The sequence below is a fragment of the Mixophyes fleayi genome, chromosome 10, assembly GCF_038048845.1.
Source record: "Mixophyes fleayi isolate aMixFle1 chromosome 10, aMixFle1.hap1, whole genome shotgun sequence".
Taxonomy (NCBI): domain Eukaryota; kingdom Metazoa; phylum Chordata; class Amphibia; order Anura; family Limnodynastidae; genus Mixophyes; species Mixophyes fleayi.
The window spans coordinates 4,014,150-4,086,238 of record NC_134411.1 but is presented as its reverse complement, the minus strand read 5'-3'; the positions used below and the strand labels follow the sequence as shown (position 1 = coordinate 4,086,238).

Sequence of the window (72,089 nt, the reverse complement as noted above, 5' to 3'; positions counted from 1 at the left end):
TGAGTCTTGTTCTGTTATTTTCAGCTCTGGAACCACCAGCTACATAGAAGTCCCACAAGATCTACATCCATTGGATAGCACAAATTCTCGGTGGGCCTCTGGTCGGCTGGTTACCCTGGGGATCAGAATAGATCATAGCTCCTGCAGGGGACATATTAAGACCTCTAGATGTGCACAGGGAACCCACCTGCCTACATTTAAGTAGCCGTGATAAACCTGGAACACATATTGCAGACTGTACAGTTACATTTCCCAATGGCTAAGTATTGGTGAAAGAACTGACTTTATCTTTACTTCTATGATGGCCAGGACCCTGGTTTTGCCAACAATTTCTGTAGACTTAGCAATACTTCCAGATATCTGTAATTGCGCTGTTAGCTGCTGGCTTCACAGGAGGTAATTGGAAGGAACATGAGGAGGAGTAAAATGGGCAACCCAAAAATATCTCACCTGAAACAATGATATCTGGTCTCATGGTAGGAAAGGCCTTGGCTTGAAGTCACACATGTAAAACATTTTAATACATTTTCTTGAATAAGTTAAGGCACTATAGTGCTTAATTGTAGGTTTTAATGGTTCCTAGTGAAAGGACTAATCAAATATGCTGTTGCAACAAGAAATTATAGTTCAAGCAACTGGTTGAATAATCATGTATCATGTTTGGAGGTTAAAAGTTTAATACATAAACTATAAGTGATATGGAACAGTGTGCCTAGGAAGTAAAATGAAACATGGGGGTATATGTACTAAATTGCGGGTTTGAAAAAGTGAAGATGTCGCTTATAGCAACCAATCAGATTCTAGTTATATATTTAGTACAAAATGACAGCTAGAATCTGATTGATAGGCTATAGCAGTGGTTCCCAACGTGTGCGCCGCAGCTCCCAGTTGTGCCGCGGCGCTGTCACAGGGGTGCCGCTGCAAGGAAGAAAAAAAAAAACAAAACTTACCAATCCGGCAGCGCCCAGGACCCAGCATCCTCCCTCCTCGCTTCTCACTGAATGTCGGGCGTGATGACGTCACGCCCGACATTCAGTGACAAGCTGCAGGAGAGAGAATGCTGGGTCCTGGGCGCTGCTGGATTAGTAATTTATTTTTGTTTTGTTTTGTTTTTCTTCCTTGCCCCTGGGATGCAGAGGGGGCAGAGTGAGGATGCAGAGGGGGCAGAGTGAGGATGCAGAGCGGGCAGAGTGTGAGGACGCAGAGGGGGCAGAGTGAGTGGATGCAGAGGGGGCAGAGTAAAAGGATGCAGAGGGGGCAGAGTGAGAGGATGCAGAGGGGGCAGAGTGAGAGGATACAGAGGCACAGAGTGTGTGGATGCAGAGGGGGCAGAGTGTGTGGATGCAGGGGCACAGAGTGTGTGGATGCAGGGGCACAGAGTGTGTAGAGATGAAGGTGGGCACAGAGTGTGTGGAGATGAAGGAGGGCACAGAGTGTGTGGATGAAGGGGCACAGTGTGTGGATGAAGGGGGCATAGTGTGTGGATGAAGGGGGCACAGTGTGAGTTAGCTGTAAATTATTCTTTGACAGAAATATAATTGAAAAAAAAATAATAAAAATATTATTTTCCCTTGGATTTATGTGTATTATTTTTACATACAACTAAATAAGTATTTATGACCTAAATACTTATTACGTTTTTTGACCCAACTACTTATAAAACGGGACTGCTCTGTAATTATTTTGGAGGGGTGCCTTGAAAAAATTATGGAGACTCTAAGGGTGCCGCGAACTGCAAAAGTTTGGGAACCACTGGGCTATAGACAACACATGTTTTTCTTCCTTGCCCCCGGGATGCAGAGTGGGGAAAGTGAGGATGCAGAGGGGGCAGAGTGAGGATGCAGAGGGGGCAGAGTGAGGATGCAGAGGGGGCAGAGTGAGTGGATGCAGAGGGAGCAGAGTGAGTGGATGCAGAGGGAGCAGAGGAGGTGGATGCAGAGGGGGCAGAGTGAGTGGATGCAGAGGGGGCAGAGTAAGAGGATGCAGAGGGGGCACAGTGAGAGGAGGCAGAAAGGGCAGAGTGAGAGGATACAGAGGCACAAAGTGAAAGGGTGCAGAGGCACAGATTGTGTGGATGCAGAGGGGGCAGAGTGTGTGGATGCAGGGGCACAGAGTGTGTGGAGATAAAGGAGGGCACAGAGTATGTGGATAAAGGGGGCACAGTGTGTGGATGAAGGGGGCACAGTGTGTGGATGAAGGAGGCGCAGTGTGTGTTAGCTGTAAATTATTCTTTGACAGAAATATAATTGAAAAAAATAAAATAAAAATATTATTTTGCCTTGGATGTATGTGTATTTTTTTTTACATACAACTAAATAAGTATTTCTGTCCTGACCTAAATACTTATTACGTTTTTTGACCCAAATACTTATAAAACGGGACTGCTCTGTAATTATTTTGGATGGGTGCCTTAAAAAAATTATGGAGACTCTAAGGGTGCCGTGAACTGCAAAAGTTTGGGAACCACTGGGCTATAGGCAACATCTCCACTTTTTCAAACCCTCAGTTTAGTAAATATATCCCATGACGACATATGGGTTACTGCAATTTCTCCAACTGTAAAAATTCATTATCAAATAAAAGGATTTAAGCAAATTATTTGACAAAAAAACAGAACTGGACCAGGACTAGCTGAAGAGTACAGGTACTTATGTCTGAATTTTTCTGCCACATTTTATGAATAAGAATTATTTTTAGTATGTATTTGTTTACATACAATCATGACACAAAGGATCCTTAAGACCTACAGAACTATACTACAAGGGTTGTCAACTGCTTTATCCCTAGATGTACGTTATATATTATTAGATCAATGTTACTAATTAAAGATATCAAAGCAAATTTTCTTTTATAATTTTTTTGATACATAGGGATTTATTTCTATTGTTAATTTAGAATAAATAGTTTAGAGGGGTGGAAAGGGATTGTTGGCAGTGCCCACATGCTTTTTCACTTACATTTTGTTGAGCCACCTTGTAGTAGACCAGTTTCTCACTAAGCATTCTGGAAAACATAGAACTGAATCCTGTGTTCAGGGTTGTATTAAACAACACTTTCTTAGTGCTGCCACTCTGGGTATAACCCGCATTGGATGAAGCTCTTAACGCTTTAATTTCGAGACTGCCCAGCTTAAATGGTATTTTGAAGGGGAAAAGCTCAGCAATTATTGATAAGGCTACGAAAGCTTTGGTCATACGTCTTATAAAAAAAATAGGTTAAAAACCATACAAGAATGTAAAAATATTTGGAATGAAAAGAAGGCACTTCTAGCAATCGATACACTGGACTAGACTAGATGGCGCTGTTGGTCCTTATCTGCAAATAATCTGTTATCCCTCTGTGAGTTTTTGTCCCTATTTTTGATTTAATTTATTGTGTACAGCCTACAAAAACAACCTAACTCAATACAGTGTAATACTGTAAATTGTTTAAATCTGTTTACTACCTGAATGGTTTTTATTTCCTTCCTAACCATGTAATGTTATATAATGTATAAAGGGATACTTGGGTAAGATGCTGGCAGGAGTTCAGGTCTGTCTCTTTTGATTGCTGAAGGCTCTAATGTTGGTCCTCTAGTGCTGGGTAGAGACCTGATAACTAAACCTGGTAACGAAGCGTTATGGTACAATATTCATCAAGCAGTGGTTGCAGAGAGGCAGTACAGCATGGCAGCCAACGACACAACAATTATTAGCTAGTGAGGGACTCGTGGAGGCCAGGGACCCAGAAGTGAAGGAATCGACATAGGGCCCCCTTGACTCATAGGCCTGTGCACAGTGCACACCATGCACCCATTGTAGATATGGCAGTGACCTGCCCACTTGTATGCACAAGGAGAGTATAAAGCCTCTAACCCAGTAGTTCCCAAACTGTGTGCCTAGGCTCCCTGGGGTGCCTCGGTGATCTCACGGGGGTGCCTCGGCCAGGGCCAGTGGTAAGCAAGGCAGGGGACTACTTGGTAATTATTTTGGCTTAGGGGTACCTTCAAAAAATTATGGAGACCCTAAGGGTGCCTTGAACTGAAAAAGTTTGGGATCCACTGCTCTAACCTAATGCTGGAGGTTATTAGCTGAAGTCCTTCTATGTCAGGTTGGAGCCTGAGGTAAGTGCTGATGGTTATTAAACCTGGTCCCCTGGAGATAAATAAAACAAACAACCAAATGCTGGGGTCTACTACTCTCACACCCCATCCCCCATCCCCACAGGTGACAGGTAGGTGTGGGAAGCCAACGGGTGAAGGGTTGATGGAGCTTTGGATCGTGACTGCTGACTTTGGATCAATATAAACATGATATTACCACCAACGGAAAGACTGATCCTTCCTTGTTGAATGAACGGAAAGTGTAAGAGATGTGTGACGTCAGTAGACAGAGTGTGACTTGCTGCAGGTGAATATAACAATAGTTGTCAGATTTGCAGCCACAAAAGAGAGAAACAAAAAAGTTGTAACAAGTTGAGAGTGTGAGCCGGATGTTTGTGTACAAGGTCATGTCAGCACTTATACAATTAATAGCATCTGTCTGACATCTGTGTCCATACCCATTGTTAAAAGATGTTCCTTTGTGGTTTAAGATTAAAGCATTCAACACCCAAATAACATACGTGCAAGCTGGTTTGTACTTTAATGATGCAAAGAAGATATATCTGTCCCTGGATAATACTCAAGTGCACCAAGAACTTAAGAAGATGTAACGTTGATGTTCTTTATGTACCCTTATAGTTAAATGCTTCATAGTTCAAAGCAAATCATCAGATGTTTTGTGATATACTGTAGATGTTGCAGCACTCAGTTTTGTGTCGTAAAGTGTCAAATTTCCACAGCTCAACCAGGATAGTGTGCATACATTGTATATTGTAAAATGAGCAGAGTAACTATAGTGAATTCTATGCAGCTATGTCATTAATCCCTAATACTATAAATAGCCTTTAATTCCATTTATCAGTGAATCGGAGAGAGCTTCAGACAATATTATGGATTTTAAGGATCTAACTGATAAACTTGGAAATATACACACCACTTAACATGTACTGATCAGTGACAGATCCTTGTATATGGCAATGATACATATGATTAAGTCTTTATTTACTTATTACTTAAAGGTTTGTCTTTTCTATTGGATGAGGGTTCAGCTAATTTGACGAACAGAGGCAGAAATGAACATGACAATTACTAACAGCACCCAGAGCGAGGGCAGGTTTATTGGGACAAGGAACTATTTATCACCTGTCATGATAAGCTCTGCTCTACACCATTTGTTGTTAATGACTTTGATGTTAAACCCTGCCTTCATGGGATGAGTGTGATCCACTGCTGAAATCTATGGGTAAGAAGTTCCCAATGTATTACTTTGTATGTATATGTGTGCGTGCCTAGATGACATGTAGTGGATATAAATATCAGGCTTGATAAATGGCACATCAGAGCTGAGGATATAATCACTGGTGTAATCAATTCTCCAAACCATCTCTTTTTACATACTGTGACATTCTCCCATGGGACTTCCTGAAGACTTCAAATGTTCCATCATATTTCGGCCATTTTTGTAAATGTCCAGGGTTCCGATAGTCATTTAGAATCGATATTCATCTTTTTAGAAAAACTATCAATAGTCAGCAATAAATGTTAGTGCCACATAGCTAAAGGTAGTCTAACCTCAAAAATGTTCCTTGCAGACTAGTATGGGAGGAATCCTGCGCTAGATATAATTATGCCACCCTTAGAGCAGGCTCTTGGCAGACTTATGATGGAAATGCATTCTGCAATAGGCAGCCACTAGCCTAATATTAAAGTGTATGTGGCCACTTAATGACCGTACTCTCAGATAATGAACCTACTGTCGAAGTCAGATAATTGGATATGGTAATTTCAAATTAATATCTATCAATCCGATTGTGAAATTATGCGAATAGCACACTACGGCATGGAGGAGCGTAATCAACCTCAACAAGTGCAAACACTTATACACACCTACTTTTGTAACTAGCTCATATTAAAATTAGTTGCAATGCAGTTATTTGTAAGGAAATGTGGCAGAGGTTATGGGTTAATATTATAATGTTATGTACACATTAGTGAGCTCTAAGGTTCAGGTCACAGGAAACATATCATGTCTGGTATCATTCTAATCCCCTATTTATTCGCAGACGTCCGGTTCATTCGTCTAATGAATCGCACCTTACGTATGCTAGTAATGAATGATAGGGAATAAATGGTCTGAAATGGTATTGTCTGTGTAATGTAAATAGACCAGTTTGAACTAGTTATTGGTGGGAAGATTAGTATGCATTTTTTGGAGAGCTGGCGCCACCCTTGAGTGGCATTGTTTGAACTGGCCAATGACCTGAATTACATTGGACCTTCCTGAAATCTGAACCTATGGAAACATGCTAAATCATCTGTATTGTTTTCACTGTATCACTGACTGTATATGAGCAGGGGTTCTGGGACCAGTAATCAGTCTCTCTGACCACAGACTTCAGGACTGAATTACTGTATACTGGATCCAGGGCGCCTCCTAAGTAACGGCTGTACTTATTTTATTTGGATTGTTACTCTGCTACTTTTTGCTATTAAATCACATTGTGCTTTGGATCCACAGCACTGGAAGTGGACAATCGTTATTCGATAGCGACTAGACGCTCATAACACTACTGAGATTGTCTATCATAAGGCATGGCAGAAAATGTGCTAGTATGACTTTAGTAACCAGAAGAAACCCAGGCACTCTGCCCAAAACCCGAGCAGTCAGACCATTAGGGTATGTGACATGATCCATATATCACTCTTAGTTTTGTCTCTATTGCTTTGCCCATTATTTTTCATGTATTCCCACCCAATGACTTCCTATGGTATTACTGACCCCCAGCACTTGTATTGTTAGAAGATTATCATACATGAATAAGATTGACAGGATGTATTACAGGGGAGATATGGGGACAGAGACAAAAACAATTGTAGTTTAGGGCAGTATTTATAAAGCAGTATGACACAAAGCTGACCTTACTAAGCTGCAAAATGAATAACATTCTGTCCAAGGAACAAATGCTACTGAAAGGTGCAGTATGATTTTGACACATTGTTCACATTCTGTACACACGAGCTGTAAGAAAGTGGCATTTTATTGGAACCTTTATTCTATCTCACAGTGATTCAACACTAAGGGCAGATTCATTCAAACATTTTTTCACAACTTTTAATACAATTGTATAACAATTTCACAAACTTCTGCATACATTAAATGCCATTATTATTATTAATTTTGATTTGTAAGGCGTCACAAAGTGTCTGCAGCGCCGTACAGGAACAAACAGTAGGACAGTATAAGGTATAACATTACGGTACAATAAACAAGCATCACAATAACTCAGGTAGCTCAGAGCACAGCGAATAAGAAGGAGTGAGGGGAAGTCAGCACAGCAGGAAGCCTGTTGTGCCCAAGAGTGTGGGCGCAGCTAACAGGTGAAGAGCAACTGAAAAGGTGCAGAGAAAAGCAGGAGTGGAGTCAGTGGGCAGAAGGCTCAAGAAGAGTTAAAAGTGGTGGAAATAGGAGGAGAGGACCCTGATCAGAGGAGCTTACAATCTAGCTTACAATCTAAAGGGAGGGGCGGACAAACCAAAGGCACAAGGAAAGTAAAATGGGGACAGGGTAAAATGGAGCGAGAAGGGGTGAGAAAGGGAGAGTGTTACGAAATCTGGAGAATTTAGTGAGTCCTGTTTACCTGCAGATGACAGATGCTCGAACTGGGGCGCGGAGTCTAACGGTAGGTGTTTTTCACCATGACCTTCGGAGAGGGCATGGGCTTAGACACACCTATTACTGCAGGTTGCGGTTCCCAGAACGAGTGATGCAGGAATATAGGTGGAGCCAGATATGGAAGGATTATGACAATAACAGGTAAAGTTCACTGAAGACAATAACGATGAGGAAGTTAGTTGATACGTTGAGAAGAGCAATCCAATCAAATGGTATCGATGAAGAAGCAGTAGATCCGTTCAGACGGTAACTCAGAGCAACAACAGCAGAACCACTAATACAGCGACAGTTCAATAGAAACAAATGCGATGAAGAACAAGATGATCCGTTTAGATGGTAACCCAGAGCAACTGCAGATGAGTTACTGGTACAGCAGCAGTTCAATAGACACAAATATGTTGAAGAACTAGTTGATCCCTTTAAGTGGTAACTCAGGACTATAGTAGAAGAATAGCTGGTATGGCAACGGTTCAGTAGAAACGGCAATAATAACAGAGTTAGCTGATCCGTTTAAATGATAACTCAAACAACCACAGTTGGATTGCAGCAATAGTTCAGTAGAAACAGCAATAATGAAAGGCTTGGTTGGTAACACAGGTGACATCAATTGAGTACTGATACAGCCACAGTTCAGTGAAACAGCAATAATGAAGACTTAGCTAATCCGTTTAAAGAGTAACTCAGGTAACAGTAGTTGATATACTGATACAGCACCGTTCAGTGAAACAGCAATAATGAAGACTTAGCTGATCCTTTTAGCTGGTAGTTCAATGCAGCAGGTGAAGGAGGTTTCTAGTGAAGTTAGGAGTTGCAATAGTAAAATGGAGAAGTCCAATGAATGAAGCTGTAGATGAGACACTGAATGCAGCAGTAGAGTCCTGATAAGGGGAGAGTTACAATGAAGGCACCAAAGATTAAACACAGCAGATCTTGAGGCAATGATGCACAGCAACCACGGGTAAGTCACACGAGGAGAGCCCAATCCTGACAAGAGAGTAAGTAACTTGAAGGACAGGATCCAGAGAGCAGGAACTGGGAGGTTTAAATAGCGCTCCATAAGCACCAGGGCCAATAGGAGCGCGTGGGAGGTTATAGAGAAAACAATGATTGACACATGCACAGAATGGAGCCAGATGAAGACTGAGACTAAAACAATGGATCCAAGATACCGTGGTCACCGTTTATGAGTCAGAGGTAACAACGCCGGTACTCGTCCACGGGGCCGGTGTGTGACAGAGAGGTAGTAGACAAGTGGGTAGTTAGGCAGATGACTGGAAGGCTTTTAAGAAGAGGCCATGCACTAGAGTATCAGTATAGTAAACGACAAGTACATCTTATGTTTATGAACATGACATACAAAATTTTCAGAGTATGATCATTTTCAAATTATGAGGGAAGAAAAGAAAAGGAGTAAACAGGAATATAAAAGAAAATTAGAGTGAAGCCACCACACATTTCAGACAAGTTAACCCGTGCATGATACTCATGCATTCTAGTCAAATCAAGCTACTTAAGGTGTTAAAAAGGTTCTTGTCATGCATTTGGGCCATAGCCCAGGCCTCAACCACCAACCACTCCCCACTGTCACCCCCGGCAACCACCAACCACTCCCCACTGTCACCCCCGGCAACCACCAACCACTCCCAACTGTCACTTCTCCTTCAAGAAATATATATATATTTTTTTAAAATCTTTATAAACACTTTTAACAATTAACAAATTAACAAATTAAAAACATCTTAGTGTACCAAATTTCAGCCCTTTCTGAATTTTTTTTTCCACACACACTAAGAATTTAGTAGGTCAGTGTATAACTCCGCCCAGCAGGTGGCACTGCAGCTTGGTTTTATTTTTTCCACACACAGACAGACTAACACACGCCACTAGACATTTATATTATAGATCTCCATCCTTTGCCTGGATGAGTCTACATATAGGGGGAGATTGAAGTATCCGCGAGGTTCCTGAGAACTTGGCGGCTGCACATTTTTACCATTAGTACAGTAAAAATATCTGCTCATCTGTCCTCACAGCTCTATGGGGTGTGAGCACAAATGAGCGAATATTTCACTAAAAAATATGCACGCAGTGACTCTACGGCCGTTCTGGGGACACATTGGGCCTGATTCATTAAGGAAAGTAAAGCAAAAAAATGTGTAACTTTGCACCTTGGCAAACCATGTTGCATTAGAGGGGATATAAATGTAAAATGTGATGGCGGATTTATAGTTGGGGTAGAGCATGTCTTAGATCACCTTTAAATTTCAGTGTACAAATAAGCTATCAAGTATTTGTGTTCTAGATGATATAACAGACTGCATTTAACTTATTTGCAAAATAAAAAACTAATTTGCATCCCTTGCATTGTAACATGGTTTTGTCCAGGAGAAATTTCTTTACATATTAAATTTAATATGTAAAGACAAATAAACACAAATGGAAAATAAAAATATAGATTAAATATCATCATCATCATCTATTTATTTATATAGTGCCACTAATTCTACAGCACTATACAGATGTGCAATTATGGTTGGGTAGCTGCTCATTTGGTGGTTTTGCTCATTCTGCCAAATTCACATTTGTGAATAAGTTTTAGCTCCTCGATAGAGTATGGCCAACATCCGTAACTAGGAAACATTATATATAGTATTTTGGCTAATCCCAGGTCAAACAGACATGCAACATTATCTAGTAGATAAGCCTTATGGGAGGCATCATTCAGCAACTACTGAAGTGCCAATCTCTCCAAATAAAATATAGTTTTCGGGAGTGACATCACTACTCTCAAAACATAAGTGATGACTTTGATTCTCGCCAAATTCACAGGATTACGAACATATATTTATATCTCTCGTGTGTTGTAAATCACTATAATTAAAATGTTTGACAAAAACGATGGCTTTTCACAAGATATTTGACAGACTTTGAGGTGAGTGTTCAATTCCCCAGTATAGCTGGTAAATGATGCTAGATTTCCCAGAACACATCAATGCACAGAGGAATGCTGGGTGTCTAATGTTAACACTCAGAGGATACGGAGGAAGCTGAGGCAGAACTGGACAATGTAATAAAGGAAGGAAGAGGACAGATCATGTTTTTCAGCAATTCTAAGCACAACTTGTTTATGTTCAAGTATTACCTTCACTGCTGCCATGTGCGGGACAGCTGCTCCTTTATAACAATCATGGAGAGGAAAACCTCTGCACCTATTCAAACATGGCACAAACTTCCACAGAATAACAAGGTAGTGAAAACATTAATACCCGTGAACAATACAACATGATCTCTCATACTGGTCATAAGTTGAGTTTGTTGCCAAGTCATTAACTCACTTATTCTAGTATATCCCGGTCATGTCTTCCCTTGTTTCAGTAAGGTTGTGTTATGTCATGTTTGGCTTTCATATTCTGCCATATCTACACCGGTCTTTTTATAACTCAGTAGCTGTGACAACTCTCAGAATATCAGTACTATCAAATTCGTCAACAAATACTGGCAGAATCTTTCTGCTGACATAACAATACTAGCATAGTGATATTAGCACGGGTATTGAAATAGGAAATAATACCAATTAATAGATTAATGCTAAATTCATATTCCCTTCTTGGACAGGTTAACTCTGACCCATGGTCCCCTGCACATTCAGATTTAGGGGTGCAAATGTAATTTTTTTTTGCAGCATACAGGAAAAATAAATTTTCATCTTACAAGTGAGAACTTAAACAAATTAATTAAATTATCTATGGGGTATGCTGCAGGTTATACAGCGAGGTGTGTGACCGGTTACCAGGACTGTGTAAACAGGATTTTTATATATTGACTGCAAACTATTTAAATGCCAGTATGTTTCTAACATGGAAGATTAAGAAATTGCTATCATAAAAAGTATTATTGAATTTCATTGAACTGTTAAGTGCACTTGGATTATATTTCATTGCCATGTCTAACATACTGAGAGGCCGATCTATATCAATGGAAAAAGAAAAAGATAAACCGCTATCACAGAATCCCTTTATAAGTGGTTTTAGATTGGTGGACTAAGTGTGTATGTTTGTTAGAGTATTTATTTTAACATTGTACAAATAAAGCGTATATATATATATTTTTAAAAGATTATACGCTTTTGTGAAGTCATTTATATATAAAGATTGGCATTGTAGCTTCCAGTGCTGTAATTTCTGGGGGTATTATATGTTTTGATTTGACAGCGCACAGGCTCTTTTTTACAGCTGCAGGAAATACCTCTTTCATCATCATCATCATCAGCATCTATTTATACAGTGCCGCTAATTCCGCATCACTTCTACAGAGAACTCATTCACATCAGTCTCTGCCCCATTGGAGATTACAGTGTAAATTCCTTAACATACACACACAGACAAAGGGAGAGAGAGAGAGAGAATAAGGTCAACTTGATAGCAGCCAATTAAGCTACCAGTATGTTTTTGGAGTGAGGGAGGAAACCGGAGCACCCGGAGGAAACCCACGCAAAAATGGGGAGGACATACAAACTCCACACAGATAAGGCCATGGTCGGGAATTGAACTCATGGCCCCAGCGCCGTGAGGCAGAAGTGCTAACCACTAAGCCACCGTGTTGCCACCTTTATATCTCATAGCTCCTCTGGTCCAATCTGCCCGAACCACGGATATATTTGTTGTTGTAGTTTACAGGAAAAATACTGCCTTCTATTGCATGAAGCACACTAATACTGGACAACTTTATTTTTACACTGCAATTTAGGAGTTAAACTAGGACATACCACTTCCTTACTAAATCTGTCCACACATTTTAAATTAGTCTCCCATGCAATGCAATATGGTTTTGCTAAGGTGCAAATTTGCTCCTTTGTTTGCTTTGCTCTAACTCTAAATGAGGCCCTTCATGTATAAGAAGCCAACTCATTTATTCTGAGCCGGTGTTTAGAGTGGGGTGGTACGCGGTGGTATGCCATACCGTCAGTTGTTCTTTTATTGTAAAAATATTAAATTCCATTCACTTACATTTTCCATACCACCACTTCTAAATTTCCACTTCAACCAATGATCTGGCTCAATTGACTAACTGATGTAGGAGGCCTTCTTTACGGGGTTCTCAAAAAAGCCAGCAATGTGACAGATGAACAGCACTACAGTATGCTGCTCTGTAATATCTATCAATTTAGACTTAAAACCCTTAAACCACAAATTTTGTAGCTGCTTCACTCACTTTACATTGATGCAGGTTGCTTGATGTTCGGTTGCCATATTAGCCTATATGCTTGGTATATGGCTGCCATACCAGACGAGTATCGGTTTGGGGCATGAGGGGCCCATCAAAGAAACCAACGCAATGGGCTAAAGTAATAGCGCATGCTGTAGAGTCGCTGATGGAGGCGTGGTCAGTCTGTGGAGAAGGCACGGTCAGCCCGCACAGTACTAGCACTTAACGGGAATGGTGTTACACATACATTATAGGCAACTATAGAGAATATGTTATACACACACAATTTTACTCAACAATCCAGTATATAGAAAATCAGATAAAACAAAACAAAAATGCCCATACTCTGATTCCTATGTCCCATACCAGTCACTGGCATTGCATGCTGGGCCATTTAGTTCAGTTGGCTTATATATATATACTGGCTAAAGAATAACTGTAGCCTGCCATAAAAATGTAATGTTTATCTCATGACACACAGAGGTCATCACAAACGTAACTTCCCCACCACCACCACCACCACCAAGGTTAGTCGGTCTTCCAATAATATATGCTAGTTACTGTATATCAGTTTATTAGCTCTACTTATTTTGGGAGCGATGTCAGTGTCAGCCTGGCCTCCTGTGCTCTTCTTCAGTGGTGTCTGCAGACCCTGCGTACTGCTGGTCCATCAGTTCTGATCTCTCACTGTAGAGAGCAGGCCACAGTGGAGGCCGTAGACAGGATTTCTACGGCACCTTGATGGGCCAGTCCGAGCCTGCCAGACAACTTCTTGTTAGGTCAGGTCAAGCCACTTCTTAAAAAATGTTGCCATGGCTTTTACCACAGTCTGTTTCGGTGGAGGAGCCATCTTTGTTTTGGTCTTGCCATATAGGGCTAATGCCACATGAGCTACAAAAAGCCAAAGCAAATTTGCCAACCAGCTCCTGTATGTGGGATTGCTGCTTTAAGTGCTACATTTATTTTTAGCTGCAAAATGATGTGACACTAGATTAAAACCCAGATCCGCCTATGACCTTTCATGTCTACTGTTCTGTTGAAAGAGTTTCAAAATAATGAATCCTAATTTTAAATAAAGCAGTCATATAACAACCAGTTAAATGAGGTATTCTTATTTTTGTTATGCTATATGCCTGTTTGCCATAAAGGTTTTTACCATTAGTTTCCCTTGGTGAAAATGGAGTTTAGATCCCAAGGGTATATTATCTTCCAATGTCATGGATGCAAATGCAAGTCATGTGTAATAATGATGTTCAGCACGGTGACTACAGCAATTAAAAATTACACATGTTCACTGAAGCAAACCCAAGGCCTCATTATGATTAAATTGGGTAGCTAGTCCAGAAACTGTGATGACTCAGCGATAAACTTAACAACACTGCAATTTGGATCTTACATGCAGATTTAGGAAGTTCTCTCTGCGTTTGTAAATGTTACAAAAGGTTGTAAGCTAACAATAACACATTATTTGTGCCCGATAATATTAACTTCTTCTTGAATTGCAATAAATACCAAATAACAACTTTAGTATAAGTGTTTTACTCATGTACAGCGGTACCGACGGCACAGATAGAGGGTTGGCCAGGCAGAAAGTATCCAGGCCTGGGGTTCCCCAGGGGGCCCTGCGGTGACAATGATAGTGGGGGCGGATGCAGCCATACACAGCACCATCAGAGCTGTTTTATGGGCAGGTAAAGCTGACTGCGTAGCTCATTATCTTCCCTTCGTTCAGCATGGTCACACTCCCCTTGGTTAGGTGAGTATTGCGAGTTTCGGCCAAGGCTATCTATCAAGCCTAGTGACTGGTCGAAGGAGTGGCAGCCCTAAGAAGCAGATACCTGTAATATGGTCGCCCCCACCTCCCACTCAGATCTAGGACTATGCAGATCTCTTCCTCTTCAAACTATAGCACAGTAAAATGCTGGCTCCTATAAAGTTAGTTCCTGTAGTCCCCTACCTCCCCTTCCTCCATATACCCCAATTATGCACTGGGTCTTGTATGTTATTGTACTCAATGTGTAAACTGACGGGTTTCGTGCATATTTTTTATACCAGTTATAGCCGAAGAAAATACATAAATAAAAAATAATAATTTCACCTGAAAATAAAAGCCCTATATTTTTATAGTGGTTTATTTACAGCATAAACTTTATCATTTCTAATACTAAATATTAGAGTTTGAGGTTACATTTGTTGATCTGCAGCTTTGGAAACCTTTCCCCTTACTTCTTAGCCTCATCGTCAAGAGAAAATCCATATAATTTCCTGAGTCTCTCTTCATGTTTCTGCGCCAGGATTTCATGCTGCTTGTAGAACCCATTCACCCTACACAGAGAAACCTTTATTAATACATGAGTGTCTTAAATAGTGAGTGTCTTAAATGGTGACTACAACTCAGTTGTAGTCACCAAGATTAGATTGTGTGAATGAGAAATGCGACAATCTATGTGTGATATAAAAATAATCTTTGGTTCTAATACAGGTTGCAAAAGCACCTTCCTTAATATCCATAACTGGGAGACATAAAATGTTTCTAATTTTCAGAAGAAGGACAATGCCACATAAAATGTACAAGATCTATAAGGGTATATTTAATAAACTGTGAGTTTGAAAAAGTGGAGATGTTGCCTATAGCAACCAATCAGATTCTAGCTGTCATCTATTTAGTACATTCTACAAAATGACAGCTAGAAACTGATTGGCTGCTATAGGCAACATCTCTACTTTTTCAAACCCGCAGTTTAGTAAATATAACCCATGGTCTTTTCTGTTTGGGCTGCCTTGGCCCCATGACTAAATAAACACTCTAGAAAATGTCTCAGCACATTATTATTTGCTGCCAAATAATCAGAGACCATGAACCATCATCGTATCATGCTGGAAAAGGGTAGATATGCCAATACATTCAATCTCATATGACAAATGACATTATAGCAAATAAAAAATCCTTGCTTATAGACAGAATGAAAGCCTTCTATTAAGTCTGGGATGGCTGGTAGAAACCTGGAAGACTTCAGGTCACCCCCCCCCCCCTCCCCACTCCTCCCTTTTTATGGCATAAGTCAGGGTTTCCCAAACCCAGTCCTCAGGGCTCCCTAACAGTGCAGGTTTTCTGGATTACATGTGACATAATTAGGACCACCTGTGGATCTGTTACAATGTGTCAGTCAGTAATGACTACACCTGTGCTCCAGCAAGGAGATATGGAAAACCTGCACTGTTAGGGAGCCCTGAGGACTGGGTATGGGAAACCCTCGCCTAAGTAAATTTTTTTAGTTGGCATTATTTGAAAAGTGAAGTGGGCCCTCAGATCTGTCAGTCTATGACATTTACTGAACCGTGATTATTCCAAAATATATTGATTCACAAAATGGCATTCTACCACTGGTACCCAGAAACAACCCACTGAAGACTATAATCTTCACAAATTTCAATATCTTGTAGGACAGTGGTACATATACAGGAGAATTCAACAGCTGGTTGCAGCAAAGCAGAGGGACCTCTACTGAAATACAGGTTAAAAGACATTATTCTTAAAGAAAGCCTTGGGAGTTGGACATATGCTTTATTAAATACAGATTTGCCAAGAAGTAAGGTTACTGTGCAGAATAACTCATAGCTTTACTGAACATCTATAGAGAATAGAGATGCACTGCCTAGCAATCATTTCTTAATGGTAATATATATTCTTTTCCTCTTACTTGTGACACTCACCTGGATTGCTCTCTCCTCTCATTGTAGAAGTTCAAAATTCTCAGCTGCTGTTCTTCCAGTTCCGTACGGCGACTTTCTCTTAATTTGCTATTAGACACAAAACACAGATTTACCCACCAGACTGGCCAAACAAGGCGCTCCTGCCTCAATCACGCACATGCATTCAGATATGCTAAGAATTTTACAAAGCATCTTTAGACCATATCAGCATTGAATATTCCCACAATTTCCTTTCATCTTCAGGGGCCTGATTCATTAAGGATCTTAAACGAAGAGGTATCTTATTCCAGTCTCCTGGACAAAACCATGTTACAATGCAAGGGGTGCAAACTAGTTTTCTGTTTTGCACATAAGTTAAATACTGACTGTTTTTTCATGTAGCTTTAAAGGCATATAATGTCAAAACCAGTGTACATATTACCGTATGTAAAATCATTCTGTGCATGATCAGAACTGGGAGATACAGCCGTGAACGCAGTCCTGTCCGTTGCTTCTTCAAATGTAGATGACAATTATTACAGCCTATGATTTCCGTGAGTGAACTGGGCGGGGAAGGGGCGTTTTGCCGTAGTGAATTTACAGTATGGCCGCGCCAAACTCAAGCACACGCAGCCACGCTCGAATCAAGCTCTGAGCATCTCAAAGTCACTTGTTTTTCAGCCGTATTTCTTGCTCCAGCTAAAGGGCTAGTCTAAGTCCTGAGTACTAGTGATGACAGTTTTGTTGGTATGCTATAACATGTGTTTGCAATCATGAGCAACTGTTTTTCATGGAACAAACAGTTTTTTTTCATTAATGCCTATGTTTTATTTTCTCCTGTGCGTTCTTTTGCGAATTTATAATCCACCATGGTGTTGGATACATCCTGCAGCGTCTTGTCTAGTAGAGCACAGCAGACCTGACCCCCATTTCAAAAGTACACGTATCTTGAGATCCATTCCTTGAAGAATTCAGGAGTACAACACATCTAAAATACCTGCGTAGAATACTAAACGCGGGTTACGCTCAGAGTGCGTGTCTTGATGAATCACTCCCATGGTATTCTCAGGCCACGCCTGAACAGCAATGACTTGCCTATAATGTACAAACTTCACCCCCTTTGTCCAAAGTGAACCCATGACTGTTCTGCAACAAACTGGACTGTTGGGGGTTAGTAGATGTTTATGGCTCAGGTTTTCAAAATGACTCCATAAACACAGTCTGCTGGAGAGGGTGTCAGCTTAAAGCCAAAGCTGGGGAATTTGGTATATTATTATTAGAAACATCATAGATTACGATAGATGGGATAACATGTAGAACAACTTACAGACACATGCACCAATCACTACCTCACATATCATGTTTGTCATTTGTTACAAAAATGCGTCGTCTTTCATTTATTTTTTTAAGACAATTTTCTTCCTCACTGGCTGGTATTTCCAGCTGGCCTGGCCAACAAGTGGGACAACAACGGTTAATTTTTGTTTTCCGACGCAGAGGCATCTACAAAAGTATTTATTTGTTTTAGAGGCACCACTGCTATTTTGTGTTCCAATAGCAAGTTCTAATATGAAGAGTGGAGAGTTCTTAAGGACGCTCTAACCTTAAATTATAGGCTGTACAAGTCTGTATGTGTGAAAACTTGTATTTTAATCGATGTTTATTAAAACATATTTTGCAATGAAGCAAACTTTGTATTTTAACTTCTAGCTGCTCTCGACCTTGCCTGACCTCTCTGCCTGTTGCTCCCACTCCTGCCAGTAAGCTCTGAGTAGTGGAGGTGGGAGTTCTAAATAAAGAGATGACAGCAAAAAAATATTCAAATGGGCCTCTCTAAAATGAGAAGGGACTTCTGGAAAATTAAATGTACATTGCAGTCCTGCGAGTCAATGACCCACCCATTAGAGGATGACATGCCGAAAATAATCCGGCTGCCCGTTCCAAGAGATCGTAGAACGGACATCAGCCTTTACTTTTATGGAGGCAGATTTGCAATTATAGTCACGATTGGCCGACATGCTCAGATGCAGCCGGGCGCTACTGGTCAGTGCAGGGGTGCACGGAGGATTGTGCAGCTCCGTTTCGCCAGCGCTGTCCTATACAGCAGCCGCGGCGCTGTCTAAGAAGCGTCCGCGGCGGTCGCTTCTTTGACAGCGCCGCGGCTGCTGTATAGGACAGTGGCCACTTAGTTAGCGCAGGGGGACGGGTTCTAGAGACTCAGAACCCCCCCTGCGTGCGCCACTGCAGTGGGTGTCCTGGGATTGAAAGTGAGTGACAAATGATCAGCTCACTTTCAATCTTGGGACATTCTCTTCAGCCAGATATAAATGGCTGTTGTTAAGCTTCTCAGTCAATCATGATAAATACTGTGATTCAGTGTTGGCATCCATCGCCTTTTGATGAAAGCTTATATCTGATTGGTAGCAATAAGTGACAGCACATCATTGCACTTTGCACTAAGTTATTACATAACCCAAATTGAGTTATTCTTTAAAGAAGAATGAGCAGAAACTGCACCACCGTGCTATGCAAATGTTGGTAAATGCACATTTTCTGTTACTCATAGGGTGGAATTCAAGTAGCCACAAAGTATCTCCGGAACGTCAGTGAGACACTTCGCGTAGTAGATGTGACAGAAATCCCAGCTCATTTTTCCGCGCACCCCACAGAGGTGCAAGAGAAATGAGCGTAGATTTCTACCGAAATTGTCGGCAATGTGCGCGCCACATCGCTGGCTATTAAATTCTCCCCAAAGCAGTTATTTTTGCTGCAAATGTTGCTTCCACCAAGTAGTGACTAAACAGGGTACCAAGACCTATAAACCTTTTTAATTAATCAAGGATAGTTATGTTGTGTAGATCAGTTTAACAATGTTCTACTTTCACAAATTGTGAATTACAGTTCTAGTCTGTATGTAAGTGTGAATGATTAGTAATCTTCAATGTGATAGAATATTGTGACAGATGTATTGTCCAGAGACACAAGTCCTTCTATTAAACGAGCAGGGTTGCTGTCTGGCAACCTGCCTCTCCCTAAATAGAAATTTGTTGGTGCAAAAGAGTGACAAATCAGAAACACAGATATACTTTTTTTTTTATTACTAGTAAAATTTAGGAGGTTAGTTAATAACATGACAATAATGTGCTGTACCTAATATCAGCCAATGAGACACTTTGTTTATAAAGGAAACAAACTAAAACATAACAATAAGCGACAAAATACAAAACAACCAAATTGTTCCCTTCAATTTTTTTCTGAGAAAGGTGAAGGGGAAAAAGGTACAGTGGGGCAGGGCGGGTAGAAGTGTGGGTGGGGGGGGGGACGGACAGGTACAAAACAATTAAGGAACCAAATCGTAGCAAAAGCTAGACACCGGCAGACAAGTATATAACAGCATGTACAAGAAACAAATACAACACAGCTTGCCACATATATTCGAGATGCACGGTGTCCAGTATGAAGGGTTCAGTGGCAACTCTGAGATGACTCAGAGCCAGAACTGCGATAGGAAGGAACATTTTGTTGCGTGGAAGGAGCCAAAATTACGCAAATTATCGCGCACCACCCCTCCCTCCCTCCAACCACGCCCCCCTGTCTGGGATCTCCCGGAATTAACTTACCAAAGGTTGGTAAGTATGATATATCTACATATACATGTATATATATATATATATATATATATATATATATATATATATATATAAAAACATAAAAAGAAAAGCGCCAAACATAGTGTGTTATGAACATATATGTTCATATAGGTTTTTGCATCTGCAATTTGGTGCCTTGAAGCAAAGCAGCCTACTGTATGTGATTTATTATATTGTGGTTGAGCACGTTTGTTCACTCTATTGGTTTCACTGAGCGCCGTTTGTCTATTCAGTTTTATTTTTCATTATATATATATATATATATATATGGATCCCGGTTGGCAGAGACCAGGCAGTGGATATTGCTTGGCTGCTCTGATTGTGTATAACACACATGCACAATCATAGTGGCCGGGCAGGGTTCTATGTCTCCCTCTCAGCCGATGGGGACATTATATATATATATATATATATATATATATATATATTGGTGTGTGGCTGTAGCCTGTACCTGCTGGGGGGGGGGGGGGGGGGGGGATTGCCACGATTCCCCTCCCCCCGGATCCGCCACTGTGAGGTACCAGGGGGCCCAGGGAAGGTCAAACTTGTGTTGTTTGTCATGAAGATAGTAAGCAATACATTCCATGCTTGTAATATGCCAGACATAGTTTTTAAGAGCAGACATTGTAGGGGGGGGGGTCAAGGTTCTTCCAATGGTTGGCTGTTAGGGATTTGGCCGCTGCGAGGACCTGAGAGATCAATTAGAAGGAGTGCTCTCTGCAAGCATAGAGCGGAAGAGGAGAGAGGTCCAGGGATGCTTGGATAATGGGCTTTCAGAGATGGAATTAAGAACTGAAAGGACCATATTCCAGAAGGGAACTATGCAAGGACAGGTCCAGTAGATATGAAGAAGCATACCTCTCTGACCACAGTTCTTCCAGCAGCTTGGAGTGGACGTACAAAACATTTTGGTGGATTCCTCTGGTGTATAATACCATCTATAGTATAGTAACCTGTTTCTTTAATTTGCATAGAAATAGAGCAAGTGGCAATCTCTGTTCTAACCTCCTCCCAGCAAGACTCATCAGTTACAGCACTTGTGTTACAGTTGTTCTATAAATATAATAAAAGAAGATATTAAGTTGTACATAGTTACCTGAAAATCTGGTAGTGTACAAAAATGCTTGCAACAGCCATGAAAATGCAATATAAAACCAAGCTTCTATTGCGCTGCTCCTGATTGTACGCAGAATCTTCCCACTTCCCCTTTGGAGCAAACTGGGACCAATACCTTTCATTATCCTCTTCAGCAGACCTGAATGGGGTATAAGTGCAGGAGCCAACAGGGCCACGTTGAGAACAGAATATCATTTAAAAACAATACATACAAAAAGAGAATAATATAAAAGGAAAAAAAAGTGATTGATGGGAGACAATAGATGGTTTTACACGATTGTTAATGACTTCTTTGTGACCTTATTATGCATAGCATTCCTCCCTCTGCCCCTATGTGTTTATATCAAAGAGAGAAGGAATTTCCTGATATCATGGCATCTTGGAGATAAGAGAGCCAGGATGGGGAGAGGAGTAATGACAGCAGAAGGAAATGATTGCTGGGTATACAGATAGAGTAAGAAAGAGAAAGTTAGAATAGAGAGCACTGGATGGACAGAGAAGCAGCAGATCATGTGGATCACAAATGTGCAAGGTAAAGGGTAAACATGAGAGACACAGAGGTAAATGAAGGCCATTATGCACAGAGGTTGGGCTGTTACCTGTGAAAAGGTCCCTGGTCTCTGTCATAAGTTTGCTTCCAGTTGTTACTTCTGCTATTGGTCTTACTTGACCTGTGATCTGAAGATACCCAGACTCCTCTCTGTACTGCCTCCAGAAGCCGGTCATATTCCCTGCGAGAGGAGTGTTTGCTCAACACCTTATATGCTTCATTAAGACGCACAAACTGGGCATGCAGAAGAGGGTTTGTGGGATCTCTATCAGGATGGCACTGAGATAAAAGAAAGGGTTAAACACAATAAAAGTGGGAGGGGGAAGATGTATAATATAAACAGAGTACAGTAGAAATATGGTCCTAAAAGGAGATATCATCATCATCATCTATTTATTTATATAGCGCCACTAATTCTGCAGCGCTGTACAGAGAACTCACATCAGTCCCTGCCCCATGCGAGATTACAAACTAAATTCCCTAACATAGACACACACACACACACGCACACACACACACACACACACACAGAGACAAAGGGCAATTTTGATAGAAGTCAGTTAACCTACCAGTATGTTTTTTGGAGTGTGGGAGGAAATCGGAGCACCCGGAGGAAACCCACGCAAACACAGGGAGAACATACAAACTCCTCACAGATAAGGCCATGGTCAGGAATCAAACTCATGACCCCAGTGCTGTGAGGCAGAAGTGCTAGCCACTAGGCCACTGTGCTGCTGATATCCACACAACTACAAATACAATTTTCTATATTAAAGCTCAGTATCAGAACAGGAGGGATCCGATAACCAGATCATTGCTGTTCAGGAGATACCCAGACTTCCCTACTCTATGCCTAATGGCTCTAGGTCATTGCCAAGTCAGTGCCCTCGCCACATAACAAGTACCTCTGTGTGAATTTAAACTTATTCTGCCGGGTTCAAAAAGAGAATTAGTGGTAATAAATGTGCCATAGGTGTGAGTGTCTGCCATACATACTGGTACTAGGGGGAGGTTTAATATGAACTCTAAAACCCATCTCTCCACAAATAATGTTTTGGTCCTACAGCCAATTGAAGAAATACTCACCCTGCTAGTCCAGGTGACAGCTGCTTCATCAAGTCTGACATCATGGAGAGAATTTATTAGAAACTGCAGTCTGCTTGGTTTCAGAATGTTCAATCATCATCTGTCTGACAGCCCAGAAGTTTGAATAAAAACCTCTCCAAAACCTCACGAATGTATTAAAAACCGATGTAAATATTAATAGACTTACCTTGCCGCTTTCAATTAACATTAATAAAAGTTGCGATGACACTAAACCGTAGTGCCGGACAGCTCTTCATTCAAAATCATTTGCAGTCATCATGCTGCTCCATCGGTGATCTGCACAGTCGATTTTCATCATCATCATCATCATCATCATTTAATTTCAGGTAAATTAATATTTATATCGGTTTTTAATACATTCGTTTTTTATTTATTGGTCTAGTGGGTGTCGGATTTTTCGCAATCGAAAAACCGTACCCAATCTTGGTGTAGGACACCTACAAAGGGTTTCAAAGACAGTTCTGTCTTATACTAAAGGGCCCCTTGATAATAAAGGAATAAATTATTATTGAATTGTAGTGCAGCCATTCCTACAACATGGAGGGGAAAGTGTGTGCACCACTGACTGTTAGTAGAACTTCAGTCTCATGCACCTTTTGGGAAACGAGACCTGCGGAAGTCTTCTGTTTGCTTCATAGAACCAACATTTTCTTGCAGGTCGGAACAGGCGACAACAGCTGCTCTCCTGATTACACATGACGGGAAGTGGAGAGAGAGAGACTATCACAGCCTTCTCCCACCAAAATGAAGGTGGGAACAGTGGTACAGTTATGGACATTTATGTATTTTATTTTTTTAAAATGTTAAATCTGAATATTTTTATTGGTGTTGTTGGCAACTGATTATAGCCTGCATCGCAGTGAAGACAAATAGTCCCTGAGCCTTCAGAGGAGAGTGGTTAGATACCAGCCACATCAGCGATGACATACCATTGCGGGGAAGCAGTACAAAGATAAAAAGCAGAGACTTGTTCTACACACAATGATTCTCCACCTGATAGGAACAGTGTCTTAAACACAGAAGGCTGAAAATCTGATGTGGTGCTCATCCAAACACTGTCCAAATAGGTGATGTATATAACAGAGAGCAGAATTGCCTATAGCGGTCTTAAAAGTAGCCGGCATATTGAGCATGTTCATCATAATGAGAATGAATTAGCAAGGTTACTTACATTTCCCAAGTACTCAAAGGAAAAGTGTAAACAATTTAAAGACCTTTGGAATAGAGGTAACTTTGCACACACCTGTTGGGTTATGAGGACAGAACGCGGAGTTCTGATTCCAGGTAAACAACCAAAAAAAGGTGCAGATCCCGCAGGATCACTTGCCAAGGCCTGTTTGCCAGAAAATACCTGTAGCGACACATGAAGAAATGTAAACTAAACCAAAAGTGCAACAAACCCAAACCTGGCAAAACAGAGCCCAGTCTCTGTGTGCCTTTACTTAACCTGATCCAGCTGGCATTGACAGTGGTTTTTAGAAGCTGTTTATTGATATGAGACAAGATGAAATTTTATTCACAGTTAAAAATGACAGATGCAATATGGGGAAGCATCTCTTTAACCGTGTCGGATCAGATGTCGGCAAACAGGAGTACATTATTGAGAAACTTAGAGAAATGGGAAGGATACTGTTACATGTCAGAAGAGTTACCCTTTCGGAGCAATGATGGAGAGCTACACTCCTATAGTGGAAAATGGCATACAACTTCTGGAAGATCGAGAAGACAAGATGGGATGAGCTGACATCATCTGCTACCTTAAAAACTATGGAGGAGTCAAAACGAAACATTCCTCTGCTCTTACCTTTCGCTGAAAATGTGAAAAGATGTACTTGTACTTCGATGTCAAACAGCAGGCATACCACAGCAAGTTATCCACTGAGACTGCATTTAAAAACTGGGTATTGCTTGCAAAGGTCACCTTGGCATAGGTGATCTTATTCAATTGAAGAGGGGAAAGGGAAGTTTCTAAGACGCTGCCAACTACTTTCAGATATACTTCAGGTCTTCAAAAAGATCTTGCCCTAGCGCTTTCTGAGCTTCACAAGGATTGAAACCCGAGGAAGGCAAGGTTGGAAAGTTCCAGCCCTGCTAATATTAGCAATGCAAAATGAAATGGAACTTGATGATGGAATCATGAAGAATGCGGACTGAACGCTGAAATGTCTACATGTTTGCAAGACGAGCTGCTTTGTCCCATTTCAGAGGTTCTTACTATGTAGGCCCTTTTTAATCCGGAATGTTGAGCTAAAAATCCCCAAACGCAATCTTCCATTAAGTTTCGAAAGCATGTCTCTACTGTATCAAAAGTTCTCCACTTACACAACACAGAACTGGATCAATTGGCGCACTTCATTGGACACTTCCTTGGGTGTACTGACAATATTACCGCCTCCCAGAAGGTCATGATCAGCAAACTTTTAATGGGTCTTGAGAGGGGAATAAATCTGAATATATATAATTTTATATAATTTTTATAGTGACGAGTCAGAGGATGAGCAAGCCCCTGAACCAGAGAGACAAGGCATGTGTTCTGTCGACACTTTTCTTTCACAAGTGAGGCTGTGTAAAAATCCAGCAACACAGGAATCACAGACAAGGTTTCCAAAGCTTGGTGTAGCACAATACTTTGCTATTTAAAGCACTTTGTTTTATCTGTGTTTCTCAGCTTCGTTTTTTATGGTCAATTCTGCTTTCTTTAAGGAATCAAAATTTGTACTTGGATCGAAAACTGGTTAGAGAATAGGGAACAGAGAGTTGTGATAAATGGAACATTTTCTAATTGGTCAAAAGTCTTAAGTGGAGTACCTCAAGGTTCTGTGCTGGGGCCACTCCTTTTTAATATATTTATTAATGACCTTGGTGATGGTTTAGAGAGTAAAGTTTCTATTTTTGCAGATGACACTAAACTCTGTAAGGTAATAAAATCAGAGCAAGATGTAGCTTCTCTACAGAGGGACTTAAATAAACTGGAGGATTGGGCGGCCAAATGGAATATGAGGTTTAACACAGATAAATGTAAGGTTATGCATTCAGGGATCAAAAACAAGAACGCAATCTATAAATTAAATGGAATTAATTTAGGAGAATCTATAATGGAAAAGGATTTGGGAGTGCTCGTAGACAGTAGACTTAGCAATAGTGCTCAATGTCAAGCAGCAGCTGCAAACGCAAACAAAGTATTGGCATGCATAAAAAGGGGCATAAATGCAAGGGAAGACAGTGTAATTTTGCCACTGTATAAATCGTTGGTAAGACCTCATCTTGAATATGCAGTACAGTTCTGGGCACCACTCTATAAAAAAGATAATTTGGAACTAGAAAAGGTTCAGAGAAGGGCGACAAAATTGATAAAGGGTATGGAGTCATGAAGTTATGAGGAAAGGTTAGCCAGTTTAGGCATGTTTACTTTAGAAAAGAGGCGTCTAAGGGGAGATATGATTACTATGTACAAATACATTAGGGGTCAATACGGAGAGCTTTCATGGGAACTTTTTACCCCAAGCACCATACACAGGACACGTGGTCATCCCCTAAGGTTAGAGGAGAGGAAATTTCACAACCAGCAAAGGAAGGGGTTCTTTACAGTAAGGGCAGTCAAGATATGGAATTCATTGCCAGGGAAGGTTGTGATGGCAATGAAGTTTCCCTTTACAATGCAGCGCCGCTTTAAATTTAATCGCCGAAGACGCTGAACACGCCGGAGTTGAAGAATCCGGACATTAATACATTTACCCCCAGGTGTCACATGCTTTGCCAGTAGATAACCAGCTGATAGCTGGAAAAGCATGCTGGGGCTTGTAGTTTCACAACACCTGGAGTGTCACAGGTTAGCCATCACTACTGTAGCATCATACTTCTTCCTCTTATGTACAACAGACTGCACGGAGCTCCATGGAATTTTCAATTCCTTTGTAATGGTTCTGAACCCTCAGCCAGATTTACTTTTTAAACCTAATAATTCAAGATTTTTTATTATTTTTTTTTTAGTACTTTTTTTTGTAAAGTTTTGGAAAATGTATTTTCACGATACTTACTTACTCCATGGTTCAGTGGCAAAAAAATCCCACTTCAATCTATATCAAATTCAGAATCTTGGCAACAAAATGTGAAAAATGTGATGGGGGCTAAATACTTTTTGAAGGTACTGCAGGGGGTTTCTTTTGGCAACATATTGAAAATATAACTTTTTATTTTATGGCTATTAGTTAACAGAAGGGGATTAACAGGAGTGACCATGACACCATTATTAAGAGCCCCTAAGTAAATATTTAATATACTAAACTACACTAAAATATACTAACCTTTATTATTATGTACTCCTGATTGAACGTCTACCTGTTTCCCCTGAAGCTGAACTGTGTTCATGTTTGGGCGACAATAACAATATTGGAATGCCTTGTAATGTGTATCTGAATCCGTGTGCATTTAGACATATTTAGGTATCATGTTCATCTGAAATATTAGGGTGAAAACATCCCTGAATTATGATTATATTAAAGTGATCAATTTTGCTGTCACTTATAACTTCATATATTGTGCTGACAGTATGAAAATCAGACACTATGTAGTTAGAGTATGCGCTAGCAGACATTTCATGGATAAATTATTGATAATATGATGAATACATTTTACTGCTATCATAACAGCTGCAATTATTTTTCTCTAGAAGAAGGGTCATTGTAAGAAACTGTTCCAGGCATGGTCTGTTTTAATAGAAGTGAGGTCCTAAAGCCTGGGATGGGAGCAGAGGTGCTGGTTAGAAGGCAGAGGTGATTTCCAAGCTGTGAGATTGAGCCAAGAAACTCAATTAGAGCTGGCAGATGTACTGTTAGAATGCATGTACCTGGTGATGGTCGGGACCATCCAGCTGAGGAAAGGTCGATGAGAATCAGCCTGAGAACACGAGTTTCTTACAGAATGAACTGAGGCACAAAGCCTCCACACTGGTAGTTAGGGGTACAGACAACGGTATAGTGTTGGGACAAGCAGAGGATTTATTTTCATAATTTAGTGTTGCTATAACCCCAACATGTGGCCCACTAACTCCATAGGAAAAACAGGTATCTGTCAGGTATTGTTTTTTATTTAATTATTGTTATTCATTACACATTGAATGTGTATTAATAAAAGTATTTGTATCTGTTGATATTTGTAGAAAGAAGCCTTTTATCGCTCCGTTAATCATTTTCATAGCATTATTGTCTTCACTGTTGTTGTTGTGTGAATAAGTTGGTCACTCAGCTTTGTTCACTTTGGTTCACGTATGCTCCTACTGAAACATGGGGCAGCAGGTGAAACTTTCAGAAAACAGAAAACAAGACTGAACTTGATCTTATTTACCGATAGCCAATAGGCTTTTGGGGAGGGGGGAGTGCAAAATTGTGACAGGGAGGTATGAACTGAAATTCATTTTAAAATATAAGAAAATAGTTGTTCTCCAAAGTAAAAATAAAATATTAGATATAAATGTAGAAGAATTGTAATCTTGACGTATTCCCATGGTGAAGGCTGAAGACAATGAGTCATCCTTGGCTGGGCACTTGAAGGTAAGATAGTAGGAGGTGACAAGGATGACGACAGGTGCAGGCATGACAAAAGTTATTTACACCGCGCTGAGAAACCCAGTAAACCCTGCTTATTGTAGTCCTCAATTCATATATAGTTAGAGGGGGTAGACTCACACATTAATAGTAGTATATGAAAAGAAAAAGAAAAATAATTGTGTATCACGTGGCACTCACTGGATATCTACATCTTAAATTAAAACGTTAATCTTTACTAATATCCATTAAAATATTAAGTTGATTCTTAAACTGATAGCGAAATATTAAAAGATGCTGAATGAAAATAAACTGAATTGGAATTTGTGTTACAGTTAGAATGGCAGAAAAAACTGCCAACCACGTCTCTGCTTCAGAATATTGGTATATCTCACTTGATTAGTGAACCAATAATTTGTCTGCTTATTTATAGTGATATTTTAGCTCACAAGCATTATAGAAATATATGCTGTATACATCTTAGATTGGTTTATTATAATCAGTGGTTGTAGATTTAACCAGCAGATTAAAATATAAAACATAAAGGATAATAACTGTAAGGCCGTTTTGTAGTGCCCTAACTATTCTTCCTCCTCTTTTACATAGATATTTTTTCTTTTCACTCCTATTTCAGTGATTTTTCCTATGTTAATCAGACATATCCTTCCTATGTTTATTAGTGGCTCTATACTCCACTGGGCGTTATTTCTTTTAAGTTAAGTATAGCGTTATCAAAATTGATTTCCCATACATTCATATTCCCTACAAGGAGTACATTAGTTATTCGATATATATATTCCACTGCCACCAATTTAATTGGCATTATTGTTAGCATTAGCCCGCTATGGTTTGTATTTTTCTACAGAGCGGCAGCATGTATATTCCGGATATGTATCTATCAATCACCAATCTAAGTTACACTACTATTAGCATTTTTTGAGCTTTTAATTATAATATATCTGCAGAGTGGCAGCGTGCGTGGCTAAACGCAGACGCGCGTTTCGCTATATGCTTAATCAAGGCAAAAAAGTAAAAAGAAAGGCAGGTGCAGGCATGACAGCCTCCACTCCTCTCCCCCTCAGTAGCACTCGTTAATGTCTCTTCTCTGCTATACAGTTCTAATTTTAATACAAATTAAATGAATGACCCGTTTAAAAAAAACAAGTGAAACGGAGTTTAGAAAACATGAACATAAACATTGGAGAGGTGGGGGCGAAGAAAGAAAGATTTCAAATTTAGGACAAGTTAATTTTTACCTGGCATGGAAGACCAGGGGGCGCTATGAATGTATTAGCTTAGGGCTGCCTAAACCCTTAATCAGGCCCTGCCTGGAGTTGCCGAATTCCGCATCACATGACCTACTCTGCACAATGCAGGCTGGTGCCAGCTGCACATATGAGATCACAGGAGGAGGGGCAGCCTGACCACATGGTTTTCTGCTTTTCTCTGTGGACAAGAGCTGCATGACTCCTGTTTACTTCATCACAGCGATATAAGGAATGTTAGGTGGACCCTGTTATGCACTAGTGTGCTGCACAGTTGTTTGTGCCTATATCTGGTTCCATTTACACCTGTGAATGGACATTTTCTATCATGGGTCACATAAATGCAACGAGTGCAACAGGTAGAAGGATGGAACTCTCTCTCCAGAATTGCGTTGTGATTGTTCTGATATTTTACCTTACTTTCAAAATCTGGTGGAAAATCAGTCACCCAGAGCACACTGAATTGTCAGATACGTTTGTTATAGCTTGTAATACTTGTTATTATAGACAGGTGTCTCTTTCTTTGATTAAATATCACAAACAATACGATAGTGAAAGAACGTTACCTTCTTTGACTGGGTGAAAAAGGCATTCTTAATTTCCTCACTTGTCGCCTTCCTTCCAATACCCAACACTTGGTAGTGGTCCTTCAAGTCTGAGCTGAAACAACATAAAACATCTCCACAATGAAGGCTAAAGATGCAAAAGTATTCAGTTGTCAAATGTTGCACTATTTAATAGAATATCTTCACATTTCTGTTTGGATATTTAGCTCAAAACTGAGGTGCTGGAACATAATTACATGTCAGCGGAAAATCACTGCTTGCATAAGTACTACATTCAGATACCTCACGTTAATTAGTATCAGCAGAGAACTAGTCATGGGATTTACTAAAGGTGTTTCCTACTCTTAGTGAGGCGAAATGGGGACACAAAAGAGGGTTAGATTTTTCCTATAAGAGGACAGGTCTTCTTTAATGTTCTGGTGAAACCTTTTTAAGTTCATCTAAAGCTGTCACTTTAGGGAAAGTGTTTGCTAACTTTCACACGGAAGTGATTTCCACATATTTTTATTGGTAAACCCCAGTCCCCTACCCCAGCTACCATAGTAATTTTCAAGTTGTGCCACAACTTCTCAATAAGGTTCAGATCACAACTATGACCGGGGTACTTTAGAACATTCAACTGTTTTCTTCTTCTAGGTAGTTCTACTGACTGACTGACTATCACCATTAGTGTGACCAGGCCTCAGTGTAGTGGTGGCGTTACATAGAAAATGGGTAGTGCAAAAAAACTTTCTATTTTAGCCTCATCCGAACACACCCCCCCCCCCCCATCTTCACCTCATCATTTCCATGTGGTTAGATCAGAATAAAAAGAGCACCAAGTACCGTCATCCCTACAGAGACACATGGAGGAACGTTGTCATGCTTTGCAGAAGGTTTTCTTCAAAAGGGTAGGATGTATTTACTAACGATTCTCTGTGTCAATATTTTAAAATGGCAAACCCAATAACAAAATTGCCACTTTAAAAGAAAATGACGGCAAAGCACCGAGAATCGGCGATTCGACGGAACCACCACTTACTAAATATACCCCCTAGATGCTTGTCAGAATTTAAGGAAAATGTAATGGTGCAACGTACAGAGCCAGTTTGTCCACTAAAAACCTGAAACATCTCATCTTTCAGCAGGACAATATTTCAAAGGTACAGGACAAATCTGTGTGCAAAAAAACACCAATAATAAAAAAGTGAATGCCCTTGAGTAGTCCAATCACACTCCTGACCACACTGTCATGGAGGAGCTGTGCCACAATCTCCGGATATAGTTACCTGATACCTGAAACAGAGCAAATCTGCACAGAGCAAATCTGCACAGAAGAATTGGTGAGCATGCTCACTTCATTGTGCTAATAAATATAAATATAGTACCTGGACTCCAGCTGGCATAGATAACGCAGTAGGAGAATCTAACCAAATAATCCCACACCACATAATATTTTTCAGGTACTGTCTGCGGAGATTAAGTTAAATGGCAGGTTGTGAATGATAGTGATAATGTACTGTATCACAGTACAGACTAGTCATTGCTGGGCAATGATTTGCTTGAAACAAAGATTCATACATGATTGTTTTATGTTGATATTGGTGTCCTGGATTATCAATAAGGTCATGAAGCAAATCTATCACTTGCTGCCAAAATCTCAAAATCTTAAGTCAATTTCATATTAAGTGACAAAGGATACAGCTCGAAGTAGCACATTTGGGACAAATAGCTATGGTTGCAGAGGAGAAACTGACAAGCCTACTGGTGGTCTACTAGCTGAAATGTAAGATATATAGGGGGGTATTCAATTGACGGCGGGATCGCCGCAAAGCCTGCGCTCGAAAAATATTACCGTTAGTACGGTAGTATCTCGCTGGATTTCAGCTCGCAGCTCCCTGAGCTGCGTCACGTTACCCAACGTACGTTTCGCCAAGGCTTAATCATGATTAAGCCTTGGCGAAACGTACGTTGGGTAACGTGACGCATGACGTCACGGACCCGGAAGTAGGGAGCCGGTGAGCGGTATTTCACCGCGATCGTGTCTCACAAACAAGGGTAATTTTTAGAAATAATTAGCGGATAGCTTTAATCGCGTTGTAGGAGACAATCTCAGGGTCTTATTTAAGGGCTATATATGTATCTGCGGGCAATCTGATGATCCAAGTGGGGAGTTTAGAGTGTTCTATTTGATAGCAGATGTCACGGCTGTGAGACTCTGCAAAGAGGGATTTCTCACTTGTTGATACTGCCACGCAGATATAGTGGTCCCCAATTAATACCAAGCCACAATAGAACATATGGATATATATTCCTATGGTGAACTTATTTCACCTGTATAACCGGGTTCACAACTGGATTATATTTTGGTTTGGATAAAAATAATAAAAAATAAATAATAAAAAATAAAAAATATGTACATTGATTGGCGCTTTTGCTACACACATATAGTGTCCTTGTGATATGACTAATTATCTACAAATTTTGCCGATATTAATCTGTAAATAAACTGAAAGGGATTTTTCTCTAGAATGAAGGATGTATTGATTAATACAGGATAATATCACGCAGATACATATGACCTCATTTTTACTCATATGGGGTCAAAAATAAGAGTTGGGATTGTATGTGGAAATTAATTATAGCTACTGGCACTGTGTATGAATACAAACCTTTGTCACAATCTCTTTCTTACAAGCCCAATAATATTTTTCCCACAAAGGATACACTAACAATATATGAGAGTGTCTCAGATGTGTCTATCCCAATTCATGTGGGATAAATATTAACCCTGTGATGGCCACAACAATAGCAAAATATATTATAAATCTATACCCTGATGAGACCGAACATATCATTTAATAGTGGTCTTAGAAACAACTACTCAATTAGAGATTAGACCAACCCCTATGTATTAAGCTATGCTTAGCTAACATACGAATCTGGTAATAAATAGGGGCAACTGACCCTCCCTACGGGTCAATTTTTATATATTTTCTCTGACACTTTATTTCAATCTATTTCACATCTATATATTTTTAAATTTGCCGATTGTTATGACATTTGGTTATTTGTCTAAAACTTTTTAATAATAATTAATAAAATTGATTTTATATTTACAAATTCTATGGATAGGAGTGCCTCGCATACTACTTTGTTCAGTTGATATCTATTATCAACTGTATTTCCTCTATTCCTAGATTTGTCTAGTTATGAGAGCACCCCCTCATGTTATGTGGTATTTGTAACCATATAAATTTGAGGTTTATCCTTACCTTAGAGTGGATTGGAAACCCCCCCCCTTTTTATGGTTAGCACTTCTGCCTGACAGCACTGGGGACATGAGTTCAATTCCCGACCATGGCCTTATCTGTGAGGAGTTTGTATGTTCTCCCTGTGTTTGCGTGGGCTTCCTCCGGGTGCTCCGGTTTCCTCCCACACTCCAAAAACATACTGGTAGGTTAATTGGCTGCTAACAAATTGACCCTAGTCTGTGTGTCTGTGTGTGTGTTAGGGAATTTAGACTGTATGCTCCAATGGGGCAGGGACTGATGTGAGTGAGTTCTCTGTACAGCGCTGCAGAATTAGTGGCGCTATATAAATAAATGGTGATGATGATGATGTTTTATATATGTTTTTAGCTCTTCATGCCTGGCTTCCTAACCTCTCTTCCCCTATTCTCTTGCAATTGATCCCCTCTAACTCCCCATTGTGCCTCCTGTCTGTTTGACCTCCCTTTAGGATGTAAGCTCTCATGAGCAGGGCCCTCTTCCCTACCTATTAATTCTACTCCATCCTCAATGTGTAAGCTATGTTGGGAGGTTTGAAGTCCTGGTATTTTTTGTTTATTGTTCTGTATGTTTCTACCCTGTATGATCCACTGTATGTACTCTGTACAGCGCTGCTGATACCTTGCAGTGCCCTATAAAGAATAATAATAATAATAATAATAATAATAATAATAATAATAATAATAATATATGAGAACAGCATTTTTCAAAGGCAAAATATCTTTAAAACAAAACAAAATTTCAGCCATTCCACAAAACTATCCCAATTATGTAGTTGTCGAAGCTGTGTTTATTTTTATTTAAGTATAATTTGGTGGAATCTGGTTTTGAGATTAGAAAGGGAGGGCATTTGTTCTGTGTGTATGTTGTCATACATACCTAAACATTAAACAATCTATACAACACGTGGATTAAAGCGTATAACAGTAGGGTCACCTCACCGCATATAAGTTCCAGCAAAACGTCGAGCCCCTGATGTACATAGCTGAATTCCTCCTTTACACAACCCGCGCCATAACATCATGGGTCATGTTAATCCCTGTGAGTGGAGAAAGAGTGATCACTGGTTAGACTGAATAATCAAATTTAACTCCAATATGTATGATATTGGGTGAAAGTATAGTAATCCCTTATCCATTATAACATGGGTTATCTTAAAACCTGAAGGACAGAATGTTGCATAGTCACACATATATAATCAGACTTTAATGTGTTGACTGCTCACTCCATCCATGTACCGTGCTGAAACTACATTGGCTATAGCCATCACTATCAGTTACTTAGAATTACTACCTTGATTGTGTCATAGAGAACAGAGTCATGGCTTTGTGATCAAGAGAGAGAACAACAAATAAAATTAGAGTTTTCAGCTATGAAATCTTAAAGGCTTGTGCTGGCAGAATGGGTAAAACGTGGGAAAATGTTAGACGCGTTTTACCACATTTTCCATTTACAAGTGTTATAGTACAGTGTTATTATATGAGAAATAGGCCATGCTGAGTCATACAATTTTAAATGCAGCATTTATGTCTTAGGATGCAGTGGTGGGAACAAGCTCTTAAAAAAAACACTTCTCCTATTTATTGACGTGGTTTTAGCTAACAGCGGACAGTTGAGCAAATGTTTATCAAATGTATATCAACTATGTGCTTCAAAAGGGTTATGTTTAAACATACATCTAATTATACTCCGTTTTGGTGTGTCCTTTTAAAGGAGATGATGTACTAACCATGTTTTGATCATGGAAAATCTTTAATACTGCATTTCCAGCTATGGTACATAAAATAAAAATCACTCTACACATAGTTCCCGTCATCCAAGCCTCCATGCAGTAATCATTCCTGGGGCACCATTGTTTGTCTCACAGTGTTGGCCAACAGCTGGGCCTGTGTGACCAATGTGAACCGATATGAGAGAGCTTACTGCTTCTTAATGGTCACGTCCATAACAGCAGCCATTTATCATTATTATTGTTTATATAGCTCCAATAATAACATGCCGTGCTGTACAGAGAATATGTAACCATTCTCATTAATCTCTGCCCAATTGGCGCTTGCAATCCAAATTCCCTATAACACACAAGCCAATTACCCTGAGCACCCAAAGGAAACCCATGTCAACACTGGGAGAACATACATCCATTTTTTGGGGTGGAATTATCCTTTAATATTAATGTAAACTGATACACCTTTGTTTATATTACAAGTATATATTATATAAACACAACTATATTGTATGCGTGGAATGCGAGCACCCAGTGGGCCACTTTTGGTAAGCAGAACTTGCCCAGTTTTTGAAAAGGTCAAACAGGCCTGAGCTTAAAGAGTAACTATCATCTATAAAAAGCTGAACATTAAACAGAAATCTTAACATATAACATGTACATAAACACAATACCCTTATCGTACAACTGTATAGTTTCTTCTATATAAATGTTTTTACAGGTATGCATGAAGTCACCCTCTATTGGGCAGATAAGCTCACTATGCCAACCTAACATGGCAGTGGAAGGGGGGGAGGGTGAGAGGGAGGACCCATCACAAGCCGCAGTCTAATGATTAAGAAAGATAGCTGCACCGCCCTGCACTACTTCCAGTTTTGGGTGGAATCATGCCGCAGCTGCTTTTGTAGGTAATGCGACCTGTGAAGTGTGTCAGGTTGCCTATTATGGAATTAAACCAAAAAATAAAAATACTATATTTTAGCCGCTATATATCACTTCTCCTCTGGTTTAAGAAGATCATTGTACATTATCACATTATTATGCAATAATATGTAAATATGTAGTCATTGTCTTGACAATTGAAGTGGCCTACCGTCTAATATTACGTTGCTATGAAGCCACTGTTAGGCTTCTGAATTAAAACAGGATGTAATTACCATGTAATTATCATTCAATAACTGTCATCGCTATAGTTCTAATGCAAATAACCGTGTAATTGTCTGCTAGTGCCAGGGAATTTTTTGGCTTTGACATCAATGTATGTTAAAACATGTAGCCCTAGCAATTATGCTATACAGCAATGGGGGTGCACTCTATTAGTGCCACTTTCCAGTTTGCGTTTACCAATTAATCATAAAGAGGACATCATCATCAAAGAAAAAGGAAAACACCTCAGGTTGGGAATTTGTATACAGGCTGGACTGTCTGGTAAACAGGCAAATAACATGAAAAACACAGACCTGATTACTAAATAATATATATATATATACACATATACACATATCAAATGATATGTATATATATATATATATATATATATATATATATATATATATATATATATGTATATAGTGCAGACAGCATATCCAAGTTCATTCTCATGATGTAATACTATTAATTTAATTTTGAGGCTGGTTAGAGGGATATTGGTCTATTTATTAAATGTGTATGCTATTAATTTAATGTCAGGGCTGGTTGGAGAAAAATAGATCTATTTCTCAAATGTGAATACTATTATTTTAATGTTGTGGGCTGGAGAGAAGCCTATTTATGTGGGTGCTATTCATTTAATGCCAGAGCTGGCTGGAGTTTTCTAACTTTCATGTACCCCTCCCCCCCCCAAAAATATAAATAAAAAAAAAATAAGGCCTCCAACATTCCAGGATCCAGACAAGCAGCAAATAAAAACACCAGCAGCCACAGATGATGAAAGTGACAAAAACAGGTATGAGGGAGCAGGACAGTCTGCCAACTGTCCTGAATCTGGTGTAGCAGTCCCGAATTAGGGTGACTGTCTTGCTTAGTCAGGATTTGGTCTGACAACAAGGACAGTTGGGAGGTATGTCCTGCTTCACACTGTACTGTTCTTGAAGACAGAGCTGTGTGCACCTAACCATAGTGCACACAGTGCACTACTACAGTTATTTGTCTAAAATGATAACCATGTTACATCATAGGGCCCCCCTTGTCTAAAGTGCCCTGGGCCGCCCAGAACCTTAATCCATACTTGCCAACTCTCCCGGAATGTCCAGGAGACTCACGAAATCCGGATTGGTCTCCTGAACTCCTGGGAGAGCAGGCAAGTCTCCCGAATCCCGCAATTCCATGGCCAAAATAACGTGATTTGCATTATTTTGGCTCCGACCCCGCAACAAAATGCCATTTCCGTTGCGGTCCGGGAGAGGGGCGTGACTAGAGGGCAGGCGGGGCGGGGCACGGTCAATTGCAACATTTTGGCCCCACCCCCACCTGCCTCCTAGTCACTGCCTGAAAGTAGGCAAGTATGCCTTAATCCAGCTTTGGAGCAGGGTGTCAGATTGACCCCTAGTGTTATGCTCCTCCTCCCAGTACCACCCATCATATTATTTGTTTTAGGTTAACCCGAAAGCAAATAACAACCCTAGTGGTATGTAGGGCAAAGCAAAAACAAACCCTTTTGCTGGCAAAAACATAAGGCTTTTGAAACAAATGTTTTGTTTGCATGTTGATAAATCAGCCCATGTGTTTAGCACTGTAATAGAACATTATTATATAATCTATTGCTATAATATATACCAATTATAATCAGCCAGGTGTGGCAAAAAAAATAAAAAATAAAAGCACTGTAGGGAGAAGGAACATATAAAATTAAAATGCGATATAAACTGATGTTTGCTTTTTTGCTGCATTACTTATTTTCATTATTTAATATTTATTATTTATAATAATAAAGTATCGCTGAGTTAAGCAACATTAAAATAGCCACTTTTTATATTGATAAATATACATTCTACCGAAAACCACCCTTGGAGGATGAGTCGTTACTTATGGGCCAGTGCTATGTGCTTGCCCCCCCGGGCCAAAGTCTTCCAGCCAGCCCCTGATAGTGACACAGAAACAGGCTAATGGGAGCGATTTGAAACTTAAAAAAATATGGGGATGGCAAAAATTAATGGTATTTCAAACAGAAGCATCATCATCGGCTAAATGATGATTTAAGCATCAAATGGAGAAAATCTTTCAGTCATGGATGTATGGAGTATACATATGTGAGCTGTGGCTGTTCACTTACAACATTGGTCTTCTAAATGGCATAAGGAGAGGTCCTGAATACTAGTAACAGAACTAAAGCTAAACAGATGTACATGGCCAGGATGGAGGAATTGTGGTCATGATTGTAAGGCTTCATGTCCATTACCATGGCAGCAGTAACCTGTTTTGGTGCTCTGCAGCCCAGAATCACATATGTTGTGAGAAAGGCACTGTACTAAAGACTTACAAAATGCCATAACTCAGACATTGGCAAGGCTGGCATCTGCATTAGGGCAAGGAAGGCATAGGAGAGGTAAGAATGCATTGTGTACTTTGTGGATAACAGAACATGAAGGTGATTCTCTGGTGAGCGGTCATGTCATAAAGTTGACGGGCACATATCTGTGGCTATAAGATCTGGTCAGTGCAAATGTGCTTTGCAAAATTATTAAGTCTATTCCTGGCCAGTGCCCAGCACTCTCTTCTATTGAATTCCTGTGTACCTGACTTTGGCTCCCATTCCTAACCACTGCTTGTCTGGTGCCAGCACCTCTGATGTGGCTTCTAGTCTTAACACCACTCTTGATCACTGTCTGCCATTTCTGACTAGTATACTTTATTAACATTCATTTGTGAGATTTATTCTGCGAGACACCCTGTGTACCAGACCCGGATATTACTTGACTCACGATATTTGTATCTCATCGAAGTAGCTAGAAGCTATAAGTTTGTACTCATGTCTATTGACACAGTGTTCCTGCCAAGGATTCCGTATCGCTATAGGCGTGTCTGAAACTGTTGCTGCTGCTTCAGAATTGGTGAACTTCGCTAAACTTGTTTACTGTTTGCACTATTTTTTATATAGACACTGCTATTAATCTAACCTGCATCCTGGCCCTGGTCTGGAATCTGTTCCAGAGTTCTGCATATAACTTGCGATGTTGCAGACTATCTGTTCATTGTTCCAGATTAAACTCAAGCTACAATCAAGTCTGCTTGCTTTAAGTCTTGTTACACATTGTAGTGTATTATTATCACACAGAGACTTGCTATCGGGTGTCAGGGATTACCAGTCATCAGGCCCTATTTCTTTGCAAACATTTCATTCTGACACTTCAAGTCAGACCACTCCAAAATGTCCTTAAAATGACTGAGGCCATTATCTTTCTATATTGATGTGACAGCTAAGATATTATCTGCAATGTTGCACATGTTGACTGTAAATTTGAGGGACATGGAGAAATGAAAGTTGACCATGTTCCTTGGATGCATGTCCTGACAAACTGCTACACAATTTTACTAAACTTTATTCACCTAGTGGAGGTCTTGGAACAATTCTGGATTTGCTTGAAGAGCAGCAGTTTTAAGTAACAAGGATTGTGCAACAAAGAAGTGGACTGAACCCCAGGGAATGTATAACCCAATTGTTCAACGCCGTAGGTAGCAAAGTCTATGTAGGGATGTGCACCGGCCACTATTGGTGTCTCGTGTTTTGGATTCGGATTTGCTTGAGATTTTGGGTTCGGATTTGTTTCGCAAAACACCTGACGAAAGGTTTTGGTTCGGATTTAAGGTTTTGGATTCGGATTTATTTTGAAAAAAAACATAAAAAGTGTTAAAATCAAGTTTTTTGGTTTATTTTCACTCCTACGCTATTATTAACCTCAATAACATTCAATAACAATCATTTCCACTAATTCCCAGTCTATTCTGCAGAATCAGTGAACTTTGTAATATTGCAGTACCAATGGACTTATACTGCAGGATTGTTTTTGGATATTTTTTTTTTATTTCTTTTTTTTATAACTTTTTTTAAAATTTTTCGTGCTGTGCTGTGCTGTGTCCTTCTAAGGGCATTGTTATTTCCCCAGCACAGCACAGCACGAGATATAGCAGGACAGAGGACCACCTAACACACCCTCCCTCTACCCTGATCAATACCCGAGTGAAGATGGCGGCGGCTAGCGGGGAATTTATAGGATCCGAGTATCGCAAGATCCGACAGTGGGATTATGACTCAGAGCCTCGGTTTCAGGTTTGCAATTGGCGGGAATACCCGGATCTGTCTCGGATCCGGCTCGGATCGGCAACGTTCGGGTGGGCTCGGATTGCAGATATCCGAGCCCGCTCATCTCTAATTCTATGTGATAAAGGATGGTGTAATGTGCAGGAACCCTGACAATTTCTAGAGCAAGTAAGTGGAGTCAAACAATTGCTTTCCAGTATCTAAATTTATACAGTGTATATTGTGAGAGAAACACTATGAAAATAGAAATTGGTCTATATGTCTCAGGTTACTTTTTACACTCCAAGAAAATCGTTTAGTATATTAGACACCTTTCCTAAAGGCTCGGCTTGAGTAAGAGCCAGTTTAAGGATTCCCTGGAGTGAATGCAGGAGAGAGGGCAATTCTCTATCACTGAAGCCCAGTTTGTGTGTCAGAACACCGGATCGTGGGGGGGGGGGTGTTGTGTTAACAAATAAAAATAAATGTTTAAATTGTCATTTTGTCCATGGTGCACTATAGGCACCATGGACAAATATGCACTAATGACAAAAGTTATTTACCACTCATAGAAAATAACAAAGTCAACACAATTTATAGAATACGTAGAATAAATAAAAAACATCACTGTTCATATGAGACTGTCAGTTTATTGCTGAGACTTATGAATCAGAAAACCTGTCAGGTTCCATTTCCTATATAATAGTTAATTCTTGGCCGTGCCGTTGTTGCAAAAATGCAAACTTTCTTTGAAAAGTCCTGTAGCATAGAATAGTAAAGGCTTTAAATTTTAGGACTGAAGGGGACCTGTATTTTAGCATTTAGATATGATCTGCATGGGATCGCTTTTGTCCTTTTTCTGTTTGGTGCGTCTATATGAATGTTGTCACTAGGGGTGTGCACCGGCCACTTTTCGGGTTTTGGGTTCTGATTAGCTTGAGGTTTTGGGTTCTGATTTGTTTTGCCAAAACACCCCACGAAAGGTTTTGGTACTGATTTTGGGTTCTGATTTTTTTTTTGAAAAAGCATAAAAAGTGCTAAAATCCATATGTTTTTTTCCACTCCTACACTATTATTAACCTCAATAACTTTCATTTCCACTCATTTCCAGTCTATTCTGAACACCTTACACCTCACAATATTGTTTTTAGGCCAAAAGGTTGCACCGAGGTAGCTGGATGACTAAGCTAAGTGACACAAGTGGGCGGCACAAACACGTGGTCCAACACGTGGCAGGATCAGTGGACTTAAACAGCAGTACCACTGGACTTATACGGCAAGATCAGTGCCTTGCTTGCAGTCTCCTAGATAACGCAAATAATCTGTACAAATAGAAATTGTATTAAGAGAGTTTTACCAGGTGAAAAAGTACCTCAGTGTTGTCACTGGATCCGGATAAATTGACACCAATACTCTCTTTATTTGATCACCGCCCTATACACAATTTTCTCCCCTTTATATATATATATATATATATATATATATATATATATATATATATAGGACCTGCTACCCGGTAACTGTTGATTAGTACTCACGATACTGCAGATCTCCAGTGCGATATGAGATTAATGTGAGTCTCCAAATCAGGTCTCTATTCACGCCTGCTGTATGTCACAGTTGCAGGCTGATATTGATATTGAGGGGCAGTATCAGGCTCTCCTATACCTCCGCGACCAGCGTTCCCCATATAATTGTCTTAGGGCTATTTCTGACTGGTGTGTCTCTGTGAGCCAGTGCCGTGCCTCTCTTGCCCAGCCTTGATATTTTCGCCCCTATGGTGTTTTATCATCTGCTCCTCTTCTCCTCCGGGTAACGTGCTGTGCCTTCAGGCTGTGTCTCGCGCGCCTGCAGCTTCTTTTCGCTCCACAATTATAGGGAGCCTCTGGTGCTGCCAGAACTTTTTTTCCAGACCTCCTGTTGTGCCTTGTTCCAGTCACGGGGGTATCCGCTGTCTGAATCCACACTGCTCAGGTATTTTTGTCAAGGTAAAGTGTGTCTGAAACCTCCGTTTCTACTCACTTTCCACGGAGCTCTTGGGATCCACGTCGGGCCATATTGGCTGCTAAGCCACTCCCCCGACACGAATACTCTCTTGTTGAAAAGTCGCGCGAGATCCGACGGCGGATTTGGAGTCAGAGCCTCACTTTCAGTGTTTCTCCCCGCCAGAAATATCCGAACAGTGCTCGGATCGCCGTCAGATCCGCACTGTTCGGGTGGGCTCGGATTGCAATAATCCGAGCCCGCTCATCTCTAGTTGTCACAGTGTTTTGGTTCATCTTGGTTGCTTTTTTGACATCTGGGGTGATCAGCCACTGTTGGCTGAGGTTGGCTTTCCCTAATCCTACTGAGGTAGGCTTTCATCTGTTCAGCTTTATGCTAGTTAGTTCCTGATCCCTGGCTCTGCGTTACAGTGACTTCTGGATCATGATCCCTAGCTCTGCATTATGGTGACTTCTGACCCCTGGCTCTTCATTACATGTGGCTTCTCTCTCTGGATACTTTGCACTGCATTTCTGTTGGTACTGGTTCCAGACACTGGATTGTGGTAACTTCTGGCACAGCCTACTTGGCTTAGTTTTCAGACACCTCCTCCTTCTGCAGTATGATACTCAGGTTGCTCTGCTACACATAGTCACGTTTCAGAATTGTTTCCATCCACACTGAGGGGATCTGGGCCTGTCTCAGTACTGCTGCTGTTCTTTCTGAGTGGTCAACTGTTTGTGCTTTTTTTTGGACCGTTACCAAAAGCATGTCTGCATACCTGCCTGACGTGAACACCATTTATACCAGGGATGGTTTGTGATTGTAAATCAGTGATTGAGACATTACTGCATTATACCAGTGTGTCGGAAACACTTATGCATTACCAGTGACTATCTACTGCCAGAGGTTGTCCACTACACTGTGTATCTCCAACTGTATATTCCTGTTCAGCACTGTGTTACTGTTGTGATTCAGCTATTATCCTGCGTATTATTATTGTCAGTTCACTACTGTGTGTTGTTATTTCCTGTCTTCTGTGGAGTCTCAATAAACAATATTCAACTGCAACACAACCTCATTCTTCCTGCCAGTGAGTTCCTAAGACTGCACTTATTCAGCAGCAATTTTACATTGGTTTTACATATTGCTTCTTTTCTGATAAGAGCGCCGATTTTGTATTCTAATTGTATTTTAGATTGTCAAACATTATAATTATGTTGATTAACATTTTCAAAAGCATAACTAGTCATGCTGGCATTATCAGTGTCACATACACTACATGGTTAAAAGTATGTCTCCTCTCTTCTGGGAAGACATTCCACTAGATTTTGGAACATGGGGATTTTCATTCATTCATTCAGCCACCAGAGCATTAGTGAGGTTGGGCACCGATTTTGAGCCATAAGGCCTGGCTTGCATTCAGTATTCCATTTCATCCCAAAGATGTTTGATGGGGTTGAGATTTTGGAACATGGCAACGGGGATTCCCATCCATTCAGTCGCAAGCATTAGTGAGGTTGGGCGCTGATTTTGGACCCCAATGTCTAACTTGAAGTCGACTTTCCAATTCATTCCAATGGTGTTTTATGGGGTTTAGATTAGGGCTCCGTGTAAAACAGTCAAGTTCTTCACCACCAAAAAAGGAAATAATTTTCGATGGACCTTGCTTTGCGCACAAGGGGCATTGTCATGCTTTAAACAGGAACTGTTGCCACAGAGCTGGTAGCCCTCAATCCTCGAGAACGTTATTGTATGCTGTAGCAATAATATATCCCTTCACTGGAACCAAGGGGCCCAGGCCAAAACATGAAAAACAGCCCAGACCATTATTCCTCCTCCTCTTTACAGTTAGCAGTATGCATCCGTGTAGGAAGCGTTCTCCTGGCATTCACCAAACCCAGATTGGTCTGTCAGACTGCCAGATGGTGAAGATTCATGCTTCACCTCCAGAGAACGTGTTTTCAGTAGTCCTGAGTCCAATGGCGGAATGCTTTACACTACTCCAAGCCACATTTGAGGCTTGTGTGCAGCTGCTAAGCCATGGAAACCCAATCCATGAAGCTCACGATGAACAGTTGTTGTGCAGCATTGTTTCCTGAGGCAGTTTGGAACTCATTAGTGAGTACTGCAATGGAGGAGAGATAATTTTCTACACATTTCAGCACTCGGCGGTCGTGTGTTGTGAGACTGTGTGGCCTACAGCTTCACAGCTGAGCTGTTTTTGCTCCTGGATGTTTCCATTTCACAATAACAGCACTTGTAGTTGATTGGGGCAGTTCTAGCAGGCCAGAAATTGTACAAACTGACTAGCTGGAAAGGTGGCATCCTATTTCTGTGCCACATTGAAAGTCACTGAGCTCTTCAGTACGACCCATTCTACTGCTAATGTTTGACTGTGGAGATTGCATATCTCTCTGCTTAATTTTTTTTAATCTGTTAGCAAAGGTTGTGACTGAAATGACCAAACACACCAAGTAGAAGGGGTGTCCACATACTGTTGCCCATGTAGTGTATATATTGTCTAAAATGTTTGGTCTTGATGGCATTACCACTGGTATATTTGATCTTGTTGGGCATTCTCACTGGCATATTAGCCTATTTGCTGGGTATTACCATTAGTGTATTAGATGTTACCGGTTGGGCATTATCAGTGGCATACTACTGCTTGACGTGCATTTTTTAGAATGTGTGTGCAGAATTTTTTTTACAATGAGCAGAAATGTTAGCAGTGCTTAGTCGTAGATGAAGTATGGGTTATGCTGCACATGTTTAAAGTGGGTGTGCTACAAAGCCAATGACTAATGCTATTCTCTGGGAAAAGAAAATCTATAAAACAAATGACTACCGTGTATCAACTGGCCTTAATCATAACTAGCAACCAGTAATCATTATTTTAGATATAAAACACCCACCATGTCTTGTCCTCTACACTTATTAATAGGAGAAGGATTACATTGCCAACTATACAGTGTAGAGACATCTCTGATTGCCTGACACATACTGTAGAGACAATCTCATTACCAGCCACATTTCCCCACAGGGGTGGACACAATAATGCAGATTTCTCAAGTCTAATCTACGAGACAGGATCTTTTATGAAAATCTGGCATATGAGCACCACGGACATAAATGGAAATAAATGAAAAGTTAGGTGTTGGTAATATTTCTGTAGGTACATTGACTTCCAGGATCTGTCTAGCTCTATAGTAAGATAATGATCTCCCATTATCAACTATATATTGGACAGGAATATCTCCATATTTTCAGCCATGTGTTGCAGAGATAAATACACCACTGGCATCTATAACTGTCACAGTCTTCCTCCAAATGCCAGCCATGTGCTGCAGTAAACTGCACTAGTGCCAGCAATATGCTCTATAGATATACCTCTACCACCAGCCACATGTTGAAGATCATCTGCCCTACACCCACCTCCTCCCCCTTCAAACCAGCAATTTACCAGTTCAGGTCATTCCGGTGCCTTCACATTGCACTGTAAATGTTCCAGGGTAATTGTCACGGGCAAAAGGAGTCTTTACCCAGGGATCACCAGGTGGTAAGCTTACCAGAGCAATGTAGATGGTAATAGTGTACTCTGGTAGCAGGGTGATCACGGAACAGGCAATAGTAGATGATGAGATGCTCAGGAAAGTCTATGACTAGCAGCACTGGTAATATGGAGGTAATAATACACGAGGAACTGTATGGACAAGGGCAAGTGGAGGTAGTCAGTGGTCTGCGTTAGCAAGTTGTACCACTGCTATAGTGAGGAGGAATGTCCAACAGAAACGAGGAGGTGATGAGAGTCAGCGGTCTGCGGATAGCAAGTGGTACCGCTGTCTGAGTGAAGGAATGGAATCCAAGTGGAGGTATCCGGGAAGTCAGTGGTCTGCGGTAGCAAGTTGTACCACTGCTATGTGAGAGGAATGGAACAGGTGATACCGGAACAGGAATCAGTGGTCTGCCTTCAGCAAGTTGTACCACTGAAAATATATGTGAGGAGGTGTACGGGGAGAGACTGCAACACAGGATGTACACGGGCACATTAAACACGATCCACAGTAATATGCACAATATATATAAATGACTGAACAGGTCTGCAAATGTAGGAAGTCTCTGAAGTAATCCAGCACAAGGTAACACAGTCAATGATGGCAAAAGACTCAGCGGATTGCAGACTCCAGAGGAGAACCAACACAGTCCAGCAAGATATGCAATACACCAGCACAGTCAATGAGAAGTATGCATACCGTGGTTCAGAAGGCAGTCAGATAGGAGTGCAGTGATACCTGGGCGGCAGGAGGCCGACAGGATGAGAAGTCCCTGGATGTAAGAGGCAGGAGTCTAGTAGGTGCAGCGCACAGGTAAGTAGACCAACAGGGACACGAATCCACAGGAATCAGTAAAACATGGAACTGGACTCATGGAGGACCCAGGAGAATGGAGATGATCTAGCAGAGGAGTAGCTGATGAGATACGAATCCAATGCTGACAGGAGGGTAGCGACCAGGGGAAACAGGAAGGCGTGGAGAGCGGATCAGCAGTAGATGGACGATAGGACTGGCAGCGGCAGCAGGACTCTGCGGACCCACGGGAGAGATGAGATGAGGCTGACGTGCACAGGAGCAGCGGATAGGAATCAGCTAGCAGTCACGATGATGAACACAGGCGAGTTGCCAGCTGGAGGCTGTAGTGCACGGAGGCAGCGGATAGGAATCAGCTCACGGTCACGATGATGAACACAGGCGAGTTGCCAGCTGGAGGCTGTAGTGCACGGAGGCAGCGGATAGGAATCAGCTCACAGTCACGATGATGAACACAGGCGAGTTGCCAGCTGGAGGCTGTAGTGCACGGAGGCAGCGGATAGGAATCAGCTCACAGTCACTATGATGAACACAGGCGAGTTGCAAGCTGGAGACTGCAGTGCACGGAGGCAGCGGCTAGGAATCAGCTCACAGACTTGATGATGAACAGGTGAGTGGATAAGGAGAGAAGGCTGTAGTGCACGGAGGCAGCGGATAGGAATCAGCAAACAGTCACTATGGAATATAATAGCGTTGAAGTGGTATAGGAGACTGTAGTGCACGGAGGCAGCGGATAGGAATCAGCAAACAGTCACAATGGAATATAATAGCGTTGAAGTGGTATAGGAGACTGTAGTGCACGGAGGCAGCGGATAGGAATCAGCAAACAGTCACAATGGAATATAATAGCGTTGAAGTGGTATAGAAGACTGTAGTGCACGGAGGCAGCGGATAGGAATCAGCAAACAGTCACAATGGAATATAATAGCGTTGAAGTGGTATAGAAGACTGTAGTGCACGGAGGCAGCGGATAGGAATCAGCTCACAGTCACGATGATACAGTTGATGGTAGAAGTGGTATAGGAACCACAGTAGTAGAAGTGGTTTGGAAACCACAGAGGTAGAAGTGGTTTGGAAACCACAGGAATCAGCAGCGCTGAATACACGAGGAAACACAGGAACACCTTCAGAGGCTCATGGGGAATGAGACTCCAAGATCAGGCAACGTGGTGTTGACCACAGGTGCTTAATATAGGGAGTGTTGCCTGATCTGCCAATTGAGTTAAAGGGACATACACTGAAGTATAGGAAAGGGCTGCGCATGCGCAGACCCTCAGGATGGAGGACGACCACGGTTCTTAAATGTCCGGGAAGAGGCACTCACGGTCCGGTGAGTGACAGTAATTCAGGGCTATTAGATTAGAGTGCTGACTGGACAAGATTCACCCTGGAACCTGTAGACCAGAGACATGCAGGTGCTGGGAGAAAGTCTAGGCCACTTATGGATGCAGTACAGTGACAGTATGACAAGTGCATCTGTCACCTCTGTTGTCATCAGGTGGCTGTCAGTGCATGGATAATGCTGATCCCTGCTCAGGGGCCTAAAACATGGTGACAATCATGCACCTTATAGGGAACGCTGATTATCCCTGGGAACTGCTGGGTATTACCACTTTTTCAACCCCAGTTTAGTAAATCTAGCCCTTAGACTCTGCAGTCTGATCAGGAGATGCTGATTTTCAGCATTATTATTTGGCCCAACAAGGAGATAAGAAAAAATAAAGGTGCACAGACTATTAGATATCACACAACCAACCTCAACAGGAGGGAATGCATGATTAAAGAGCTGTCTGGGAGGACAAATCAATCAAAAGCAGCCTTCAAAGAGGTGGCGCTTTGTAAAATGTGTAAAAAGGTATGAGAGGAGAACCAGGTGGCTGCTCTGCAAACTAGGTCTACTGATGTCCCATAATGTACTTCCCAAGGAGGACCAACTGTCCTGATCAAGTGTGCTGTCAGTTCAGGACCAGTACCCCTGCCAGAAAATAGACATGATTCAGTGGGAGATCAACTGTAAGAGGGTAAAGCATCCTTTCCTAAGACCTTCGTAAAAGGGGACACCGTACATTCAAGCAATTGAACTTACAAGTCCTTGACAGGTAAAGCCGCAGACAACACTCCAGATCCACAGAGTGAAGTGCTGCTTTAATGGGGTTGCAAGGGCACAAAAATGGCACCACCAGCTGTTGGTTGATGTGAAAACCAGAGACAACCACAAGTTGGAACATGGGAACCGTAACAAGCCCAGCTTTGTTTTTATGAAAAAAAAGGGATGGTAACTTATGGAAAAGAACTGTCATCTTGTCTAAACAATAGTTAGAAGAAAAAAAGTTCTACCAGTCGAGAAAACACAAGCTTATAGAATGAAGGGGCTCAAACGGAGAACCCTGTAGAACAGGGGTGTCCAACCTTTTAGCTTCCCTGGGCCACATTGTAAGACGACGAGTTGGTTTGGGCCGCACATAAGATACACTAACAATAACGATAGCTGATCATCCAAAAAACCATAGAAAACATAGTTAACATATATATATATATATGAGAAAAAAAGTGATTTATATTATATATATATATATATATATATATATATATATATATATATATAATCACTTTTTTTTCAAATCCCCCTATACTTACCTTTCAATCTCTCCCTTTTCAAAAAATCCTCTCTAGTTATTATACTATAATCACTTTTTGTATTGTTTCGATGCAATATCAATAAAGTGCATTTAAGCCAGGCATTGTATATCAGGGTGCCCTGACCAGGCCTGCGGTACCTGACATATACACTGTGACCCCAAATTGTCACCTGTTTTGATAATTACACCACTATGTTAGTTAAGGGATAACAACTTATAATGGGCCAAAGAGAATAATATATAATGCCCCATTAGTATTACAAGTAGAAGTATGTAGCAGGGAGATAAGGTCCATGATGCTCCAGGACCAGGTGACTTTTATTCACTGGTCAGCGTCCCTTGAAATAATAAAAAAAAATCCCCCTTAACTTACCTTTTAATCGGCTTGTTCTCCTGTCCTCTTCTCTTCTTTTCTCTAATTCTGTGCTGCTGATTGTTCTTCTCGTGCAGGTGACTCCTCTGTGCTGCTCTCCGCAATGGATGTTGGGCATGATAACATCACGCCCGACATTCACTGCGAGCACCGCACAGAGGAGGAGACCAGGGAGGGAGCCGGAGTACCAGCTGACGTGACCGCAAGGTAAGTATTTTCTTTTCTTTTTTTTTTCCAGGATTTTTTTTTTTCCATTAACAGCGCTGCCCCCTTGCCACAACCAAAACTCCTTCTGGGCCACATTTACAGGCGTGCTGGCCGCGGGTTGGACAACCCTGGTTGTAGAACCTTCAGAACAAGGCTCAGGTCCCACGTAAGTAAAGGATAACAGAAGAGTGGCCGAACATGGCATGTTCCTTGAAAGAACACTAACATCTGGGGCCTGATTCATTAAGGATCTTAAATGAATGTTACAATGCAAGGGGTGCAAATTAGTTTTCTGTTTTGCACATAAGTTAAATACTGTTTTTTCATGTAGCACACAAATATCAACTTTAAATTTCAGTGTACAGATAAGCCATCAAGTATTTGTGTGCTACATGAAAAAACAGTCAGTATTTAACTTATGTGCAAAACAGAAAACTAGTTTGCACCCCTTGCATTGTAACATGGTTTTGTCCAGGAGACTTAAATAAGATACCTCTTCATTTAAGATCCGTAATGAATCAGGCCCCTGATTCTTAAAAAATACAGAGGATCAGAAACCAACACCTTGAGATAATTCTAAACCAGGCTTTTTTGTAGGCCCCTCTGAAGGAAGAGAAGCAAATGAAAGATACAAAGCACCATTTGTGAAACACTGCACCTCACACTAAGCCAGGTAGCTCCCTATACTCTCATAAAAGGGAAGCTTATGATTTATTTGAGACACCAATAGATCTTTGGGGACACCCATCTCAGTATAAGGTCTAGAAAAACCTCAGGAGAGTAGGCAAGTTGGTGATTTGGTCATAACGAGCACTATGCCCACTTTAAAATGCAAGATGCTTCTCTCATGGCCTGGTGTATACCCGATGGTTATACCTGGTTATACCATTAAGTATACCTGAAGTGTATACCTGATGGTTTAGATAATCCACTACTGATATCTGGACCCTGACATGATGAGCAATGTCCAGGTGCTCAGAGTCATCTACATCGATTGGTAAGTTGGACACATCAAGATACACTCCTATGGGTGTAGTGATGTGGGAAAACCAGCTCTCATCCTAGAAAAATGGCATCTAATGGGCGAAATTCCATCATGTGAGATACATAAATGAGACATTGAGATGCCTGAGAGACATCTTTCCATGTGTTCCAGGAGCACAAAAGTGAATTTTGAATGGAGTGCATGTGGAATTGCGCTTATTACACTGCTTCCAGGGGCAAGACCATAGTTTCCACCACCCTTATGCAGTATTGGTTGATAATGCATGTGTTGGCCAGAAGTGGTGATATTAGATCCTGGAAGAAAACATGCTCTAAAGAACTGCATTGAACTAGAGGCCCTGATACACAATGGAGGTGATCTTCCCATATGGAGATTTGTATTCTTGATATCCAGGGAAACTTCACTTTCCACATGGCCTATATCACTGATCAAAGTGACGCCATCTTGAATAGCTCTAGGGGAATATGTTGAGTACCTTCAGATCCAATACAGGCAGAAAGGTACCATTCCACTCGAGCCCCAAGAAAAGACAGGAGTAAAACCCCAGACTTAGACTGTGATGATCCAGGACAGGGCAGATAGCTCCAACTTCTATAGTCCTTGGATGGTCAAGTGGAAAGCATTTCTGTGCTCTGGTAGTCCTGGAATCCAAGAGATAAAGAAAGGGAGCTCCATAAGGATATATGATATCCCTGATTGATGACAGTGAGTACCCCAGGGATCAGAGATGATAATCAGGTTTTACCACTCTCACAAGCTTTATATTTCTTCCATTTAGAATAGGTGTCCTTCTCTTTGAACTGCATTGGCCCTGAGAAGGCAGCCTGAGCTCTTGAGGACTGCTCTCGTGACTTCTTGATGCCTTGAGAGTGAACATAGATCTTGTGGTGGAAATTAATTTATACTGAATAAAATTATGCTTCTTGGCTGCAGCATTCTTGATTATGCTCTCCTGTTCAGGCCTTGTCTGGTGAACAAGATTTGAGCTAGAAGACTATGCACCACCACCAAAATGACCGATTGTCAGGACAGAATTTGGCAAGTATGGACTTTCCCCTCCTCATCCAGGGGTCCTCCTTACCTATGAAATGAGGTATAAATGAGGGATTTCTGCAATAGACACATGTGTTAGGAAGGTATGGAAAACCTCTCCATGTCCCCAATGTAAATAAGGGCAAAACCTCTACACAGGCCACTGGCAAATAGCTGGGGAGGAGCTGAGAACAGTGTGGGGTTATTGGGAGAAGTCATTTCCTTTTCCAGTGCCCTGCCTGCTAGGGGTGACACATAACCCTCCACCTGCGTCATCTGCGTCCATACACAGCGGGCGCCTTCTTGCTTATTAATCACATATATTTTGCAAACACTTGGTAATTACTTCTGGACACGTTACACGACTGTAAATATGTAGTTATGTCCCAGTTACTAGAGTCTGAACTACCATGTAGTGATCAGCTATAATCGCCTTCAGAGAGAATTAATAGGTATGTTAATTGGTGTCTACGCTTAAGTATTCAACTTTATTTCAATTGGACAATTATTACCCGGAACTAATTGACGTACAAGGTGATTGGCTGATTACATTCCATCACCGCTACCATCCTCAATGTATCTGACTGTCACGGTGACCCCATGTTTATACCGTAGGATCAACCCCGTATTTTTTGGAATGTTACTCCGTCCACACTGCCATACTAGGTAGGGGAAAACCATTCCCAACAAAGGGGGGTTTAAAAAAAAACAAACCCAGTTGTACTTACCGACCCTTCAGATATCACCTTCCCCTTATTGCGCATGCGCTTGAGAAGCTTGGGCTGTGATTGGTTGTGATGTAATTACGTGGCCGGTACCGGCATCTAATGAGGAGAGGAGGCGGGACAGAGCTCTTAGCAGGTAATGGGGACACTCGTCGCACAATGTACAGTACTACGTAGTATAACGGGAATGTACATAATGTTTAACGTGCAACACGTGACCAGTATGTGGAGTTAATATGTATCCTTACTGTGTAATTGTTATTATGTATCTGAGTGGTGTATATTGTATACTAGAGGAGTGCATGTTATACCCTCCACCCTCTAATTCATCCTACCCCGCCTCTTGTATTCAATCCTCCCGTTCTTTAATTCTTCTCTCTCTTTAATTCTTCTCTCTCTTTAATTCTTAAATCTTATTTATATTGAATTTATTCTCTACCTGACTGTAATGTTTTCTCCACCTTCTTGCAATTTATACATATTTCCATCTCTTATTTGATTCTCCTCCCTTTAATTCTCTGCTCAGTAGTTGCATTTTTCTTCCCCTGGAGTCCATTCTCCCTTCCCATTTGTAGTCCATTCTCTTCCCCTTTTGTAATTAATTTTCTACCTCCCTCCCTTGCAATTTAATTATTTCTCTATTCCACTCCCCTGTAAATTATTCCCCTTGCCTCTCCTGTAATTCATTATTTTTCCTCCTTCCCATCTCCCATTCTTTCACTACCTGCCTCACAACTGTACCTGTTAGTCCCTCCCCCCTGCTTATTACTTTATATACAAACTGCAGGCTGTGTACCTGGATATCGCCGTGCTGCTGTGAATAGGTGCTCTACGGTGAGGACGGCTTATTATTTGAAGCCTTTTAATAGTGTGATTTGAAGTAGAAGTATCTCCAAGTTGGAAGATACAGGTAGGGGGCAGTGCTTTTATTCTATTGAATTGTATTTTCTGCTCGTTTTTAAGCTATTTTATTGTTTGCTCCTACATCCCTTCATTTCGCCACACCTCAGTGTCCTTCTCCGGTGTCAGCTGGACACTGTCTTGTTTTGGTATGTAAAGGGTGCACTGATCTGATACTGTATTAGATAATAGGTGATATTTTGGTTCTGTCATGAAATGTTAGGTGAAATATAGTTTTGGTTTTAAGGCCTTTTAACTTCATAAGTCCCACATATTTTCAGTTATAAGGCCATTTGGATAGAAGTTTATTTAAACTACTTGTGGTAGAGTTGATGGAGCCTTTGCTAGGTTGGAAAGTGATGTTGGTGCCATTGAGGAGTCTGACAGAGGGTATATTGCAAGCTTTATCACAAGCAGTCATCTTGGGATGACACAGACTGATTCAGATTGTTTTTTTTCCCCTGCATGTATTACAGTACGGTTAAATAACATGGGCATGTAATAATGCTGTTGTGTGCAATTTCCACCTATTTTGGTACTGCCCTAAAGGCCAGGATTATTAACAGGCTATTCTTAGATGCCTTGAGAAGGCCCTGTGTAGCTCCAATATTCTAGACCTATGGTTGTCGCTACATGAGGACATGGAGTTGGTTGCCCCAAAAGTAGCTACTCGTACCCTTCTAGTTTTGGTGCTGTTTTTTTCCAGGCGACCTACTATAGAAAGAGCCACACATACTGTCCCTGGATTACTGGAAGAAGCTTGTGAATATGGATCTGCTGCTCTGTTGTTCCACTTACTTTGCCTACAGCTGACCAGAGAAGTTTGGGGGCCCTGGGTTGAGGCAATGTCTGCTGTCAATGCAATTGATTGAAGTTATTATCCTTATTTTGCTGCCCTGAATGAGATAACTTGTTTGTGTAATAACATTGTGGATGTGGACAGTCCACTCACAACCCCTTCCTACTCCCTCCCACCCTGCCCTCTCTGTGTTCCTTGCACCCTCCCTCTTCTTTTTCTGTTATTTGTTAAATGTAAAATGTAGTTTTAGTAATGTGTGAGGGAGTTGCATGTTTACAAACCCCTAGGACTATTGAGCCCCTGTAATAGTTGCGACCCCCCCCATCATAATTGGTTATTACAGCCTGCAGTCAGCCTACTAACCTATAACGACCGCCTCTTTCATTAATTTTAATGTTTTCTTCATTCTTCTAATATGCTGTCCAGTTTGTCCTCATTTCTGTCTATTAGAGCAAGAAAAAGTATTTAACAGCTTTTGTCCTCACTACTAATTTTATTGACCAAAGACCAACGTAACAGGCTATTATAATTTATTTATATAGTGCCAGTCAAAACGCACTGTACAGAGAATATGTAATCATTCGCATCAGTCCCTATCTCATTAGAGTTTGCATTCTAAATTCCCTACTACAAACACACGCTTGGGTCCATTTTGTCAGAAGCCATTTAGCCTACCAGTAAATTTTTGGAGTGTTGGAGGAGACCCATACAAACTTCGCAGGGCCTTGGTTGGAATCGAACCAGTAACCCTAGAGCTGTGAGGCAGCAATACTAATCACTGTATACCGTGCTGCCCTTGTTTGTTTTTGAAGGAAACACATGTGGCACAAATTGTTCCATTGCTAATACATCTTACTCCTTGTGCTAGTTTGCCACATAGGTAATGAAAGGAGTGGTATAATTCTTTGCTCCTTATTGGCCATAATGCATTGGTAGAGAGACCATGAAATATATGCCAGAGCTAGGTAATTGACTATTATGTGTCTTAAGTGTAAAATCTGCTCCCATTACAGACTACAAAAAACCCTGCCAAGTATTTTTTTTTTAATTTAAACTGTTTTTATTGAAAAGTAAAATGCAAAAAAAATGGAAAAAAAACATAGCATTTAACAAAGGAATAATAATAATGTGTTCAGTTTTCTATAATGTTCCTTGTTATACAGCTGACTCCAAAATGAGAATGCTGAATTCTAAGTATATGCTGAACATTCTAGCCTCACATACAGAGGGCAAATTAAAACATATGTTGGATGTAGTGCTATATAATTTTTCAGGACCTAATTAAGAATAAAGCAAGTTATGGAGGAAAAAAAGGAAATAGAACTCTAAACGCGAAAGAAAACAAAAAATGACTAACGGGGGAAAAATATTAAGGCTAGAGTGCGGGCGACAGGGTATGACGGGAGGAGAGAAGGGGGGATGGAGGCTTGCCGAGGTCCGTTCTCTTGTATCAAATGGCGTGACGTAAGCAGAATGACTGCTAAGCCAAAGTATGACCAACAAGAGGTGCAGTCTGCTACTCGTGAGGGGTGGGTCTATTCGAGCTATATCCATACTTTATAAGAGGATCTCTGATAGAATCTTATTACTTGGCTCACTTCGTTAAAGACTATTGCACAGCCCTGTTGCTCGACACAGTACCTGTAGCTGACAGAGTCTTTAAACTCTAGTCACCTTAACCATGTGGTGCAAATGTCTGTATATGTATCCATTTCTGGAGACATCCTATCCTCCATTTCTCTATAGAAATACATTGTTTTTGTACTTGACAATAGGGGATCTAGTCACAATATTTCATATTATATTTATATTATTTAATTAATCAATGTAAAAAGCAATGTATTTTCAATTTAAAAGCCTATCTGAAAACAAAAATGAGTTATTAGCTGTTTATCTTCTGGTTGCTTTAATAGGTTGCAATAACTGAAAACTTCAAATTAAAATCAAATTTAAAGTTTGCATTTTAGGAGGCTAAACATGTCACTTGAGTTGCAAATGTAAACCTGGCAGTCAGAAATTGCTCTGAATGTCTATGTATGAAAATTCACTATAGGAAATGTTATCATTTTCCCAACATATACAGTCAAGTCCATAAATACCGGGACATCGACACAATTCTCATATTTTGGGCTCTATACACCACCACAATGGATTTGAAATGAAACTAACAAGATGTGCTTTAACTGAAGACTTTCAGCTTTAATTTGAGGGTATTTACATCCAAATCAGGTGAACGGTGTAGGAATTACAACGGTTTCTATATGTGTGTCCCACTTTTTAAGGGACCAAAAGTAATGGGACAATGGACTCAAAAGCTATTTCATGGACATGTGTGGGCTATTCCCTCGTTATTTCATCATCAATTAAGCAGGTACAAGGTCTGGAGTTGATTCTAGGTGTGACATTTGCATTTGGAATCTGTTGCTGTCGACTCTCAATATGAGATCCAAAGAGCTGTCAGTGAAGCAAGCCATCATTAGGCTGAAAAATCAAAACAAACCCATCAGGGAGATAGCAAAAACAATAGGTGTGGCCAAATCAACTGTTTGGAACATTCTTAAAAAGAAAGAACGCATCGGAGAGATCAGCAACACCAAAAGACCCGGAAGACCACAGAAAACAACTGTGGTGGATGACAGAAGAATTTTTTCCGTGGTGAAGAAAAACCCCTTCACAACAGTTGGCCAAATCAAGAACACTCTCCAGGAGGTAGGTGTATATGTGTCAAAGTCAACAATCAAGAGAAGACTTCACAAGAGTGAATATAGAGGGTTCACCACAAGATGTAAACCATTTGTGAGGCACAAAAACAGGAAGACCGGATTAGAGTTTGGCAAACAACATCTAAAAAAGCCATTACAGTTCTGGAACATCATCCTATGGACAGATGAGACAAGAATCAACTTGTACCAGAGTGATGGGAAGAGAAGAGTATGGAGAAGGAAAGGAACTGCTCATGATCCAAAACATACCACCTCATCAGTGAAGCATGGTGGTGGTAGTGTCATGGTGTAGGCATGTATGGCTGCCAATGGAACTGGTTCCCTTGTATTTATTGTTGATGTGACTGCTGACAAAAGCAGCAGGATGAATTCTGAAGTGTTTCGGGCAATATTATCTGCTCATATTCAGTCAAATGCTTCAGAACTCATTGGACGGCGCTTCACAGTGCAGATGGACAATGACCCAAAGCATACTGCAAAAGCAACCAAAGAGTTTTTTTAAGGCTAACAAGTGGAATGTTATGCAATGGCCAAGCGAATCACCTGACCTGAATCCGACTGAGCATGCATTTCTCTTGATGAAGACAAAACTGAAGGGAAAATACCCCAAGAACAAGCAGGAACGGAAGACATTTGCAGTAGAGGCCTGGCAGAGCATCACCAGGGATGAAACCCAGCGTCTGGTGATGTCTATGCGTTCCAGACTTCAGGCTGTAATTGACTGCAAAGGATTTGCAACAAAGTATTAAAAAGTGAAAGTTTGATGTAGGATTGTTTAGTTTGTCCCATTACTTTTGGTCCCTTGAAAAGTGGGAGGCACATATAGAATCCGTTGTAATTCCTACACTGTTCACCTGATTTGGATGTAAATTCCCTCAAATTAAAGCTGAAAGTCTGCAGTTAAAGCACATCTTGTTAGTTTCATTTCAAATCCATTGTGGTGGTGTATAGAGCCCAAAATATGAGAATTGTGTCGATGTTCCAATATTTATGGACTTGACTGTAAAGCAATACTTGTTTCCAAATTTCTTCCCACTCTTCTTACCATGACATGTAATCTTTCCTCATTATCTGCTCTCACTGGGATCTGTAAGACTTTTCCTGTGCAGCACCCACTATCTAGAACTTCTGCATGTTTTATTTAGCTTTCTCGTTACCCTCCCATTTTTAATCGCACACACCTGTTTAGATAGGCTTATCAAATTCCTAAATCATTCGTCATATATCACATTTAATCTGTCACAGTTCACATCACACAAAAGCTCTCGTGCACTTTGCAAGATTAGTCCAGTCCAGGATTCTTGCCATGTACTCATCCTGTTTTGTGGTTGTAAACTATCTAACATCTTGCTCCGAAATGTGTTCTGCTTGACTGCACATGTTGAATTCTGCAAATTTGTCTGATTCTGTAGTGGTTCTCCCCCAAAACAATTGAGATACCTGAAAATGGTTCACTCCATGTTTAATCAAATTTATTGTTCATACCCATAAGTGTGGTCAGTAGATGATCCCTATTCTCTTGCTTGTGGTCATTTTGTGCAAACTGTCTGATCTCTCCTGTTTGACCACCCAAGTATGTGGCTAATTTAGAAAGTGTCCAGTCTCTTGAGCCGAATGTCCTAACTGGCCCATGTGTGATCCGCTTTCTTCAACAGTTACCTTCAAACTATACAATTGTGAGCAAGACCCTCTATGATCATCATTATCACCATTTATTTATATAGCGCCACTGATTCCGCAGCGCTGTACAGAGAACTCATTCACATCAGTCCCTGCCCCATTGGAGCTTACAGTCTAAATTCCCTAACGCACACACAGACAGAGAGAGACTAGGGTCAATATTTGATAGCAGCCAATTAACCTACCAGTATGTTTTTGGAGTGGGGGGAAACCGGAGCACCCGGAGGAAACCCACGCAAACACAGGGAGAACATACAAACTCCATACAGATAACGCCATGGTCAGGAACTCATGACCCCAATGCTGTGAGGCTACTGTGATGTATCTGTCAGTATTCCTTTTTAGTCTTAAACTGGCCATACAGTTTGTTTTTGCAGTCATATTTGTAAAATAATGTGTGGAAAATATGAACATATTTTGATTACCAAACCGATTGCTTTCTGATTAAAATTTTCCACCAAAGATTATGAATCGCAGGGCAGGTATACAAGAAATTCACTTATAATATAAAATTGTAATAGTCACTTTAGAACACTTAGGACTATACCCCACCACACATAAAGCAAATCCAAATCAGCAGGAACCTCTTTCATACACAGTTGGTGGTTCCCCATCTTGTATAGAGCATATCTGGCTAAGGTGGTAGTGAGTTTTGTGGCTCCTCAACAGGCCAAGAATGTACGGTGTATATGTGCTGGTGGGGAGTACAGGCATGTTAGCTAGCCACTAAAGTGTATTAAACACAGGGGTAAGTGATGCCATATACAAAAGACAATAGAGTTATTAGACATGATTTATAGAAGAAGGAGAATGCTTAGGGCTGGTCCCCACCACACAAGACTTTTATGTTAGCATCAAAGCCATATTAGGACAGAAATAAATATTTATAACGTTTATCTGCATTTTCCATAAAGCATGATAGTAATCCAACTTCTTTATCTTGCTTTTGAATTGAGCATGTACAGCTGGAAGAGAGAGGTGATAATAGCCTTGTATTATGATTATGCTGCATTTCTTACAGTTATACCATAAATTATCAGCGTGAGAAATATCTTTTTTCACTGATAGTGCAAGTCTTGTTTTTAAACCGTCAGCCGTTGTGTAAATAGAAATAGGGTTTTTATTTAATGACTTTGCTAAAACAGGATAAGCCAAAAGAATGGTCCAATTACATTTTAAAACAAAATCTATTTCCCTACAGTTTTCATTAAACTTAGTAAGGAAACAAGATTAAAAATGATTGTTCTCTAAGGCACCGTATTTATTGACTGTTTTACGTAAAACTTTCCTGTCCAAAAGGCTGCCCTGTTTAACCCTATTGGGTCGTTCTTTTTGTCCCTTTTGAATAAATCTGTCTTTCGATTCTTCTTTAGCCGGATGAGCTAATTTTTGGGACACTGTACAACCCAGTACTTTTGTGTCCGCTAGTTACATGATGGATGTGCTACCATCAACTGATTTTTAAAATGAGTTGTTATAGATAAGCTAGTAGTTAAAACATCCAACCAGATATTGAACAGAAAGACAATATATTTATTACTGACAGTGTGAGTGAATTCAAGATGGAATGGATTATGTTTAAGTAGTTCTACAGTAACATTCCAAATAAATGGGATTATCAGTATAGCATTTCCAATGGTTCTATATTTGCTTGATGGGTTATTGTACCATATAATAAATATCTTACAGTAACCAATTATTATTAGTAGTAGTCTTGTTAATGTATATGGGCACAAAAGTTCTGCAGTGCCGTACAGTAAGTAGGACGAAATGGGTCATAGCAGTAAAGTAGAAGAAATCATTTTGGGTATACTTGGTGTAGCAGAACTGCCCATCACCACACCTGTTATCTGTAAATAAAAGATATGTTTAAACAAATAATAGCTGTATTAAGTGAAACTTTATACATTCAGGTAACCAAATAATATTGACATTCGCAAATCCGTTTCAGAAAAATTAATCACCTCATTGGAATCCCTGAACTAAGATTTAGGATTAATCACTAAAAGGTGTGTTTTTTAAAAAAAAAAAAAAAAAGGATGAATGCATGTAAAAGAATTATCTGATAACGGCATAATGTTTTCTGGAGATGTTTGGTTTACCTGGAGGACATTGTGAATCCCGATGACTCTTCTGTAAAATATGAAAGATTGTAATTCTGGGGTTTACATTATAAATATATTTATATTCATTCATAGAAATAATGGATAATGAAAGGGATTTATCCTAAAGATTATTTAATCAAATATTAATTTCAATTGTTGGATCGGACTACAAAACTTGGTAAAATAGGGAACCACTAGGAATTCTCAAGTTGCCTTTATTGTGTGTTTCAATTGTATATTGACTTAATCGTGCAGAAATGCAATGGCCAGAAGTACATGTTTATTTGTCTACCCATTGTAACGCATTAAGGGATAGTAGCACTATTTACAAACAATATGGGCCTGATTCATTAAGAAAAGTAAGACAAAAAAATGAGTAAGTTTTCCCCTGGGCAAAACCATGTTACAATACAAGGGGTGCATATTAGTTTATTATTATTTTGCACAAAAGTTGATCTAGGACATACCCTACCCGAACTTTAAATCTGTGCCCACATTTTAAATTTACATTCCCCTTCAATGCAACATGGTTTTGCCAAGGTGCGAAGTTACTCCTTTTTTTTTTTTTTTCTTTTTTGTTTTAATGAATCGGGCCCTTTTTGTGTAATATTTATGTGCCCTTAGGCTAGGTACACACTACAGAAAATTTCTCCCAATGCGATATCATTAACGATTTTACCATCAACTGAAAGTCCCGATTAGCATACTGATTCATGTGTACACGTTATACAAGATTTACCTTCAGATCTGTACTCTTCCTTCATCTGTCATAACAATCGGCTGAAAAGATCGTGACTCTGTAAACTCTATGGAGATCTGGGGGTAAATGTATCAAGCTGAGAGTTTTCCTGCGGGTTTGAAAAGTGGATATGTTGCCTATAGCAACCAATCAGATTCTAGCTATTATTTATTAAAATGTACTAAATAAATGATAGCTAGAATCTGATTGGTTTTTCAAACCCGCCGGAAAACTTTCAGCTTGATACATTTACCCCCTGGTTGCATATTCACTGAAGAACTGGAACAACATTGTTCCATCGTTGAACGAGAATTGTAGCCCATTTATAAAAGCAAATAAAAAGATATGTTGTGCTTTGGAACATAATCATTAATCGTTGGAGTATACACACAATACAATATTGTGCCGAAAAGCTGGTTATCATGTGATTGGCCCGATAATCGGGTGAAAAACCTGTAGTGTGTTCCCAGTCTTAGTCTAGTCCAGATGGAATCTCTAGACGATCCATCTGCCTGCAGACTACCACACGTATAGAGTACATCAGAGTGGGAATTTGTTAATCTATGGTGATAGATTTAATGAACCTGTAGAAAACACAGTTTGAAGGGATACTTATCTTATGTGAAATTAGTATGTCCCTTAGATAATAAACCCAATTATCCTTTTGAAAAGTACTCTTTGAGTGATACAGTCCAATGGGTCGGAGAGTGTGGGCAGATCTCTGCTCTGTGAGGTACTTGAGTCTGGTGACGCAGCTGCACTGTATTGCTGAATGCTGGTTTTGGACTTTAGATGTGGTGCTGAACAGTACTTACTATATGGAACTGAAAAGTTTGTTTATAACTGCTGTGCGTTGCAGTAAAAGCAAAAAATATATTGCTTTTCCTGCCCATTAATGTAAGAGATGTTAATTAATAAGTGTGTGCCAGACAGCAATAAGGAAGTGTTTTCTCTAGGCAACAAAAAGGCAGACAATAGCTTTCCTTTGAGAACCTTTGTTTGAATACAACACATTACAGAACAGCTGCAAATAAGTTGTTGCTTTTGAAATTCACAATAAGGAGTGCTTTGAAATTCTATTGTCCCAGTGATTCAGTAGCAATTGCTATTTTGTATGTCTACTGTGACACCTATCGTCTAATACTCTTTTAGTTAAGAAATATTTATCTTCTCATCTTATTCACTTAATTTGTAGAAAATCATATTCCTCTTAACCTTGTTTAAGCTCTTAAATGTGTATGTGAAGCTGTGATCTGACACCGGTATTTTTTTGACCAATGCATACTACCGTCTTCAGATACTACACGAACTATAAATAAAATGACCATGCTATACATTAACAATTTTCACATTTGTTATAGTTCAGTGAAGTATACTCATTCAAATAATATTCTCATGTAGTTCACTGATGATTATCATTCACATGTGTAGATTGAGGTACATGCGTCAAAGTTATGCTGTGTCACTGTTTCCATGCAGGCAATTGGAAAAAGACCATGTGAATACACCCTGTGGTGTCACTAGGTGAACAGGTAAATCATCATCACCTGCTATTTATAGGTACACTTACATAATGACATTCCTAGGGTCTTGGAGATGACGTGTGAACAAGGGGAGTGGTTGGACTATAATTGGTGTGGTCTTAGCTGTAAAAAAGCAAAAAGCAGGAATTGAATTAGAAAAGCCATGACCAGAGGACGTGGAGGTAATAAGAGATCTATGTACGGTTTTATAACTGAGAATATGTGTCTATACTGGAATGTCCACCTGTCTGTGCATTGCTAACCCTTATTAACATGAAGCTATTCTATTTGTGAAATATGTTTAGTATATTTATTAATGATTGGTATTGTCTATATATTGTATCTGAACACTGGGTCTGATACTGGCATTGTGTACTGTATATTACCGGAATTATGTTTGTGCATACTTGCACTGGTATAATAGCTATGTGATATTCCTGTAGGCTGGCACGGTGTAGTATGTAGTATTGTGTTCATGCTGGCTGGCATTGCTCACTGTATGGTACACGTATGATGTTTCTGCATGCTGGTATTGCAGACTACCTCTGTGTACTGTTCATGAGGCTGACACTGATATGTCATTCTTATGCAGGCTGGCACTGTGTGGTATCTGAGTAATGTTTATGTACACTGATATTACACACTGTATGGTATCTCTCTAGTTTTCCTACAGACTGACATTATTATATGTATTTAAAAGAATATATCTATTCAAAACTTCTAAGAAAAGAATATATCTATTCAAAACTTCTAAGAAAGAAAACAAAAAAAAGATCATGTTAAGTCCGGTAAGATCATATGCTTAATCTACATATGATTTGACCCAATCATGATGACTTCCATACCTTACAAATAGAGAGATTAAGTGTTCAACATACTATCAAATCATTACACATTTTTTATTTATTGCGTTATCAATGTATGTGCCCCGGTGTACACTAACTTGGGTGTCAAATTATTTTACCACAGTCTGCATTGCTGCTCTGAGATTAGTGACTCTCAAATCTGCCACTGACTCCTTTACACAGTGAGATAATAGGATGTGTCTGCTCTTCCTATGTATTTATTGCTAAACTGGGCTGTAGGTGACGCTATAATGTTTGACTTATGGTTTTTGTTAGACTTTTTTTCTCTCGTAATTTCCGTACTGCGCATGTGCACAAAAAAGTGTAAGTGTTCATATTAAGATTATTGTGTATCCCTGTCTTGCGCCTCATTGTGCCTGGAGAGGCGGAACAGGGGAGGGAAGGGATGTGCCAGTGTTGGCTAGAACAGAAAAGACGTGTTAGTGTAATGCAGTAAATTAGAGGTGTATGCAGCCGCTGGTACACCTGTCAGAGACCTATCTGTTGCAGGTGCTCAACACCTGGAGCTACTGATGAGCACAGACTTTTGCAGTCTTAAAATAAATAAATTAAAAACAAGAACACCCTGTCAAAGTGAACTAGCCTAGGCTACAATCAGCGCAAAAGCTGCAATCAGCGCCAGGCTATGACAGGCTGGAATGGTCACATAGCAACATGCACAACCCGCAGCATCAGCCATCCCAGTTATAGTGGGTCACAGCCCAAACCTGTCAGCACAGGGCCAAATTCACTAGGGGAAAGGGTCTTGCAAAGAAAAAAACGACCTCCTCCCAGGAATAAACAGCGCCAGTGCTATCCTCCCAACGCCCCCTGGGCATTTGGTGTTGGGGTAATAATTACACACTGTATGGTATCTCTCTAGTTTTCCTACAGACTGACATTATTATATGTATTTAAAAGAATATATCTATTCAAAACTTCTAAGAAAAGAATATATCTATTCAAAACTTCTAAGAAAGAAAACAAAAAAAAGATCATGTTAAGTCCGGTAAGATCATATGCTTAATCTACATATGATTTGACCCAATCATGATGACTTCCATACCTTACAAATAGAGAGATTAAGTGTTCAACATACTATCAAATCATTACACATTTTTTATTTATTGCGTTATCAATGTATGTGCCCCGGTGTACACTAACTTGGGTGTCAAATTATTTTACCACAGTCTGCATTGCTGCTCTGAGATTAGTGACTCTCAAATCTGCCACTGACTCCTTTACACAGTGAGATAATAGGATGTGTCTGCTCTTCCTATGTATTTATTGCTAAACTGGGCTGTAGGTGACGCTATAATGCCTCTAACTCCAGTTAATTCAGCCCAGGTGAATGCGATTGGTTAATAAGTGAGAAAAGCAGAAGTAGACTTTTATCACACTGTGAAAATAAGTGACTATTATGTAGGGAAGGTATGTACTCTGCATGTGGGTGACTCCAGTTTGGAAAGCAAATGAGAGTACAACAACTACCCAGAACCTTTAATATCCACTATTGATCGACAGGTTGCCAGAGTTTCGATAAATCTTTTTCTCCAAAAATAATGCATCAAATGTATGAACTAAGGTTTTAGGATTAATATCTGTCAGAATATTAATTTATTAATTGTTTTGTTTTTCCTTACATGTCATCTCTAGCCCCCATGGATCCTGAGATCTCCATTTTGTACTGCAGCCCTTGTCCTCAGGGGATTCCCCAGCGTAGAGTCCACGTCCAGCTCTCCCCATTATACCAGAGATGCAGACTGCCTTCTCCGCTGGAGGAACAGATCCTCCTGGACTGGGAAGAGCGTCAGCGCAAGCAACCATGGGTATTTAATGGGGCAAAATTCAGGCTCCATTCTGTCCTGTCTGAATCAAATCACAGAGAGAAGAAGCACAAAGAAGAAGCAGAGCAGAATAAAGAGATATTGAAGAATGAGAGCAGGGAAGATGGAGAAAAGAAAGGAGAAGAAAGTGAAGTTGATGTAGATGAAGGGGGAGGGCTGACGCTACATCTGGCACTCACATGTTACAGAGACTTCTTGGGCACCAACTGGTCAGGAGATGCAAGAGCCTTACAGGAAAGGGGAGGACAAGAGCACGGGGACACTGATGCTTACTTGGCACAGCCACTAGGTGTGGGAGCTGCTCTGCAATGTAAAGATGGACGCTTTGTTCTGCTGCGAAGGAGCCACAGGGTGGGAGAGGCAGCCGGTCAGCTGGATGTACCAGGAGGACACCCTGAGCCTAAGGTAAATAAAAGGGGGAGTTCGGGAAGAGAGTTTATAAGACACACATGACATAAGCAAAGTGTCAAATCAATACCCTCCAACCCTACCCTCCTAAGCCAATGGTAACTAATGATTAGCCTTTTACTGGACAATGAGCTAAACTGCTCACTGAGCTCTACTGCAACGCTTGACCTCAGGAGGCAATGGCATAGCTAGGTTCACTAGAACCCTTCGAGAGCTGCTTGAAGGGCCTCTGTCTTTTTCTTAGTATTACAGCACTGGACTGTGCCCAATAAATAATTGGTCTCCAAGATCCTGTGGATGTTGGGGAGGAGAAACAGTCACAAAACTAAAATGTTCTTGGAACACAATGCGCTACCAACTTTTTCCTATATAATTCATTTTTATTTTGTTATACAACCACCATCAAAACACAGAGGGAATAAAATGGTACAGTAAATAGAAATATTTGACACTTGTAGGTGCATTATACAATTTTTAGGCCTTTGTAATAGATCTTGATTTCTGAAATGTTTGTGTAACAAAGTTCGCTCATACACAAATGGTTTTTCATGTGTTGAGCAGGAATCAATCCAATAAATGGCTTCTAGCTGAACGTATGTTTTCTTTATGGACTATTTTCATGGCCACCCCTTGTGCATACTAACAGTTTGGGGGTTAAAATATAAATATTTGCAGTACTTTTCTGTTTCCAAGGAAAAATTTGTTTGTACCCTGTGCAAATGCTGGCAATAGGCAAATGTACATATGGACACAAAATGTAAACATTAATTTATAAATTATCTTGAATTGTATATATTTACATACAGGGCATGCAACATAAAAGGGGTAAAGGAAACTGGGATATGAGATGAGTGTGATAGTTTAAACTGGTAATGGAAAAGGTCATGGTGAATTAGCAGGGTAAAGAAAGGACATTGGAGAGGAGCATGAGGGAAGAGGACATAGGAGAACAGTAGGTTACAGGGAAAAAACATGGCTGATGCGTAACCTGTGGGTCATAACCCCAAAGAGGGACCCAAAATCTGTTATGAGTGGTCCCACAATTGTCATACATGCAGTACATTCTACAGCTGATAAATACTTTTGGGGTTCCAGAACAATAGCACTACTGATGTAGGTTGTGACACCTTTCATATGTAATGAAGTTCATACATTAAACTTTGTCTTTCATCACTCCCTGTAGGCTGTCGCTCCCAATATTCCTGAAGATGAGCTGAGTCTGGAAGTTCTAAAACCTGAATTGGTCATCAGGGAGCTATTCTCATCCATTCTGGCAGAGATCCGGGATGAGGTGAGGATTGCAAGTAGTGTTGGCTTGTTATAGAAAACCCATTATGATAGCAAATGCAAGTATGATATATTGTCCTGTGCAGTGTAAAGATGATTTGAGTTATAAACTTCTTTCTTTCTGTAATTAATACTTTAACACTTTTCCCTTTGGTTCTCAATCCCACCACTACTTAGAGGAGGGTGCCAGCTTCTCCCAGTTTTCTGGCATTGAGAGAAGGGCACAGTCTCTGTAAATTGTATCCAAGTGGTCATTTATGCCACAGCTCTGTACAGTACTTGTGCCTGCCCTCAAAGCCAGGATGTGCTATCCCTCCCTTGTACAAATCCTACTCTGTGCACCAATTTAATAATTTCATCTTTCTCAATTCTCTTTGACATTATCACACCTCTACCTTTTGTAGAATGTAATGTATGCCCACTGTCTATAATATTATATCCACATTTGTTAACTATGAAAACATGTTAAGACTTACTTGTGTGTCTGTCTACTCCTAATTGTCATGTACTTTCATCTGTTCCCTTTGATCACACAGTACAGACTGGAACTGGTAGAGGCATGTATTGAAAAGCTCTAGGATCTTGTGGTTTCCTTAATTTCATGTAGATAACTGCTGTAGTACATATTGTCACCACAAGATGTCAATCTGTAATGGAAGAAACGTTGCAATAGATGCCAGCAACCACTGTTTTGCCATTAAAATGTATCAATGAACACTGTATCCTGGTCTTCTTCTATTTAATGTTTATTTGTTTCTCAGGTTAATCTACCCCTGTCTACCCTTAGTGAACCACTACTTTTGGGAATTGCCCGTAATCACACAAGCGCAGGACGACCTAGTGCTGAATTCTTTGTCAGGTAAATACAGATAGGATAATATCACTGCGGTTCCAACTATCTTTTTTTTTTTTTTCTTAATTTTCCTGTTCACTAAGCTGACACTTTATTTGTTTTCAGGTGCAGTTTGACTTCAGAAGAGGTGAAGGAAAGGTACTTACAGGGAGGTCTAGAGGCACATGAATCAACAGAAATTATTTTTTTGGACAGAGAGGTGAGGATGTGCTTATGTGCGTACTTGTGTTAATGTACATTGATAAAGTGTGTATGAATTACAGTCAGTGTTCTCCTAGTACTTATAGCCACAGAGACACTAGATGCACTCCAAATTTTAGCCAGATCCTTTATTACTCCATGAATATTAAACAAAAAAATTATACATAGAAAATTTTAAAAATGTTTCAAAAGTCATCTGTTTGTATTTGTAAAAGAGATAAAGGTAATGTATACTCTTATAAACTTGACACTTGCTGCCTTTATGATCCTTATGAAATGGGCAGCACTTCTAGGTTATTTGCCGAGGACAAAGGAATTATTTCTTGATGCTGTCTGCTTTATTATAAATAGAGCTTAATAGTGCAGTTTGTTTTCCCAGCCCATGTCAGACTATCCTAGAAATATGGCAGTATCCACTGAACACATAGGGGTATATTTACTAAACTTTAGGTTAGAAAAAGTGGGGATGTTACCTATAGCAACCAATCAGATTCTAGTCAGCATTTATTTAGTGCATTCTACAAAATGACAGCTAGTATCTGATTGGTTGCTGTAGGCAACATCTCCACTTTTTCAAACCCGCAGTTTAGGTAATAAACCCCATAGTATGACTGAGACTCTGTAAAAGCAAAGCTGTTCTGGCAACCAAGGAAAGGCAAGAAAAATTTAGTCGCTCAAAATATATTTTATAGTTTTACTTTCACCTTAAGCTGTGTAACCAATTGCATCATTTGCCATATCCTTAACCCATAAGGTTGTTTTTAACATTTACCTTTCACATATAATTAGTGGAGGCAGCTGTCTTTGTGGCCTGAGCCAATATTTATTATTTCACTATAACCTGAGGCACAATTGACTGACACTGTGTGTAGGGGACAGGGACACCTTGGTAAGAGCACTCTAGAATGAGACTCTCCATATGCCACCACTATTTCTCAATGACAAACAACATGGGACCTTCATGTGAGCACAGGTGTCCAAACAGCTCATATGCCTGAAACTAAGGCCTCATACCGGCTAGTGTAAAAATGAATGCAATTATTAGCATTATTCTTATATTCGTACAATGCACGTAGCTGGGGGTGACATTGAAACCCATTGTTGCCTCCTGTCCTCATACCTACTCGCATTCATACTTTTTTGGGGGGTGTTTGGGAGCTTTGTATTTCCATTGAGATTGTTTTACAGGTTGTCTGCTCCATTTTTTTGTGTTCAACACAAGTTGAACTTGACCTCCCTGAGTGCATGGCAAACAAGTTTAAACATTGGGTATACAGGCCACAGGTTTTGTGGTTGTGTGTTTTGTTGTCTGACATCTTTTTTTTTTTTTTTTCCCCTTTTTCCACAGGATTTGGTGACTATTGAAAATTCGGACATGTGGAAGGAGTTCTGTCCTTCAGCAAAAGGTTGTGTGAAACTTTATCTCTTGGTGCGAGAACAACAGTCTTAAGTGTAGATCGGTCCACATCCATAACATTTGTCTTGTTCTACACAAGGAAAAGCCAAAGTGATTTTTTTTATTCCGCCGACTTATTCTTATTTGGAATAAGGTCTTTCATGTGATCTATGTAAAGACTCTGTAAATATAACATGCACATGTACACTTTTATGTAGCTTTCTGTTAGTATTTTATGTAGTACAGCAGTTTTTTACCTATTTGATTTTTTTTTGTTTTTGTGTTTCTTTGTATATGGGGGTACATGTATGATCTCAGCAGTCATCTCAACAGCAGTATGGAAAAGGGATCATTGTGTGTGTACATATGTGTGTGTATATATATATATATTATATTCTGGATGTTTTCTCTGTCTTATTTAATTAATGTACTGTAGAATAGTTACAAAACAATCCCCAGAAGCCAAAACAGTGAAATATGAAGCAATATGGATCTAAAACTGAACGTTTGTAGTGACTATATGTATTAGGAAATATGTGCTGCTTTACTACTCTTGAGATGAGAAAACTGATGTAGAAGTGGAAAGTGTACTTAATCTCTTCCAATCCTTCTCCTCTTAAAAGTAATAGTAAGGTGTAGATTTATTAAACCTTCTAAAAAAGGAGAATTGGAGGCATTGTCAGTTTTAAAAATGTGTTTTCAAGAATTAAAGTACGAAAAAACTTGCATTTACAAATTAGTTGATAAAAACATTCCTCTGGATTGTAAGTCATATTCTAGGTAACATTTATACAGTACATGCTAGAGAATTACTAGAATCTAATTGGTTGGTATGAGCAACAACTGCACTTTTCCTTATTAGAAGGTTTACTAAATCTACCCCTAAGGGGCGTATTCAATTGTCGGCGGAAACGCCGAAAATCCTGCGGTCCGCACACGATTACCGTTAATACGGTAATTTACTCGCTGGATTTCAGCTTCCTGAGCCGTGAACTGAAATCCAGCTACATTTTACCGTATTAACTGTAGTAGTTTTAACGCCGCGGGACTTCTAAAGAATTGAATACGCCCCTAAATGTCTTTCAATATTAGGCCTGTAGTGAGGATTTTTACTGCACTCTGTAACATATGTTCCTTTTGAGATTGCTTATAGCATCTATCCTCCAATTGTTGTAACATGGGCTGAATTAATCGATAATAAAGGTGTTTTTATAACATTGCCTAATTCATTCCTCTGGGTTTATTATGATTGCAAAATATGTGGGAGACAGGAGCATTTTATTATAACACTGTGAAATGGCTGAAACTGGAGGTATGTATTTTAACCTCAGCAACACATTATTTTCTAAGAAGTGAGGCACCTAATTTAACAGACAGAAATCCCTGCAGAGAAACATATCTGATCTTCATTTTGATGAATCTGTTGCTAAAACTGTTAATTTTACTATTCACAATTAGGTTTTGAATCTGAACTGCAGATTATTTTCTGGTTCCACGTACTTCAGAAAGCGATATGCAGAGATGCCTAGAAAATTCCTATTACATGAGTATCTATCCAGGGCTGAGATTAGAAACAAGGGGACCCAAGGCAGACAAATTGGCACCTACACATTAAAATGACAAATTATGTTTTGTCAAATATTAACTGTTTAAAAATGAGCAATACCATGACACGTTTTTTATTGTGGCAAAACACCTGAAAATGTCACAAATCAGTTACAGTTCTAATAATGACACACACTGAAATCAAGGCACAAGCAGAGACCTTTCTGAA

General features: G+C 40.2%; 2 protein-coding genes across 7 annotated transcripts; one reads left to right on the top strand and one right to left on the bottom strand.

Annotated features, from left to right (window-relative positions):
* Positions 1–15,075: 15,075 nt before the first annotated feature.
* Positions 15,076–53,114, bottom strand: DNAJC4 (DnaJ heat shock protein family (Hsp40) member C4). 2 transcript variants are annotated; one of them, XM_075187674.1, is made up of 7 exons: positions 53,013–53,114; positions 34,660–34,757; positions 30,450–30,543; positions 22,018–22,247; positions 21,399–21,557; positions 16,674–16,760; positions 15,076–15,284 (listed from the first exon to the last, which is right to left on the bottom strand). In XM_075187674.1, exons 2-7 carry the CDS (start codon positions 34,740–34,742, stop codon positions 15,182–15,184), a joined length of 756 nt encoding a protein of 251 aa, XP_075043775.1. In that variant the 5' UTR covers positions 34,743–34,757; positions 53,013–53,114; the 3' UTR covers positions 15,076–15,181. The 2 variants fall into 2 exon arrangements, with proteins under 2 accessions (XP_075043775.1, XP_075043776.1); XM_075187675.1 differs by lacking the exon at positions 53,013–53,114 and having other exon boundaries at positions 34,598–34,687.
* Positions 53,008–71,530, top strand: NUDT22 (nudix hydrolase 22). 5 transcript variants are annotated; one of them, XM_075187673.1, is made up of 7 exons: positions 53,164–53,230; positions 53,797–53,843; positions 65,980–66,575; positions 67,762–67,869; positions 68,627–68,724; positions 68,824–68,917; positions 70,268–71,530. In XM_075187673.1, exons 3-7 carry the CDS (start codon positions 65,985–65,987, stop codon positions 70,367–70,369), a joined length of 993 nt encoding a protein of 330 aa, XP_075043774.1. In that variant the 5' UTR covers positions 53,164–53,230; positions 53,797–53,843; positions 65,980–65,984; the 3' UTR covers positions 70,370–71,530. The 5 variants fall into 5 exon arrangements, with proteins under 5 accessions (XP_075043770.1, XP_075043771.1, XP_075043774.1 ...); XM_075187669.1 differs by lacking the exons at positions 53,164–53,230; positions 53,797–53,843 and adding an exon at positions 53,008–53,145; XM_075187670.1 differs by lacking the exon at positions 53,797–53,843 and having other exon boundaries at positions 53,156–53,230.
* The last annotated feature ends 559 nt before the right edge of the window (positions 71,531–72,089 follow it).

Coding starts and splice junctions, on each gene's coding strand:
- DNAJC4 (XM_075187674.1), bottom strand. CDS start 34,742: ATGATGTTATGGCGCGGGTTGTGTAAAGGAGGAATTCAGCTATGTACA. Junction 30,544..34,659: donor TTTGCTGGAACTTATATGCG/GTGAGGTGACCC, acceptor ATGTTGTTTCAG/CTCAGACTTGAAGGACCACT. Junction 22,248..30,449: donor TTTTCACCCAGTCAAAGAAG/GTAACGTTCTTT, acceptor CTTTTATCTCAG/TGCCATCCTGATAGAGATCC.
- NUDT22 (XM_075187669.1), top strand. CDS start 53,112: ATGAGGAGAGGAGGCGGGACAGAGCTCTTAGCAG. Junction 67,870..68,626: donor TGGCAGAGATCCGGGATGAG/GTGAGGATTGCA, acceptor TTTGTTTCTCAG/GTTAATCTACCCCTGTCTAC. Junction 68,918..70,267: donor TTATTTTTTTGGACAGAGAG/GTGAGGATGTGC, acceptor CTTTTTCCACAG/GATTTGGTGACTATTGAAAA.